This window comes from Primulina tabacum, chromosome 2 (genome assembly GCF_025594145.1).
Source record: "Primulina tabacum isolate GXHZ01 chromosome 2, ASM2559414v2, whole genome shotgun sequence".
NCBI classification, from domain to species: domain Eukaryota; kingdom Viridiplantae; phylum Streptophyta; class Magnoliopsida; order Lamiales; family Gesneriaceae; genus Primulina; species Primulina tabacum.
The window spans coordinates 53,632,954-53,694,598 of NC_134551.1; the positions used below are offsets into that span (position 1 = coordinate 53,632,954).

A 61,645-nucleotide genomic window follows, 5' to 3' on the forward strand; every position below is an offset into this window, starting at 1 on the left:
CAGATCAAGGCCTTTGCAGATGCTGATTGGGCTTCATGTCCTGATACTCGCCGCTCTGTTACGGGTTTTTGCATCTTTCTCGATGATTCTCTTATATCTTGGAAGTCCAAGAAGCAAACCATCACCTCCCGGTCATCTGTTGAAGCAGAATACAGGGCTCTAGCCGGCACTACCAGTGAGTTGGTTTGGATCTTGCAGCTGTTAGAGGACTTTCAAGTTCATATCTCCACTCCAGCAATCATTTTTTGTGACAATCAAGCGGCCATCCACATTGCCAATAACCCAACTTTTCACGAACGTACTAAACACATTGAGATCGACTGTCACTTCATACGTGAAAAGATTGTGGATGGGCTCATTAAACTTCTCCCTATACGTTTGCACTCCCAGCTTGCCGACAAGTTCACTAAGCCACTTTCCTTTTCTTCTTTATCCATGCTTATGTCCAAGATGGCCATCAAAAACATTTTTTGTCCATTTTGAGGGGGCGTATTAGCATTCATTGTACAGCTGTACAGTTAGTTGGCTTAGTTAGTTAATCCGTCGGTTAATTGTTTTCATTAGTTAAAAACACATGTATATATTCGCTTGTACTGATTCATTACGGGTAATTAATGAAAAGAGCAGAAGCTTATCTTCACGGGAAGTTTTTCTCCCATGATCAATACTTCATGTTTAAGGTAAATTCTGAATTGTTTTTTCTGAAAACATACCTTATCAGAAAAATAGCAAAGATATTAATATTTGACACTTGTACATTGGGAATGCGATTAGTTTCTCAAGAAAACTAATGCACAATAATGTGGACATGTTCTGCCATTTATTGAGGAAACACATTTCTTTAACCGAAGTTACATAAAATAAAAAAATCAAATTCACGACCATAAAATTATATTTATATATATATATATATAATTTTTTTTTAAATCCCGAGTTCCCGAGGTTACGCGCATGGAAAGAGTTGAAAGCGAAGAGAGGGAGGAGGGAATATTATATTACAGAAAGAAATGAACGTGTAATAATAATATTAAAAGGTGGGGTATGTGATAATAACGTAGAAACTAAAAATCGAGTCCTTTTGTCTGCTAAAATATAGCATACGCCAATGCTGCTGCTCTGCCAACACCCCATTCTCCTCACTTATTGTTTGCGTATACTACATATATATATATATACATACATACATGATCATATATACCTCGTCTCTCCTCTATGAATGCCTGTCAACAATTTAATTATTTTATTTGTCTTTTAGTTAAAATCTATGTTAGATAAATTATTATTCTCCATGCATTTTCACAGCGATTTATGGCGTGTTGTCAGATTTTTTGGGGGCAAAAAATTCTGAATAATATTCAATGAGCGAACCATCGAGAAATCAATATATAAAGCTATATATATTGCCATATATATATGTGTGTGTTTCACTGCTGTGCATATATATATTATATATATATAATAAATATTCTTTTTTTGATGGATAAATTTATGGATTATTTGAAGATTGTCGTTAGTAGATAGGGGACAAGTTGCGTTGCGTATGCATTTGGCATAATTGAATATTTTCAACAGTAAAAAGATACACTGGTGGGAGCTGAATTACTTGAGAAACGTTGCTCAAAAACAGAATATTGCATTGGGTCAAATGGTGCTTCGCTTTTGGTATATGAACAGACTGCATCCCCGACTTTTATTTATGTCTTCAATATCCCTTTCTGCAGAGATGCTTCCCAAGGTTCGCTTTTGTTTTCTATCCAATTTTTTTAGCTGACTTATTTAATGACTAATAATAATCTTCACGTCCATCTGCCACAACTTCCAGGACTTGCTTGCTGCAAGCGCTAGCAGGACACGTACGGTGATCATCCTTGCCACTGGACTGAAAATTTCATCATAGTCCAGACCGTACTGCTGTGAAAACCCTCGTACATCACAAGTTGGCCCCATCGTCTAGTGGTTTAGGCTCTGCTCTATATGAGGCGCAGTCCCACCTGCTTTAGGATTTTGGGGTGTTTCGAACGCCCAACATATAGCTCATCTTCGGAAAACAGCATGGAATCTATTGGAGGCTGAACGTTCGTTCTATGCACAAAAGGCAAAGTGTGATTAAACCTCTGCTCTCCTAATTCACTCTATAGGCTTTGGTTTAGGTTCAATCAACTAAGTTTAGCTTAGGTCCACCAATCAATCTCTCATAAACCCCTAAGCTGAATCTATATGGGGCCTTGTGTTAGGCCTAGCGTGTGGGGGAAGATCGGTTGAGAATCCCCCGAGGGTTGGTGACCATACTAGCGGTATGCAGGCCTAATTTAACACCGTTTCACGGGCTAAGTAAATTTTCATTATTATTCATAATAATTTGCATCTTGAATTACCAGAGATTCTTATTTTTCTTTATACGTACGAATCAAATTCATTGGAAAGATTCGAAATCAACAAAGGAAAAAGTAAGTGGACCTGACCAAGCCAACAGTTATATCAAAATAATATAAATGATGAGCCAAAATAACCAGTCTAATTTGGTTTTAGAAATTTGTGCACGATTTCTTATTACTGTTCTGATGCAAATTGTCGCTTCATTGAGTTCACATACCGGTTGCCTAATTATTTATCCAATCTCATCGTAACTAAAATTCAATGAACTTAATTCAAACATAGAGAATGAATTTCGCTCAATGACAAATATTGAGGCACATACATATATGTGCAAAGTAACATTGAAAAGTTGCTATCTCCAGCAGCGCCAGTGTCATTTTTTTGGTCAATCTCTTTGCTTTTGGTTAGTTTAATCAAAGCTTCAAAGCAACCCAATCCCATTTAAGTCAAATTCCTCACTTTCCGTATATCTCCACCACAGTTATTTTACCCTGGCGAATCACTTTGGCTAAAGGGAGCGACTCAAATTCTTGTACTTTAACACAATGCCTTGCCTTTTTTAAAAGCAAATTAAACGTGAAGTACTTATTTGAAAACCAAATAAAATATTGGTATCAAGTAAATACTTTTAAAACAGAATGAGGAAATAAACACGATAGAATTCAATCTAAAAAATTATAGAAAATAAAAAAAAAAGTAAAATCGCATTCAAGACACTTCGAAATTTAGAAGATAGTGCTAAGGGAAATTTAATTATCTCACGAACACGAAATTTTTTTTAAAATAAACCCCAATAATTGTAAAAGCCCAAATACAAAAAGGACCACATTTTCTAAGCCTGATTCTTTAATTCTTGGTTTGAAAACATTCTTTGTGGACCTCAGCATCCCTTGACATCACATGACCCAATCACAAAAATAACCCCTCAACACCCCCATTTAAAAAAAAAAAACATTTTCAAAACACTTCCAATTTAAATTACAAGAATATATTAAAATCTTGAAAATTTAATTCATAATCCAGCTTTTAGTAGATAGGTTTTACCTAATTCAAGTAGATTTTATTTCAGTGCAATTTAGTCCACACCTTTTCGTCAGGGTGGGTTTATAATGGGACTCGAAGCCTAGCACAAATTGACAAGGATGTCTTCCCATTAAATTATACAAACGTTTGTGCGACATATTTTTTATTTGGATCGTCTATAACAAAAAATTATTATTTTTTATATTAAAAGTATTGCTTATTATTATAAAAACGAACATGACCAACAATACTTCCTATAAAAGAAATTATATATTGTGAAAAGAATTGAAATTATATTCTTCTATATAATCTAATCCCAACAAAACACAACTTTTATGAATCGGTGACTAAGAAGCAACCCATAAGCACCCTTATTATTATTATTATTTAGAATTTTATTTTATTAAATATATGTAACGCACGCTCGAACGTAATGATGGTAATTGTTGGTGGGTGGTGAAAGTAATCTTAAAGTTGAAGAAAAATCAAATAAATTTAAACTTGGTGGGAAGAATCGGAGTGCCCGTGATGATATGTATATGAATTTACGAGGCATTTAGTCTTCCAATATATTTTTCTTTTGATTTGGACCACTTATTAACTTTTCTACACTCGATTTGATTTAATTTTTTTATTATTAAAATAATTGTTTATATTTAATCGTTTAAAATTAAAGATTAAAGAAATAGAACAAGTCGTCATCAATTGAAATGTATTATGTAATTTACAAGGAATTCACGAACATATTGTTATTTTTATATGCCCAATTAAATCATATACAAAGACCAAATACGTACGCTTAGTATTTGTGTTAATTATTTAAATCTCATTCTATTTTTTTCATTAGCTGGTCACCTATTTCAAGTCCTGATTTATATTATTATATTTTCTCCTAATTTGGTTTGAATACAGAAAAACGTTGGAGATATCATCGTCCATTTTTGGTGTCTCGACTACGTTAATAGTCCGATGAAATAGAATTAAAACAAAAATATATAGAAAATATTACACCAAACAAATACAAGATTTCTTCGGATCGAACTAAAAGAAAAAGAGGGAAATCATCTCCTTAAAAGAAGTGGAAGGAGAAGAAAAGGAAAAATTCAGTCCACTCTGGGATTATAATAAATAAAATAATGGACGAGGCCTTAATTTTCCTGGTCGACCCGCAAATTAGGAACCGTAGTCCAAGTATTGGTCGTACCGTGTGTGCCCATCCAGGCCCTAGCGGAGGACTAAATCAACTTAAACTTGCAACTCTTCAATCTGTCAAAAAATGCTCACTGTTTTGACATTTTAGTATTTTACTTAGTACACCTCCAACCACAACATCAAAATAGCGTTCATGCTATTTTGATGTTGAACGCTATTTTGATGTTGGGGTTTCCTCCAACTGAGCTGCTCCATTTCTTTCTGCGCCAATTTAGCACATAGGAGTTTTCTTTTTTGAAAAAAAAATAAAAAACATTGAAAAAAGGAAAGAGTGGGTCGAACTCTTCACAAGAGCTCGACCCACTCATCTCGACTCACATAGATCGCAATTATTAATAAAATATAATATTAATTATATCACATATAAATATAATTATATCAGTAAATTTAAAAAATATACATTTGATAATTAATAAGAAAAAAATTAAATAAGTCAAATAAAAAATATTTCGATAATATTCTTTTTTAGAGTAAGATTTGAAGTAAATGTGTTGTAGATGAATATTGTATTTGATGCAGAAACTATATTATTTTAAAATAGAGTTGTTTTAGAATAGAGTTTTGGGTTGAATATGACTTAACAATGAGCCTAAAATTCTACATTAGAAAACATTTTGGTACAGAATACTTTGTTTACTATAAATTCAACATGAAACTGAAAACACTATAATTTTGAAACTAAAACTTTAATAGATTGTGTTAATGAATCACTTTCAAGTTAACATATTACAACTTTTAGCATAACTACCAAATTTCACTGAATAATACTAAATGTATAATCATCGTACAACGATATTTAAAACAATCATTTATAATATTTTGATATTATATTATGAAATTTAATAAATATAATTCTTATATTCAATTTTGTGTGTTATAAAAATTATTGTAGAAATATAATTGTATGTGTAACATTATTCAATTTCATTATATCATGTTTAAATATATCTTTCATTTCACCAAATGGGTTCTGGTATGATTTCATTATCCGCCAGATTTTTTCGAGGCCAGAAGCTGAAGTCATTCTAAACATTCCACTGAATCGAAGAGGTTGTACTGATATCAGATATTGGCATGGCAATTCAAATGGGAGATACTCAGTCAGAGATAGATATAGATTAGAAGCGAACATCTTTGCCCCCCACATTCTCAATCGTCTCATTCTTTGAAGGGACTACTTACCTACAACAACGAACTTGCAATCACACCATGTACCTACTGATTTAATTATGCATCGATTAGCCATTGTCTGCTGTTTTGTTTTTTTGTGAAAAAAGTTTGGAAAAAGACAATTTTTTGGAGTTATTTGTGCAAACTCAAGGAGTGTTCCTTTATTGATTGTGGCTTACTATTATTAAGCTTCTGCATGCCCCTAAGCTGTTACCAGTTGCAATTGATGTGGGATGGGCCTTTTCTTTGTTGGGTGCTTTTCGAGTGACAAGTACATCATGCAAAGTGATGCCTATGCAAGCACAAATTATTGCAGACAGTCTATGGAAGCGGCCGAACATTGGTCAGATGAGGCTTGATGTGGATGCAGGTTGAGATGAGGCAAAAAACATATTCAATGTTGGGGCCGTTGTTCGAGATTCTCATGGGCTTCTTTTAGGAGCCATGGCAAAATTGGTACGAAATCGGGGGTCGACTAAGGGTGCTGAATTAGAAGCTATAAGAGTTGGAATGGATTTCTGTGTGGCCCAACATTTTGCTAATGTTTGTATCTTTTCAGATTCTCTTCAGGCGGTTCATGCAGTAACCAAACCTAAAGATGAATTGGGATCAGTCGGTGCTTTAGCGTTGGAGATTCAATTTATGCTTCTGGAACATAATTTCCTATCGATACACCATATGAAGAGATCTACCAATGGAATAACTCATCTTTTAGCCCGCAGGGCTTTGATTTGGGTGTCTAATTTAGATTGGGTATCATGAGATTTTCCTAGTTAGTTGTTGAATGCAGTATAATATGATATATTTTTGACTTCTTAATGGATTTGTATACCTTCGAAAGAAAAAAAAATAGATAGATAGATGTAGCAAGTACATTGAAAGGAAAATCTTTTTCTTTTTTATGTTGCTATAAATATTTATAATTGAATATAGCTTACATTATATGTTCGTTTCTACTACAAGGATCACTTCAATTATTCGGTCGTGGCGTTGACGCGCGGCCATGAGTGCCCTTTTGATTTCTTTATTTCCGCCAATCGTCGTATAAAAAACCTATCCTCCCCAAATCTGGAGCTCGTCCCACATCTTCCATCGGCGGCGCGTGTTTTTCCTCGCCGAAAAAACCTGGAATGGGGCAGACCACTTCCGCCCCAGGCAATTCGTCGGTGGGTTCGACCCATTTCCGTCATCTCACCCGGCCCACCATCTCTGATCCCCCGGCGTTGGGTGTCGTTATGGTAAATCAACAGCAGGACTACACCTCCGAGATCCCCGACGAATGCTTAGGTTTAATTTTCCAGTCTCTGGGCGCAGGTGATAGGAAGCAAAGTTCCCTTGTCTGCCGTCGCTGGTTAGCAGTCGAAGGCCAGAACCGCCACCGTCTTGCCCTTAACGCTGTCAACGAGGTTGCCGTCCACCTCCCCGCGTTATTCAACCGGTTCGACTCCGTCACTAAACTCGCCCTCCGATGCGACCGCAAATCGGTCAGCATGAACGATGATGCGTTGACCTTGATCTCGCTGCGATGCCAAAACCTCACCCGCCTCAAGCTACGCGGCTGCCGCGAGATCTGCGATCAGGGTATGTTGGCCTTAGCTCAAAACTGCAAATCTTTGCGTAAATTCTCCTGTGGATCTTGTATGTTTGGAGCTAAAGGGATGAATGCTCTGCTGAATTATTGTTCTTCGTTAGAGGAACTTTCTGTTAAGCGTTTGCGGGGAATTAATGATGGGTTTACGGCAGAGCCTATCGGGCCAGGGATTGCTGCTTCATCGCTGAAATCAATTACTCTTAAGGAGCTTTATAATGGGCAGTGTTTTGGGCCCTTGATTATTGGTTCCAAAAATTTGAAAACTTTGAAGATTCTTAGGTGTTTGGGTGATTGGGACAGGTTATTGGAGAACATTACTGGCAGAAAAAATTGTTTAACTGAGATTCATTTGGAGAGGCTGCAGGTGACTGATGTGGGGCTGATGGCTCTCACTAAGTGCTCCGAATTAGAGATCTTGCACTTGGTGAAGGCTCCTGATTGCTCGAATTTCGGGATTTCAGCCATTGCTGAGGCTTGTAAGCTTTTGAGGAAACTCCATATTGATGGGTGGAGGACGAACAGAATAGGTGATGAGGGGTTGATTTCAATTGCAAATTATAGCGTAAATCTTGTGGAGCTTGTTCTCATTGGGGTAAACCCAACTTCTGTGAGTTTGATGACTATGGCGTCAAATTGTAAAAAATTGGAAAGATTAGCTCTTTGTGGTAGTGAAACCATTGGTGATCCTGAGATTTCTTGTATTGCAGCAAAATGTATCGGCGTTGAAGAAGCTCTGTATAAAGGGTTGTCGTGTTACAGATTCAGGGATTGAGGCTTTTGCATTGGGGTGTCCCAATTTGATGAAGATCAAAGTTAAGAAGTGCAAGGGAGTAACTAGTGAGGTTGCAGATTGGCTAAGGGCGAGGAGGGTATCTTTAGCTGTGAATTTAGATTCAGATGAGATTGAACCTGAGGTTATGGATGCGAGTACGAGTGATGGAGGAGCACAAGACGAAGGTGTTGAGTTTCCCCATATTATTAGTGGAGCAATGTCTAGTGGAATTGTAAATGTTGATGGTGCGTCAGGGAGTAATGGAGGTCGATCCTCAAATAAGTCAAGGTTTAGTCTTTTTGCGGCAAGGATATTTGTTGCTTGTGCTTTTCGGAAGTTATCAAATAATGGTGGTGGTGGTGGTGGTTTACGTGATAGCTTGTGAATGAATTGAATGAGTCATAATTGTGAACTCATTGGTCGATCTTGTTGCTGTGTTTAGACATGGTTTTGTCTCAACTTGAGTTTGTACTTTTGTTGTGTTTTAGTAGTGTCCAATGTAAATTCGCCACTCGGATCTGTTCAAACTGAGATCATTTTCCCCTGGCACTGTGCCATCCTATTGTAATCTACCAAGTTCATTCTTGGTGGCCAGCCAGTTGGCTCAATGGTTGACTAAAGGGCTTTAGTCCTGAGTACGAGTAACACTGAATACACGCGTTAACAAATGATGAGTATGATGCCATCTTCTTTTGTCTGACATTTGGTGCTTGCTATGCTTTTGTTTCGTTTCCGTCTTCCCAGAGTTGCAAATGAAATTTCCTCTTCTTAATTGCCACCGGTATTCTGTTCATGCATACATACATATATGTGTGGTGAAATTGTTTATAAAACAAGATATTCGAACAGGTGAAATTGGGAACTTAAAATGTGAATTCTGTCAAGTAACCAAAAAACTAAATCAATGTTTCTCCTGCATCGTCTCATGGGGTTTGCCCCTGTGCCATGCCCTTGGTTACTTATTTACTGTGTAATATATTGATCATATTTATAATACGTGGATCCCTAGTATAAAATCTAGATCTCTGTGGCACGGACTAATTTACCGATAGATGGTTCCATAAATAATGTACCATGATTCCTTGCATTAACAGCAGAAAATAGGGATTTTATAAAGTCGGCCTTCTGCCTCATTGAGAAAGCCACATACAACATAAAAAAAGACCATTTAACAAACATTGAAGCTATAGCAGACAAAAGGATCGTAACAACCAAAGGGTTACGTTTTACATTCTGTTATGGACGAATCCAAATGGCCTACAACCAGCAGTCATCACTAAGCATTATTATCAATCACTTTCATCATCATCGTCATCTCCAAAGCTAAAAACTGAAGCATCTGCTGCAATAGCCTTTAAATCAGTGGACTTCATGTTTGGGTTGGAGGAAGCTCTTTGAATACCTTAAAGTTTCATTTCATGGGATGTATCGAAATGGGAACCAGGTGAGTTCCTATCAAGCGAAAGCTGTTCGTGTAAGGCTTAATAGAAATGTTACTGAAATGTAAGCAAATTCATAATTGATTTTATTGATAACAAGGCTTATATAGCCATACAACTCTAACTGAAAGGGGAGAAAAAACAGTCCACAAATTTATTTGAGGGCCACGGCTATTGAAAAAGTCAAGAAACAAACAATCCTGAATTATTGGTATTTATTCTAACAGTACTTTGAAATAGTTAGTCCTAAAATATTAACTCCAACAATTCCTCCCTTGAACTTATTGTTATTGATAATGCAATTAGTTCATCTCAGGAACAGTGCACACTCCAAGTTCTTCACGGAACTTTTGGAAATCTCCCAATTTTAGCGGCTTTGTCATCAGATCAGCAACTTGATTTTGAGTTCCACAATAAACCAGATGAACAACTCCTTCCTTTGTAAGATCTCTAAGAAAGTGAAATCGCACATCTATGTGTTTGGACCGACCATGTAAGACTGGATTTTTGGATAACTTGATGGCAGAATTGTTGTCACACATCACCATGGTGCTTTCTTCTTGTAGATAACCAAGTTCTTTCAAAACATTCCTCATCCAAACAGCTTGGCATGCACAAGCTGCTGCTGCCACAAACTCCGCCTCAGTAGTTGATAAAGTGACAATGGGGTGCTTTCTAGATGACCAAGCTACTCCACCCTCACTCATCATAAACACGTAACCAGAAGTACTTTTACGATCTTCCATATCTCCTGCATAATCACTATCTGTGAAAGCCAACAAGTTTTCTGCTCCTCCCTTCTTGTAGAAGATTTCATAATTCATGGTTCCTTTCAAATACCTTAAGGTCCTTTTTGCTACTTGGAAGTGCAACTCAGTTGGATTGGCCATAAATCGACTAATCAGACTTACAACAAACATTAGATCAGGTCGTGTGGCTGTGAGATACATGAAGCTTCCCACAATCTGTTTGAAATAAGTCTCATCCACTTTGACTCCTTTCTCATCTCTGCATAATTTATACCTCGGAACCATGGGATTACAGACTGCATTGCTTTCCTTCATCCCAAAACGATCCAACACTTCTGCTGCATATTTCCTTTGACAAATAAAAATGCCTTCTGTCTTGTGTAGAACTTCTATTCCAAGAAAAAATCTCATTTTTCCTAAGTCAGTCATATCAAACTCTTTCTTCATTGAACATTTAAATTCAATTATCATATCTGCATCATTACCAGTGAACAAAAGATCATCAACATAAATACTCACAATGAGAATCTTACCTTCATTGCTTCGTTTGATAAATAATGTGTGTTCACTGTGACTTGCTTGAAAGCCGTCCTTAATGAAATAAGATTCAATCCGACTAAACCAAGCTCTTGGGGCTTGTTTTAGTCCGTAAAGCGCCTTATACAGCTTGTACACTTTCTGCTCATTTCTCTTCTTTTCGTACCCCTTCGGTTGCTCCACATAAACTTCCTCGCTTAGCTCTCCATATAAAAATGCAGATTTGACATCTAGTTGGTAAAGCTTCCAGCCTTTGTTTGCAGCAAGTGCTATGATCATCCTCACAGTGTCCATTCTTGCTACAGGTGCGTACAGCTCTGTATAATCTACTCCATGTTGTTGGGAATAACCTTTAACCACCAACCTTGCTTTATATTTGTCAACTTCTCCGAGCTCATTCAGTTTAGTTTTGTAGACCCATTTCACTCCTATTTTTTTTGCCCCAGCTGGTAAATCTACTAACTTCCATGTTTGATTTTTTTCAATAGAATTAATTTCTTCATCCATGGCCAATCTCCATTTCAGACTTTCCACAGCTTCCTCAAAATTCACTGGATCTGAAGATACAATAAGTGCCATATTCATTTCTTCTAATAGACCTTGACCTGAAACATAGTCTCTCATCCACATGGGAGAATGTCTAATTCTGTTCACCCTGGCATTCATGCCTACTTCATCACTGGTACTTGAGGAAACATGTGCATCTTTGGTTTCATCAAATTCAGCTTCTTCCTCTTCTGTATTTTCTTCACATTCTTCTTCATCATGGGTAGTACTTTCACTATCTTTCCATTCTAAATCTATTGACAGGTCCTTTTCGTAGCCTGCATCCCAATTCCATTGACTTTCTTCTTCAAAAAACACATCTCGACTCAAAATAATTTTTTTTTGTAATAGGATCATACAATCTGTACCCTTTTGACTCATCACTAATACCAAGAAGTAAACATTTCATGCTCTTATCTTCGAGTTTCGTCCTCTTAGCATCTGGAATATGGACATGCCCAATACATCCAAATACTTTGAAGTGCTCCACTGATGGTTTTTCTCCACTCCAAGCCTCTTCTGGAGTCATTTCCTTAACAGCTAGTGTAGGTGATCGGTTCAAAACATACACTGCCCATCTCACTGCTTCAGGCCAGAAAGTCTTAGGCATCTTTTTTTCTGATAACATTGATCTCACAAGGTTCATTATCGTTCGATTCTTGTGTTCGGCTACTCCATTTTGCTGCGGAGTGTAAGCCATAGTTAACTGCCTTTTTATCCCATTCTGCTTGCAAAATTCGTTAAAATCTATAGATTTAAATTCTCCTCCCCTATCTGTACGCAAACAATAGGCAAACCAGTTTCCTTTTCCACGAACACTTTGAAACACTTGAAGAGATAAAATGCTTCTGATTTTTCTAATAAAAAATATATCCATGCTTTTCTAGAGAAATCATCTATGAAGCATAATATGTACCTCTTTTTACTGTTGGAAGCAGGAGTAATAGGGCCACAGATGTCTGCATGAACCAATTGTAATTTCTGAGTTGCTCTCCACTTGCTTTTCTTTGGAATTGGATCACGATGTTGTTTGCCCTTCATGCAATCGGAACACACAACAGAGGAAACTGGTAATTGGGGTAGTCAAGTAACCATACCTTTTGATTGCAACAGAGTTAGTCCCTTGTGGCTGAGATGAGCATATCTACAATGCCATAGGTGAGTTGTGTCTTGTGTTGTGGTGTTGAAGCATGATTCCTTTTGAGACAACAAAACGAACATTCTGTTTGCTGTCATGTTTGTCTGAATAATCAGACCCTTTTGAGGATGATATATTCGACACATTCCTGATTGAAATAGTATGATCAAGCCTCTCTCCTGTAGTTGACCTATACTCAAAAGATTATTCTTGAGTTCAGGTATATAATAAACTTCAGTGACTACATAAGTTACTCCACACACCATCAACTTCACACTTCCCTTTCCGAGTACATTCATTTTAGTGTCATTTCCAAGTTTTACCACATGTCTAAAGGTGTCATCCATCTCATGAAATACTGATTTATCTCCACACATGTGATTTGAGCATCCCGAGTCCAAGAACCAGACCTCTTCCTTTTTTGTGTTGTTCATCTCTACATATGACATCAACAAGAGCTCTTCTTGTTCATCTAACTCAGCATAATTTGCCTCCTTGTCCAAGGCAGGACATTCATATTGATAATGACCGAGTTTGTGACATTTATAGCATTCAATCGTGGCTCGATCGAAACTTTGTCTTCCTCTTCCTCTACCTCGTCCTCTAAATGTGCTTCTACCTCTTCCTCGTGTAGGAAACTTCTCCCCCGTACTTACTTTCAAAGCATGATCTTCTCCATTTTTCCTTCGAAACTTTTGTTCATGCACAATCAAGGAGCTCTGCAGCTCATCAACAGTGAGAGAATCCATGTCTTTTGACTCCTCAATAGAACATACAATGTAGTTGAATTGTTCTATTAAGGACCGTAGAATTTTCTCCACCACTTTGACATCTGACATGTCTTCTCCATAGTTTCTTATGTTATTAGCAACCAGCATCACTCTTGAGAAGTAGGTGGAAACCGATTCTCCAACCTGCATTTCCAGAATTTCAAAATCTCGACGAAGTGCCTGGAGTTGTGCACGTTGAACCCTTGCATTTCCTTGAAACTTTCTCTTCATTGACTCCCAAATTTGTTTGGACGTATCCTTTTGAAGGATGGTTTTCAAAATTAACTTGTCAATTGACTGAAAGAGATAGTTTTTCACCTTTAAATCCTTGAGCTTAAGATCATCCAATGTCTTTTTCTGTGCGGCTGTCAAAACTTCTGTTTCTCCAGGTTCAGAGTAACCAATTTCGATGAGATTCCAGTATTCCTTAGATCGCAAAAAGTTTTCCATCTGCATACTCCAGTGGTCATAATCTCCATCGAACTTAGGAATGCTAGGTTGAGCAAAACCAATGTTTCCTTCTGCTGCCATTTCTCAATCACTCCCTAAGTGTTTCACTCTTGCTCTCAAGTGTTTTGCTCTCTTAGATTAGGATACTGCAGTTCCTAACCACACTCGGAAATCTCACTCTCAACCTGGCTCTGATATCAATTTGTAAGGCTTAATAAAAATGTTACGGAAATGTAAGCAAATTCATAATTGATTTTATTGATAACAAGGCTTATATAGCCATACAACTCTAACTGAAATGGAAGAAAAAACAGTCCACAAATTTATTTGAGGGCCACGGCTATTGAAAAAGTCAAGAAACAAACAATCCTGAATTATTGGTATTTATTCTAACAGTACTTTGAAATAGTTAGTCCTAAAATATTAACTCCAACAGTTCGGTCTTAAGTGATGCTCGAAATTTGTTCACCAGGGGAACTGCCAGATTTGGGATGTGAGGCAGTTCCTGGCCCAATCTTGCTTCTTGAATCTGCAGGTTCCTCCGCATCACTATCAGAAAACAGATCGTCTTCTTTTTTGTTTTCTGGAGGCATTGCTTTGATCTGGATTAGCTTTATGTTCACTGCTTGAATCTTCAGGTTCTTCCGCATCTCAATGTTGCATGGTGTCACGGTTGATTTTATCCTTCGTCGGGACTGTCCCATCATAATCTATAATCACAATTTCAACTTTAAATCCTCGGGTGGGCAATTTTCTCTGCAGAAAGTAAGCTAAATCAGCAAAAGATATAGAACCTTTCCATCGTTATAGGGGATTATTAAATGATTTATCATAGAAAGGAATGGACTGCTGAATTCCGATTTTCAAAAGATTTGTTCAAAAAGAATCCACTCTATTACCTCGACTGAAATATATGGGTAAGCCATTAGTCAGAGCTAAACCACTAGATTTCTTTACATGAGATGGTGTTGGTGCAGGACGTCAAGAAAAGTGTATGATAACAGAAGGAACTTACCCTGTCAAAGCCATCGAGGTCAGAACCAGCTAAAGTCACTCTAATTTCCATCATAATCGTGTTCGACCAGCTGAGAAGAAAGTACATTTCATGACGTAAACAATGTGAGTTATATTGCTAATGCCACTTGAAGGATAAAAATGTAAGTTCAAAAGAATAAGTGACTACTCTATCTGTAGGTTCATGGTAAAATTGGTTCTATCACACCAACACAAAATAACAAAGTAGGCTAAGATGATGACGAGTTTTGTCCATGCTGACTGATTTGTGCGTCAGAAGGCATGGGAACAAGTATTCCTTGTTGACAATTCTCACTTTTAGATGAGCATTGCTGAGAAGAAAATAGATGTTTTCTCTTTCGTTGAAGAAAATTAATAATTCTCTACCTAATTCTGAGATGAATTTCAGCGAGATGAACTTATTACCAGACAGAACATGGAAGGACAATTCACTGACCAATAGAAATCTCCTTGGTCTTCATCTCAACCAAAAAGAAGTTCAACTGACTAGGAATGCTGAATTCAAAACCATGCAAAAAATTTACAAATCATTCAGGATTTCCCTCTCTTTAATGTAAGTCAATATAAGAATCCAGTCAGTTAGTTGACTGGCAGCATGTCTTGAGTTTTTCGATTCTAAGCAACAACAAACATAGATAAGAAAACCAAATGTAGAAGTATACGACATTAAACAAAAGCAATATTTTGCATCCTTATTCTGCATCCCTCCTTCAACAGGTTCAGACCCTATGCCAATCAAAGCAATCTATCAAAAACCACTGTGGCTACAAGTGTCTTTACTTCGTTGCAACTAAATATTCAGCTTCAACTTTCTACGTCTGTAACATGGGACACATTTTCGTCTTTCATTTTTCCATGATATTAAAAACTATGAACAACCTCAAAATTCCAAAAAATCTGGCAATTTTCACTAACCCTTAGATGAAACTCAAGTAATAAATTAATGATTTTTGCTTACTCGTTTAACATTGCTCGTGAAAGTGTTCATACTGACATACATCTTATGCAAACAAGTAGTTGCTCGAATGAGAGTGAATGACATTATGCTAGTAAATCTAGGTTCTAGCTGAATAACATTTCACATACAACATAAAAAAGGTAACAAATTCCTGTAGATATTCAGATTCGTAAAGCCTGCTAAATTTCGAATATTTTAATACATGGTTCACGGATCTCTAACCTCGACAGAAGATTGCGAAACTCCGCTTAGTAGATTCAAAATCACTGAAGAGTGAATGAGAGTAAAACGTGTTATGAAGAATCCATCAACAATCTAGACTGTGATTGGAGATGAATTTCAGCTACTGGGAATTCGCCTTGTAGGATGCGATCCTACTCTGCATCATGTTGGATTTTGTGCTGTGATTCGCCGCGGCAGATTTCTTGAACGCATCAGATGTAATGCCATGTAACGGTCAATGTTGGATTAACGGGCCGACACGGGCCTTTCTGAGAAATTGGATTGGATATTATCGAGCCCATGCATTTCCAGGGCCGCAATTGGTGACGTATTCAGCATTTAAAAAAGACAGGTGAAAAATTAAATTGTCTTCTTCAAAAAAATACTAATAATGTTTTTCGCACGACAAAAAAAATTATGAATTTTAAAATTTTGTGATTATTATTTATTATATTTTCCCCAATTTTTTTCGATAGTATAGGGGGGAATTTCACATTTATGGATTCTGCGTTTTCATTTTATTTATTTAAAAAAAAACTATCACCAAATTTTTTTTTTGCAATAAACCCAAAAAAATTCATGGAAGCTAGTATTGAAAGTAGCCCTGTAAAGTTCATTGCAATCCGACAAGAAACATATATTGAACCGACAAGGATTCCTGAAACACGTTTAAGAAAATTGCTTTTACAACTATTACCATATTTATCTTTTTTTTACACATTAGCACTATATTATTATTATTTTTTGTTCTCCGGGACGTTAAGAGACACTAGTTACGTAAAACTATTTCTAGTCATTCTCATGTATCTGCTTATTCATAGTTTGTCTCCATCGATATTCTTCCTCAGCATTGACGGAGGGTCCTTGACACTCCTCGAGTAGGGATGTAAATGAACCAAACCGTTTGTGACCTATTCGAAGCTCGATTCGATAAAAGCTCGTTTGAGTTCGTTTAATAAGGCTCGTTAAGATAAACAAACCAAACTCAAGCTTTACAGTATTCGGCTCGTTAGCTCGTGAACATGTTCGTTGGTAAGTTCATGAGTAATCTTTTAGATGAAAAAATAATAGTTTTGATATTTGATTTATTGATTTTGCATATTATTTATGAAATATATAGAAAAATATATTAAATTTATTTATTATAATACATTTACAAATTTTAATAAGGATAATATATTTTTCTTTAAATATATAATTTATTTTTATTTAGTTTAATGAAAAAATTTAAATGTATAATTCATATTTATTAAGCTTGTTTAGGCTCGATAAAGGTTTGAATAAACTCGTGAGCCATAAGCTCGAGTTCGGCTCGATTATAAACGAGTCAAGCTCAAACATTCAAGAGTTCGGCTCGGCTCGACTCGATTACATCCCTACCCTCTGTAACTATTACCATATTTATCTCTTTTTACATATTAGCACTATATTATTATTATTTTCATCACCACACAATTTCACTAATATTCATATATTGATCATTGTTATGATATATTAATTTACTCTTAAATCTGGTCACATTAGTATTTGATCATTTAAACTCGGCCACCGAATGATTCTTAAGATGCTCAAAGAGGGTAAATTCACTCCAGTGATGCAATTGAAGTGAAAATTTTCTTAAGGAAAAAAAAAAAAAACGACCCTCATATTCTACAAATTAAGTCGGGAATTTTGGATAATAATTTTTCCAAATTCTCCTAAACTTCCACGAGGAATATCTCCCATAGGATTAAAAGGTAAATAAAGTAGTTTATATTGGAAATTAATAAATTGGATGTGAGAGCAAGAGGAAAAAGACAAGAGTGGAGTTCATAAATGGAGGCATGTGATTCCAAGTCCAATTTATTCAAATTCAAACGTAGCATTATCACACTACACAAACAACCAATCATCCAACACGTCTTTTTACGACATTCGTACGCCATTGGCTCACCGGGTTGACATCTTCGCCCCAAAGTTTAATTAATATTATATTATATATCCGACAAAATTTATACAAAAGATTCAATCAATTAAACTAATAAATATTATAGTTTTTCAATAGAATCTTGCATGCATGTCTCACTTAAAATTTGAAATAGTAAGACCGATTCTTAATGTTTCAACTGGACCCCACCTCACACCTAAAAGGTCAAAGTCTTGGAAGCGTAGTTTCTTCCTTCTCCTCTTGTCTCAATCTTAAAACGCAAGTTGTGACCAACTTACCTAGCCTCAACGTAATAAATAAATTTGAAACAAAAACACTAATTATAGTCGATAAAAGACGGAAAATTTTGGTCCTGAATTTAAACGAATAGATATTCTAATTAAGATTTACGGTCAAGAAGTCTAAAAATGTAAAGTTTTTCCCTATTTAGGATCCATGGAAATTACGGATGATATAAATCATATGATTAAAGTTCGATGAATGAAATTGAGGATGTCATTGGGGTTCTTATGAGATAATAGATGTTTGCGAGATTAAAATAAAAATGTTAAAATACTATTGATCGACCAATTTTGCTTTATGGCTCGTAATGTTCGATCATTATGAGACTACATATGCATAAGATGACGGTAGAAAATACGTATATGTTAAGATAGATGTGTGACAAAACATACAAGTATAAAATTAGGAATGAAAAGTTCATGAGCTATTTAGATGTAGCTCCCGTAGATGATAAGATCAGAGAGAGAGTCTGATATGGTTCGGTATGTGAAGAGGAGATAAATTGACATGTTAATTAAATGAGTAGAATAAGTTGTAGACTATTGAAAATTTGAATAAAAATAATTAAAAAAGATATCTTAGATCTTATTTTAAAATAAATGTGAAAAAAAAACTTAATTTAGATAATTAATATTCATCTATAGCTAATGAGAATGTTTGATGATGATGTTAATAATAATAATAAAAAAAGTGTTGCATTTGTATTTATCAGCCATTCTTGTCGCACGAGATTCGATATAGTAATATGATCCAAGGGTGCAGATGTGATCTTTATTCGCACCTAAATTAGACGATGCAGATAAAGTGACAGGTCAGTGACCTACTGTTTACTTTACCATCCACCACCTCTCTATTTCCTATTTTAACTCACCAATCTCCAGTTTCGTTTTCACGATAAATATCTTCCCATTTCATACGTTCAACGTTCCCTTTTCTTCTCTTCTCTACATTACTGTGGGATGCATACATAGAGACTTTAAAAAGAAGCACATATTTTAATCGGTGGCAGCGGCCATGGCTGTGGAGCTCATGATGAATTACAGGAAGAGCAGTCTTCTGATACAGTCAGAAGAATACGCTGCGAAAGAAGCTGCTTCTGGGCTACAAAGTGTTGAAAAGCTCTTGAAACTGTTCACGTCGGAGCAAGATCGAAGCCCGTATGAAATGGGGATGGATTACGCAGCGGTGGCGGATGTCGCCGTGAGCAAGTTTAAGAGAGTTATTTCTCTTCTTGCCCGGACGCGAACCGGCCATGCTCGGTTCAGAAGAGCTCCCCTAACTTCTGCTTCTGCTGCTGCTGCTACTGCTACTGCTTATAATCCGGACTCGTCTCCTGATTCTGTGCTGATTCCCAATATGGTTATGGAAAACCCTCGAGCAGAAACTCAAAGTTATGCCAAAGTTTACTGTCCTACACCGATTCAACAAGTCCCAGCTTCAGATTATCATCATGTTCTGATGAAAAATGGAGTGGAAAATGTCAAAGAATCGGGGTCTAAGACGATTAGTTTCTCTTACTCGCCGATGGTTTCCCGAGGGAATTCGTTTTTATCATCGATGACCGGCGGCGATCTTTCCGAAACTAAGCAGCTGCAGAAAACAACGTCTTCCTCGGTGCTGCACATGATTGGTAGTCTTTCTCAGGTTTCGAATTCTACCGGGAAGCCTCCTCTATTATCTTGTTCTTCTTTTAAGAGGAAATGCACTTCGTCGGAAAACGTCGTATCCGGCGGGTGCAGTGGCTCCTCCGGCCGCTGCCACTGTTCAAAAAGAAAGTGAGTATTTGGTAGAAGACCTAAACTATTCAGCGTCTGTTTCATAATTCTTCAACACAAGATTAAGCTTTGATTTTCATTTTAATGGCAGGAAACTGAGAGTAAAGAGAGTGATCAGGATTCCCGCGATCAGCATGAAGATGTCTGATATTCCACCGGATGATTATTCCTGGAGAAAATACGGGCAGAAACCCATCAAAGGTTCTCCACATCCTAGGTACCAAAGGTTCTTCATTTCAGTAATTTGAGGGAACATATAACAAGAAATCCAAGTTTTATTTCACTAATTGAGTAGCATTTTCACACAGCACAAGTTAATAAAGTGTCATCGTTCCTTCACCGTGAGATGGGGTGAAAATTCGCCAAATCTACCAATATATAGCTGCTTATTTAAGGGATCTCCTTTCCCAAAAGTTTCCTATTTCATCCTCTCTAAGCCCAGATTTATCGAGTAGTGATTATTTTTAGATCTCACATAAAATCAGTTAAGCTTGTGGTATTATTAATAATAATAAAAATTGCAGAGGTTACTACAAGTGCAGTAGCGTTCGAGGGTGCCCGGCCCGTAAACATGTGGAGAGGGCTTTGGACGATCCATCAATGCTAGTCGTCACATATGAAGGCCAGCACAATCATTCTCTCGCCATTGCTGAAACCAATAGTACCATGATTTTAGAGTCTTCTTAATTAATCACAATACAATATATATGTACGTATGCATGGTAGCTAGGTAGCTACTCCAAAGAAGGGCTGCCTAAAATATTTGTATGTCTAACACTCTGGACATTTATTTGGGTTTATGGCTGAATTTGTCCATATGGGCGCATCTGTTCGGACTTCGCCAAAGGTTAGGAGTGAAGTTTCTTTTATTTCTTGTACGATGCGAATTTCGAGATTATCAACTTGTATTATATTTTAATATTTATTTCTTAAAACAAAAGGTATGGTCAGTCGTAGATTTGATGCGATTTGTGCAATGTGGGACTGAGCAATTAATTCCCATTCTTATTTTATTTTTGTTTTTGTATCTAATTGAATAGTGAGTATGTATGTGTGGTATTTGTATAGTTAAATTCCCCCCTTTTTTTTTTAAAAAAAAAAAAGGGTGTTGGGATATTTATCTTTCTTTAGTTTAGTTAATTTGTCGTGTGCTTTTGCTTTTGTTTCTTGTCTTTTTTATGCTTAACTAATCCTCCTTTGGATTTGCATCGGCTCGAATCTCAATATGTAACTTTGGCATCCGATTTCCCACTATTTTTTAAGAATATTGTTTTTAAAAAGTATATAGTAAATAATTAATGTTGAACAAATATATATCTGACAATTATTCAATGACGAAGAATAATTGCAGATAGTGCCAATATTAGACTTCGCCATGTAAAAAAGTCTACGATCACAGCGCAAAAGGGTCGTTGTCTGATTTCACTTTGACTGATCACATCATTTTAATTATTTTTATCCGATCCGTGTGAAAACTTCCATGCTACACACGGTGGATCGTAGAATTCCCCAACGTTTGTTTCTTGAATTAAAACCTAAAAAAGTGTCGTTTTAATAATAAGGAAGATGGTTGAAAAATGAAAGAAAATATTAGGTAAACATGTCGCTTAGAGTAATAATGACGAAGCATTTAGCTTGTGTGTTGGACGGTTGACCAAGAAAATTAAAAGCGGAAGGGGTTGGCAGTTGGGATGGCCAAAGTTAGATATTGCTGTGTACTGTAAAATGAATGCATGAAAAATTATTTTAATGCCTAGAATGATATTGAATATCAGGTAATTTGGTTGGGGTAGGGGGTTAGGAAATTAAGAGTGAGTTTGGTTTCAAATTGCGTAGAATTATGTTTGCATTGTTTGGACTGACGTAAAGTCAAAATATGCAGCTGCGTGATTAATATGGTAGAGTTTTACAACGGGACCTACACAAGTATTCACGACTCTGGTTTCTTCCGAGCTTGGCGTACGTTGTCTGTCATTTATGGCAACCTTTGCGGCTTTTGATTATTTTAATTAACAATATTTTGAATGGATCTTTTAACTGTATATGATGCCGGAGATGGATGATCGATACCAATGGGAGTTTGTAGATTGTTGGAAATATAAGAATACGATACGAGAAATACACACTTGTATCGTTGTGAGATCAAAAACAAAAATTATGTTTTTGTTTTGAATTAAAGTTTTAACAAATTCGAGAAACTTTTCATAATCAATGCATCTGATAAATTTATATTAGTTGTATCGATTGTTACACTAAAATATTACATGAGATTGTTTTCTCATGGAATTCTGGCACGAAAAACCATTTTTTAAAGAGGCAAAAACTTATGTGAGACGGTCTCACGAGTCTTATTTTGTGAGAATGATATCTTATTTGGGTCATCCATGAAAAAATATTACTTTTTATTGTGAGAGCATTACCTTTTATTGTGAATATCGGTAGAGTTGACCCGTCTCACAGATAAAGATTCGTGAGAGCGTCTCACAAGAGACCTACTCTTTCAAAAAACAGTCTTTTGATTTTGAGATGGATATTTCATTTTCAATCTAGAGACATTCTATTTTTTTTTAAAAAAAAAACAATTGATTTGTTGCAAATTTTTTTTATCTTTAGCATACTTATTTACAAAATAAACAAATACATAATCAAATGTGTTTTTTTTAATATATTTTATCGATGAAAGCTAAAAAATATAAACAATTTGTATCGATAATGGTATTTTTTTCAAATCTATTCATCTTATGTTCAACTTAGTGGAAAAGCGGTATCCAGAAGGAGGATATTTTTGAATCCGGTTTGTCCCAAGTTTATTTAATTGTTCTTAGATATGATAAATAGACCATACTTTTGGATAAATGTTCTTTTGTAGAGTGACAAGAAAATTGTAATTTTATTTATGAAAGTTAAATTGGTTTTTTGTTTCAATCATGTGAATTGTAAAAGTTTTTTTCATACAATAACATGGGTTTTTTATCTATATTTTTCTCAAAACCACTAAATTCATCGCATATATTTTATTTTGAACTGAACCTATGACATGTGACAAAAATAATGCTTATATTACACACATTAAAATATATAAAAATAAAAATAAAACGAAACCACAAATTTTTTTTCCTCCCACCTTGAAGTATTGTGGGTTGTATTGCTTTATTTTTTTATGTCTTTTTTTTTTTATCACATTAATTTGAAATTGAGTAATATAATATTTTTTCTCTCTACATGAATATTCTATCTGCATGTGTCATGTATAATAGAATCGATATAAAATAAATAATATTCGATGGATTTAGTGATTTGGGACAAAAAAGATCAAACCCCAAAAAAAAAATCCTAGTTACTACATAAAAACTAAAATTTTACAAGTTGTAAGTTTAATAACAAAAAACTGGTCAATTAACGAGAATAAAATTGCAATTTTCCCTAAGACGAACGGAGTCATTATTTACTTTAAGGATTTTTTTCGACTGATCAAATGATTTTACTTTTATATCAAAATTTAACCCATAGTTTCATTTTATATCTATTAATGTTGTTCAGTCTCAAAATTCAAAATTAATATTTTAGCAAGTTCCATCTCCAAATTATTTAAACACACTCTCTTATTTCCCAACAAATTTTTTTTGGGGTCAAAAACCAGGCCAACTCCAATTCACCAGCAGGGCTTACACTGCTGCTTATGGGACATTCGGCCCAAAATAAATGGTAATACCCAAACTACCATTCCCCACCAGTGACTGTAACATAAGGTGCCCATTCGTCATCTCACGTTTGCAATCCAATCGATGAAATAAATACACAACCGATATAGATTAATTTAAATCAAGAAATGATTAATTTAAATCTTCTAATCGAGAAATAAATCTCGCAAAAAATATACATTTTCCCAAGCTTGTTCGCACACTCTAGCTTAACATATTGTATTTTAAAATAATTATATTTGTTTTAATAGTATTTAATATTTTGTTATAGAATTGATAATAAATTATAGTCTTTAACATCTTATCCAAATTACACATTATAATTGATCACGATGTTACGAACTAATGTTGATTCCGTGTAAATACAATATGAGCTCAATAATTTTGCGTGTGAGTTTTGTATGTAAGGTCATATTGAAAGCTCTCTGGAAAATGGTCCCCGAAGCTTGAGATGACCCGCCTAGCCATCTAAATGTTTTTGCTTTCATATATGTAATAATGGTGTAAAAATATCGTGTCGAGTATCAGTAAAAAATGTAATAAAAATTGAGTTAATGAGTTCGGACTGATTCGAAATTCGAAATTTTTAATTTTTTTGATCTAGTGTAAGTGGTTGGAATCCATGTCTTGCAAAACTTATACTGAATGAAATCTAATTCAACTTTGTCTGTAAATCTTGCTCGTATTCGAAATAATTTCTTTTTTCTGGCTTATGAAATTTTCCTAACTAGAGCAACGGACTTGTTAAGTGATGAAGTGATGAATACTAACAGGAGAAGAATATTGAACATGATGTATCTCGTTTGTCTTGAATAGAATTAAATACTGACAAAGGCTTGCAAATAAAAGAAATTACATCATTATCAAAAAGTAAAAGAAATTGCATTCTAGCATCCCCCCCAAAAAAAACACTATTATTTTTACAGAACTCACCCAGCAAAATGGTTACAACAATTTAAATTATATAAATCTCAGCAATTTCTCGAGGCAGTAACAAGTCATCAGTAAAATTAATTAATCAAGACGATGAAGAAGAATCTTCAGCTGGCGATGAATGGGTATGGCTATTCCGACAGAACTTTGTGCTGCTACTCTCCATTCTCTCCAAAATAAAATGCCCCATCCGATCTTTAGATTTCACCAAATTTTCCCTGCACAAAAATTCATCGCTCGTGATTCTATCCACTTTCATGTTGAAATCATGCACGAAAATATGAGTCTTCGGGTTCCCGGAGCTGGCCTTTTTGCTCCTCGCCAGAACGGCGGCTGTGAATATGGCAGCCATTCTGCCCGGCGCCTCGGGCCAGTATCCACGAGGTCCATCTACGAGGATTATATCCCAATCCACCTCGTACAGTTGATTCGGCAGATCATTGAGGCCAAGCTTGCATTCTGAGAATAGTAGATTCTGCACCGGCCGACACTCGTTATGCGCCTGCTCTTTAATTGCCGCGATCAGCTCCTGCATCTCGCTCAGTTTCGTGGAATACTGGACATCGTAAGCTTCAACCTCCGGGTACTTCTCCTCGATGTAGGCAGCGTAGTACCGATTCTCATCTATGAAAACGGTGCGTCCATCGTGGTTTAGAGCATTCCAAAGAAGGGTTTCGTGTGTCAGGCCGAAAACAAGGAAATTACACGGTTGAGAGCATTGTCGGAGGGCTTCGGAGATCTGGTTCATGTCCGTGTACGACATGCGGTCGGTGCTGTTCGAGTTAGAGGCGTAATGAACGAGTGCCCTGACAACGGATCTTGACATGAGATGTGGAGTGGCGGCGGCAGCGGGTGGCGACGGCGGTTGTTGTGGTGGTTATAGATTCCCTGGTGTAGATTAAGGTGGTGAGAGAGGCCAATGTTATAAAAGAGACGATCGCTAGAAGCCATAGCCGATTTGAACCTCCTTGTTTCTGTATGTAAGGGTGAAGAAGTATTAGCTTCGTGCCATTGCTCGGATTGTTCTTCATTTTACGCTCGCAAATATATGATCAGGAATATATGATCACACAGAGAAAGTGAACTATTTTCAAGATTCTGAGAACATTGGAAGGAGAAATCGTGAGTTTTAAAGATGTCTGAGTTGTTAACGTCGGGCTAACATTAATATAAACATGACGTTACATTTTCACCCATAAATGATTGTGGAAACTCATGAATAGTTAGTTTTATTAATTTATCTGAATTAACTCTCCATGTGCTATATATAATTTAATTTATAAAATTTTTTCCCGTTTGGTATTGCCTAATTGAGATAAAATATAGAGCTAATTATTATAAATTTGATGTATTCGGGGAGTGGTTGGTGAAGGGGAGCCGGTGGACGACGTTTGGTACGCTTGTAGCGACTCATTAACTAATTACAAGCCAAAAGTCGCTTTTCCTTCTCTATACCATTTTCATTTTTTTAAGGAACCCCTTCATTTAATTTATAATATAACATTAAGCGTAATTATTAATAACAATGGCAGGCCGGTCGACGAAACAGTTGCAGCTGAAAAATAATAAAATGTGAAATTATATTCCAAGACAAAATATCAATTTAAATTGAGGTCCTATGACTGTTTGTCGATAATCAGTTTTAGTCATTCTTATTTAAATTATGTAATAATTGCGTGGTTTAAAAAAAACACTTGTAACATGTATATATGTTTAACAATTTAATTATAAAAATTTAATGATAATATTAATCATAATGATTCAACTACTAAAATTAATATTTTGTCATGATTAAAAATACCATACAGTTATCCGGAGGAGTCCTTCGACTGAAGAGGCGGAGAAATTTGTATATAAATTGTTTTCGTAGCTATTATTTTTGTTGAAGTGAGGTGTAACCTTAATTTCATCAGCTGTACAAATCAAAGTAAGGAAAAAAACGACAGATATTTGTTGTGATTGGATTTAATTAATGAGTACGTGACGGTCTCACGAATCTTTATCTGTGAGACGGATTAACTTTACTGATATTCACAATAAAAAGTAATATTATTAGCATAAAAAGTAATACTTTTTCACGGATGACCCAAATAAAAGATACGTCTCACAAAATACGAGTTTGACAAGTTAATCGTGGAGGGTTCAAGATAAATAAGCTCGACAGCTTAGGCAATCAAGTTGGTTCACAAATTCAGTTAGGTTTTTGAAACTTTGTTCTTAAACAAGTTAGCGAGCTAAAATAATCCAATAAGTTTAGGGATTTTGGGAATCTAAATGGGCTTTTATGTTCAACTCTTCATTTTACGAGGTTTGATTTGATATAACGGGTCCTGGTCCTCCTCCAGGTGTAGATCGGATCCATTTCTATTTTCTCCGAAGGAACGTTGGTGGAACCTAGGGTTCGTTGATCTTCGAACTCCATCCTCCATGGACGACCTCACGTCTTACTACGCGCCACCAATACACCACCCATATTACCAGCCCACCCCGCCTCCGCCTCCTCCTCCGGGGACGTCTCATAATCCTCCATCTGTCGTTTCTCATCCAATTCATGTCCAACCTCAATTTGTCACCTACGCTTCCCCACTCTATCCGCACTCCTCCCACGATCAGCTGCGAACGCTCTTCGTCGCAGGTCTTCCAGAAGATGTAAAACCCAGAGAAATTTACAATCTATTTCGTGAATTCCCAGGATACCAGTCCTCTAACCTTCGCGCGCCTACCTCATCTAATAGTCAGGTATGCACGACTTTTACATGGATTTATGCTTCGTAGACGTAGTTCAGCATATACTTTTTTTTATGCTTAATTACTCGAATATTTTTTTCTTTTTAAAAAACTCATGTTTTGATTCTAACTACTGTGTCCAGTTTTTTGAATTGCACCTAGGATTTTGTTTTAGCGGCTGAGAAATTTTGTGGAATTTGTTACCTATGCATGCTAAATGAATACAGAAGAGGGAATTATAGGTGAATGAGCTTAAATTATGGTCGTGGAAACTCGGGAAGAGCCAGTTTGCGATTATATATATCCAGTTTTATCTTTTAGGACTTCCTTTTTGTGATCTTGTTTTGTCTTGCTTAAAAATCTTTATTTTTTTTAGGCATGCCATAACCCCATGGAAACTTGCATGGCTAAATTGACTTATATGATGTCATGTGTGTGCTGGGTTCCTCAGCTGTAAAATTTGAGTTTCATAACTACCGGTGTTCTAGGAATCACGGTATTTCAAACTGATTTATTTCTCGTCAGTTTGAATTAGCGGGAATTATTTCATCATTTTGATTTTTTGAACCTCAACTTGTGTTTTATTACAGTAATTTATTCTCATTTTCTGAAAATTCCTGATTTATGTGTTTCCAGCCATTTGCTTTTGCAACATTTATGGATCAGCAGTCAGCAGTTATGGCTTTGCATGCACTGAGTGTAAGACTTCTCCTAGATTTTTAATAATGGCAGTTGCAAATTCTATAAATTTTAAACTTATGTTGTCACAGAACGAACTCTTTAGCTTGTTTTGTGAAGATTTGTGGTGTAACCTTATATACAAAGATCATTTTTATGCAACCAATGCCCATGCATATTATATTAGATCTTTGGAAAAAGTTTATAGTTAACACGGACTCTTACGTGCTGTAATTGAAGAGTAAAAAAATCTTTGATCCTTTGAAAGATTTTGTTAAGAGCTTAAGTTGACAAATCTTTGGTAAGTCAAATGGACAGTGCTAAGTTAAGTAGTATCCGTTTGGTCATGACTTTTAGTTTGAGTATGACGAGCCTAGCTTGATATATGAACCGCCATTGGACTTTTCTTTACAGTCCAAAATTTCATATTGTGTAAGATCCTTTTCTTGGCTCCTGCGGTCTTACTTCTATTTTCAACACCGAGATTCATTTTTTAAGTGAAATGAGGCGTGAAGAAAAGATGACGTGTCACTCAATTAAGAGGTTAAGAGCCACTTCAGACTTCACTCAACTTGAAGAGAGAACCTTTTTATTAAAATTTATTGGTTGTAGTTAGGTGAGTGTTATATATTTAATATTCTAATTAAGGATTATAATCATTTGGGTTTTTCCGTGAAATTTTTTTTTTCAGGGGATGGTTTTTGATCTTGAAAAAGGTTCTACTTTGTATATTGATCTTGCAAAGTCTAATTCTAGGTCTAAGCGCCACAGATCAGGTAGATTTCTGCTTGAGTACAATCTCCTTTGTTGTTTTTTCCCCTTAATCCCCATCGATTATTGGCTAGTAGCTGATATTGTGAAATAACAACCCTGACAAATCAGATGATGAGGGACAAAGTTCAGAAAAGAGACTAAAAGGATCTTCTACTTTTGAGAGGAGCTATGATCCTGGTAAGAATGTGTTTTAGGTTAATTATGCAGTGCTTATTAACAGTCTCTACTTGGAGGTTTAGAATGTTAATTACAGGTACTTTAAAGAATTATTTCATCTATATTTTAAAATCATATTTTTTTAAAAAAAAAATTACTGGTTGAATGGTCCTCATCTGATCTCTTTTAAGGCATAGCTAGTTAGTCACATGGAGGACACTGTTCTAAGATCTCACTCTACACATGTTTGCACGCTTGGGCACTAGCAGGTGTTGACAGCATTCACATGCCTGGAATCGGTAATTCCGCTTACAACACGATTGGTTATCCTTCCACACAAAGGTCATCTGCACTACTCATGCACAACTTTACTTGGAAGTGATTACTTCAATTTCCGAGTTTTACCTACCTTAATGGTTACTTCTGGCTGAAAGGTCTAGGGTGAAGCAGAAGTACTTGCAATGTGCCCTATTTCCTTGAGTTAAGAGGTCTTTGCTAGTCTAGCATGCTGATAACGGAGTGGCTCTACTAACTTTTATTTTTTGTCATGTTCCAGTTTTGGAAGTGTTGGTGGAATGGGGAACGTGGCTTTAAAATCAGTGAGTGTTACTTCCCTAATTTTTGAATTCAGTGTACTCTTTTCTTCCATGCGATAATTATGTGCCAGATATTATGAAGTATAGAATGTGAATAAATGCCAAGAATTTACATTGTAACGTAAAATAATCTATAGGAGCTTTTGATGGGCTCCTACTCCCCCTAAACTCCAACAATTTTAAAGTTCCTCACCAAAGAATTGGATTGTATCTGCTCACAAGATTATGTAAAATCTACCTAATGGTCTTGAAAGGGCCTGTATTTGAACAAATGACTTAAAAGTGTTACGGCTGCCTGACTGCTTGAGCAATTTGAGATGGGACCACATGTTGTTCAAACTTGGGATCAACGTTTGATCTTTTCCACCAATTTTGCAAGGGGTCTAAATGAATGTAAATTAGTTATGCTACTTTTGGTTGCTGTGTTTTATGTCTTTAACAACTCGTTTACTAATTACTACTAAGTGCATCAGTGAACACCCCAAACTCGAGTTTTTCCCTTGTTTTGATTGTTGTGCTACTGCAGTTTTTCTTTTTAAATTCCTTTTATGCGGTTATAATGGTATTTGACGCCGATACACCATTCCAATTCAATTTTCAGGGTTGCTTATGCAACTGAATAATAATTTTTCCAAAATATCTGCAGAACAATACTCCGTGTCCCACCCTCTTTGTGGCTAATTTGGGTCCAACCTGCTCAGACGAAGAGCTGACTCGTGTGTTTTCGAGGTTTGTAGAAGCTCTTTTAAAGACAATTGTCCATTTGATGATATAGCATATTATAAAAAATTTATCTTTATTTGGTCTGATATAGATGTCGCGGATTTTTAAAATTGAAGATGCAAAGCACATATGGAGCTCCAGTGTCATTTGTAGACTTTCAGGTACGTTGCAGTAAGATGAACTGGGGTAAATCATAATGCAGAGTCATCGATTCTTCCTAATTTTATTATGTACTCTTTTTTGAGGAAACAAACTGAAAATGAATGCTCATAACTCAGGATACTGCCTGCTCAACAGAGGCTTTAAATCGTTTACAAGGCACGATTCTTTATTCCTCAACATCTGGTGAAGGGATGCGGCTGGAGTATCCTTTAAACTTGTTCCTTGTCTTTTTTTCTTTATTATTTATCATAAATAGCTTCTTCGGTTCCTTGTTTGTGTGACATTGAGCGATTCTCTTAACCAACAATCTAGATTTGCAAAGTCGCGAATGGGAATGCGAAGTAAGAAATCAAGGTAGAGTGGAACAATATCAAGCGAAACGAGGAGCTTGGCGGTTTTCAAGTGTCTAAGAAGAATAGTGTATCAAGGCATGTACTTCAAATAAATAGTTTGTAGATCCCGCTTGTATTTCAATCTCATGTACTAAAATGATTCCTGCAATGGTTTGAACGTATCTAAGAAACGGGAATCAATGACGGTTGAAGTATGATTTGGCTTGTGATTGCTCAACTTGTTCCTTATGTTGTTGCTAGTTTCTGAATAATATTAACCACAATACAATGGAGTTGTCAAGTGCTCTCCCTGGTTCGTCTCAGTAGATGTTTGCATCAAGTTTCATCAGAGATTTTTAGAACTAATGTTTCTTAAATGAGAAACAGCAATTTTACACAGGATGCTCTTTTAATTATAAATAGCTACTTTGCAAATGCTGTGCGTGTGTGTAAAGTTTGTTTTATAATTATCGAGAGACTAAAGTGAAATTTGACAAATTATCGAGGGACTAAAGTGATATTTGAATTGTTGTAATTAAAAAAATAAAAACAAAAGTGTGTTGAAATTAAAAATAAATAAAAATCAAAGTATAATATTGATATTACATAAGAACAAAATTAGAAGATTCAAAAACAGCCCAAGACACTATTTTGTCTCTATATAATCACATTAAATATACGTATATATGTAAAGATCGAGAAACAACTGTAATTTATGATTGTCATACTTCTTTATAAAATTGTGATAAGTTTAAAAGCCATAGAATCTCTAAAAAGTACTAATAGGCTAATTCCATCTTTATTTTTGAAAAATCTAATATATTTCATCTTTATTTAATAAAAATTCAGGCATATTTAATCTCTATGATAGAAAGTTTTTAGCCAGATTTTTTTTCAAAAACATGGGGTTTAAGATGCAATTAATTTTATGTAAAGTGATTTTTTTTGTTTTTAATGGGTGTTAATGCAATTAGATTTTTCATATCGGTTGAAATAAATTTTTAGAGTTATATATTTTCTTGAACTAGGTTTTGAAATTTAGTTAGGCAAAGTTCACAATTTTAACATGGTACGAGAGACCAAACTCATTGTTGTGTTGGGGTGTGCTATGAGTCATCCGATAATATCTTGTAAAGTTCACGTTCAGTTAGTTATTCACACGCGAAAGTGTGTTAGATGTTCAAAATCGATCGAATTAAGTTTTTGAGAAATATACATGAACGTGAATAATCTTTTTTTTAACATAGATAAATCAATATTATCAACCATCTTTGAATAATGATTGATGATTCAAATTTTCTTATAGATTCAGTACAACTGTTTTGACCAACACCCGTGAGTTTCTCTGTACCTATCTCTTAAAAATTGAATGTTACAACACATCGAAATTGTCAAACGTATAGTGAAGAAGAGGAGGGGTCAATTGGTTAGATTTATTGTTTTTGCTCATTGTTTTCTCCACCCACTTTTTGACTTTTTTCACCATTTGGACTTATTATCTGGGCGGCGATTACTGCCCCTCTGCGTATGCCAATTTTTGCGTCAAGTCTTTTTCAATAACTCATCCATTATATGAAGACAGATCTAATGAATAAAAAATAGATAATAACGAGGAAAATATTGGTGTTTTAAATTAACATTACTGAGGTAAAATGTACCTTAAAAACCCATATTTCAGATTATCATCGTATATTTTCTTATTGAAAAAGGACACTCCATACAGTTGTTTCATTAGCCTTTAGACTTGGGAAGCTTGAGGGTAAAGCATAGGATGTCTGAGAAGTCGGACTGAATAATTGAATCTCTGTCATCATATTCCCCATTTCTATAGCCTTGGCATGCATTGTGGTCGAACAGAAATTGTGGTGCTTGTCAAATAAAAAATTAACATTTATTTTAAAAATGAAATTTATTTATTTATTTTTTTTAAAAAAAAAAAGTTATTTAAAACTCTTTTACGATCGTTTCTTGATCATATTCACGAGCCATGCAAAACTTTTTAATTGTAAAATATGGACTATGAAATTTATAAGCTTCCGAGGAAAATATTATTTATAACAAATATGTTTTTATTTTAAGCTTTACAAGATCAATAATGCTGCTGATAACCTTGACCAAAGCTTTGTGGTGAAGTTAGTGGCCGGAGCCAATTTGTGCCTTTAAAATGAATTAGAGTATATAAATATATTGTGTATTCCTAAAATGTATGAAACATGAGTTCCTTTCAACGAAATCTTTTGATTTGTTTAACATGAAAATAAACGACTACACGTATTTTCTTATTTTTTTTTAAAAAAATATATCATATATTTGGATTAAAAAAATTAATTTAAGAGCAGGTCTCATATTTAATGATATCTGATCAATAATTGTAGTTATTACTTTTTCATTCAAATTAATAAAGGAATAATATATGTTACACAATATTTCTTCCTCATACAATAATAAAAAACGATACTTTTGCAGTAAAAAATATTTCTTCAAGAGTTTTTATGTTAATTTAAATATATTTTTTTACAAAATTAGTTGATTTGGAGATCTCTCGATGATAAAATTGAAGATGGCAAGGTTTTGCTGGGCTCGGAGAAAAGTATTGGAGAACCCTAATCTAGGAATTATTCCAATTAATTAGACAATAATTAATTTTAAATTTATGGAATTGAATAATTGGGGATTAGCATTGCAGAAACAAATTTAATTCAAAGTCGCGTCGGGACCATTAATGCAACTTAAATTCGACACGTTCGAACCATTTTATTATCGACTAGAAAGGGACTTTGTTCTTATTACAATATACAACAATAATGTATGGCTGTCGAGATGAAGGAGAAACTTGTTCGTTTTATCAGTTTAAAATCAAATAAAATGTGTGTTTTTTCATTTCAATAGTATATCTACACATCAATTTTAATAGTAATTTTCAAATGAAGTGGTTGGATTTTAATTATATATATTTTTATGTCAGAACACGTGCTAAACAAATTGATTTGAATTCCGAGTCAGGGTTGCATGGCGTTACTTGGAAACTTGCCCTGGTGAAAATGATACTTGACTATACCGGTTGTTCAAGGCCACGGTTTGTACCTCGGCCTTCCAACATGTTCATTAAGAAATAAAAGGATAGGATTCTCAAGAAAATTCAAGGATGGTGGAATAAGCTTGGGGTAAGGAAGTATTAATTAAAGTTGGCTTTAGGGGATACCCTCTTACGTGATGTCGTGTTTCAGAATTCCGGCGAGAATCTGTTTTGAAATTGAGATAACATGTGCTAACTTCTGGTGGGGTTTTGATAGAGGCCGGAAGAAGATGCATTGGAAAAAAATTCCAAAGCTGTATGGGAAAAAAACGGGTTTCTGGGTAACTATTAAGCAAACAGAAGTTGTCGGAAGTACAAATTTCATCTTATGGTTGAAAATACAAATTGATAGGAAATTATCCAGGGAGCTAGCAATTATCACATGGGCAATTTGGAAATCCCGAATGGAACGAGCGCATGAGGCACTGGGATGTAACATGGGAAACCAAGTGACTATGGATTTCCTCCGAGCAAATGAAACGTCAAAAGTCAGTACTAATAGCGATCTAAATAGAAATGAGGCAACCACTTAGGAGCCATCGTCGCACCATGCATTAATGTTGGATGTTGATGCATGTGTCAATTATGAGAACGATAAGTTTGACATTGGAGAAGTGGTACGTGACTGGAACAAATATGTCCGCTGAGTTTTCGGAAAACAAACACCAAGACAGACATTAGTAAAAGATGGAGAGTAAAGAGCAATCAAGGAGAGACTTGAGAAAGTAATCCAACAATGTGAATGTGAGATGATTAACTAGATAGCTCGATCCAAGTAGTCACGAATCTTACGAAAGAATTAGGATACTCAGAGATGAGCATACGAGAAATTCAAAATTTACTGGGCGTGACTGACACAGTAGAGATTATACATGTACGACGAACAAAAAATCAAATAACTCACGCTCTTTTCGCTTTTGATTCTTCTTCCCCTACCCCCATCTTTTAGGAGCCTAGAAATTTACTTTCTTGGAGGAATAAACCCGAACTAAACTATTAATTATAAAATTAAAAAAAAACACTTTTGAATGATTAATATTCAGGAAGAAAATAAAATTAACTAATGCTATTATGTTAACTGTCCAAAAAAAATCTAATAAAGTCCTTCTTGAAAAAACAAAAATTAAATAAATTAAAACAGTCGTTTTAATTTTTTTGAATACCATAATACAGTAAATTATAATAATAGTTAATAATACAATATTATAAATATAATATAATAATAGCGTACAGTAGAGTGGGGGGACGGAGAAATCAAGCCACTGAGGTATCTGTCCACCCGCCGACCAACGACCTAACCTCCCCATTACAAAATCCATGTATTATAATATTAATAATTAATAACCACTTTCATTATCTTTATTAATTTATGATACAATTCACTGCATTTTGCAGATCAAACCCACTAATTTATTATAATTCTCGCACGGCCCAGATATCCTTCAATTCATTTTAAATTTGACAGAAAAAAATATTCTTAACTTGAAATAAAAAAAATAATCATAACTTGAAATATCTTCAATCATAACTAAAAATTCATGGAAAAATTTTATCAACGCGTAAATCTATTTGAAATTTATGAAAATTTTATCAAAATTTAATAAATAATGATATGATATTTTTTTTAGAAAATAAAAATAATAGAAATATAATTTATATCCGCGTACCAAATTATAAAACACGTCTGTGTTACTTACGTGTGTGTATGTAATTGAAATCTGGTATGTGGGGAGTGGCGGTGTGTCGGTGCATTTTTTTGATTTGATAAAAACTTGCTTTTAAGGAAAACAACCATCGTCTCTGTTTATGACAACAACCTTAATCCCTTAGCCAAATCCCCCGCTGCTTCTTGTCCAATATCCCTATTTAGGCGGGACCTGTAGAACGAATCGCCTTCGATTTTCCAGGGTTATGGAGGCCGGCGGCGTTTCTGAAGGACCCAGATCGGTGAGCCGGAGGAGGACTGACAAGCCATACAAAGGCATAAGGATGCGCAAGTGGGGGAAGTGGGTGGCGGAGATTCGTGAGCCAAACAAGCGATCGAGGATTTGGCTCGGCTCTTACTCCTCGCCCGTTGCGGCGGCGAGAGCCTACGACACCGCCGTGTTCTACCTCCGCGGCCCGACCGCGAAGCTCAATTTCCCAGATGAAATATCTGTAGGAGGGGTGAAGGATCTATCCGCCGCCTCTATAAGGAAGATGGCGGCGGAGGTCGGTGCTAGAGTCGACGCCCTCCAGGGCGGCGGCGCTACGGTGGTACATGCAATCAATCGTCAATCGCTGAAACCGTGTTGGTTACAAGACCAGATTGATTTGAACAAGAAGCCCGATCCCGAGCCCGAAGAAGGCCCGACTGCTGAATTTTGTTGAAGATCTGCAAATTAAATTGAAACCAAATTATACATCCTTGCCTCTCTTCTTCCTCCTACCTTTCTGGTAAATCAGCATGCATCTTGTAGCTTTCCAGCAATGAAGGAATTAGATTATCCTAGTTTTTTTTTCTCATAATTTTCTTTGATGTAGTTTTGTTTTTATAAAAAAGCTTTCTTTTTTTTGTTTTTTCTTGGAATACAGAACACTTTTGTCAGTTGTTTCCACCATTATGTCTTGTTAAATTAAATAGACTGGAAACAAAATTTATAAATCTCTTCATATCAATCATAATTGGATTAATTTTGAGGTGGTAACAGTGTCAGACGATTTTACTGATCGTATTTTGTGAAACGAATCTTTTATATGAGTCATCCATGAAAAATATTACTTTTTAAGATAATAATACTATTTTTTTATTGTGAATATCGATAAAAGTTGATCTATTTCACAGGATAAAGATTTGTAAAATCGTATTTTTATATATACATTTGAGTTCGAGTACGATTGCATGTGATGTCAAATTTGAGCAAGATAATAATAACAATGATGATTGGAGAATGGTGGTGGTGAGCACCGAGTGAGACTCAGGCGGCGGATTGTCTTTTTTTCTCTTTTCCTTTCATTACGAATGAAAAAATTATTAAAATGTCAAATTGGTCTCGTTTTGTAAGAAAAATACTATTAAAATAGCTTAAAAATAAAAAAATAAATGTTAAAATTGTGCAATTTTTAAAAAATTCAACACAATTTGCTTCACTTATATGATTAAATCATCCCCTCATCAGATATTGCCCCTTTCTGGTAGTTGCGACCGAGGATCTGGGTTCTAGATGGAATTGATGTTTTGATTAGTAAAATAGAAGTGGGAATGTGATAAAAAGAACACCACCTCCTTAATGTCCTTTGCATTGGAGCAGCTTTTGGGTTCATCATCGGCATGGGTTCTGTACAAGTTGGTATATTATGCTAACTAGAAAATTTGAAGCGTCACAAATTGTTTTATTTTTTTAATTTTTTTTAACGATATAATGGGTTGCAACTTGTTAATTGTGGCATTGATTGAAAAATCAACAAACACAACTTACTCATATTCAAGGTTAGCCACAACTAAAATATGTTCAAGTGAATGTTTCACATGACCAAAACCAAAGTATCTTCATTTATCTATTCTCAAATTTTTCAGGGTCGACATGTTATTATGTTTATCACATAGTTAAACCATATAATCGACCAGTTATCCAAAAACAATGAAAAATTGTTCGTTGAAGGGTGTAATGTTCGAAGATAATAAAGAAGAGAACATGTACTTACAGATGAATCATCTGAGTGGCATGCATATCAAAAATCTGTATATACCAGCGAGGTCACGTGTGCTGCACAGAGTTTGAAAAGTAAATTCGTGATAAATCTACAGAGTCTATTCAATGTACGGCATAACTTAGCATCACAAACAATTTATTGTCATTCAAAAATTGAGTACTTCGACTAAAGTTTATCATCAACTAATCAGTTGAAACTGTTTAAGAATTCTTTAGTTTTATAAAGTAAACATATCGTACTGTGTGAATGCATATGTTAATGCGCATCACAAGAGAAAGCTGCTTGCAATTCAACATTTCCTGCCCAAGTGACATCCTCTCGAATAGACCGACAGCATTCATCAAATGGGACTTCATCTTCGACAAAGCGCATAAACTTTTTGCAGATTGTTCTGCTAAATATAGCTCATCTATCACTCAGACTTGAAAGCGGTATCTTTCAGTTTTGAAGAAAAGCAACTGCAAAGAAAATATTAAACACCGCACCACAACACAACATTGTAACAAAACACAAACAGTTAATCGTTACCAAATTGTAACATATTGCAGCTGATTACCAATCACGGTGAGATGTCATTAAAAAAACACCTGAAAAGCCTACTGGTAGCAATGGTAAACATCCTAAACAAGGGGTAAACATAAATGTACCACGAAATAAACTCATGAGAGAATCAAGATAACCGGCTGATTTTGATTTAAATCACCAATTCCAATTCCCAAGCTATATCCAGCAAAAAGTCATACCTCAATAAATCGAGCCACCATACTCCTATACTTTTCATGCTCGTCCTCATTTCCCTCCAATTGATCAGCTAATGCCCTGCCACGAACAACGCTCTCCTGATCAAATCAATTACTCACAAGCATTACAATTTCTTACGATTTTAGAACAAACCCGAAAAAACAATTACCATCCGCGGTAATTTTAATGATTTTCAATCCCAAAGCATCGAGCTGAGCTCAGGTATCTGGTTGCTCTCCTCCCTTCTTACCCTCTTCACAACTCGCCCAAAATCAAAAACAAAATTACCCAAATGCCAATAACCATGGGTATTTTCAACACGAAGAAACGGGAATTGATGGTTTAAATTGTTTGTTACTTGGAATTGTTTCGCTCGTTTAGGAGGTATGCTTTCTTTTACCCATTTTTTTTTCTTGTCCGTTGGCGAACTCTAGTGAAATGTATTCAAAAACCAGTGATGCTATACAAAAATCAAAAGTCGGGGTACAAATATTTAAATTGGGCTTCCCGGGTTTTGGTTCAAAAGGCAGAGTTGGTCCAAAGAAATGACGGGCCTGTTTCGCTTTTTGGCGGAAGTGAATATATCCCAGTTCTAAAAGTACATGATTGTGGTTGAAGAGGGAACTTCTAGGGAAGTAAACGAACCAAATCGTTTGTGAGCTATTCGAAACTCGATTCGATAAAAGCTCGTTTAATGAGGCTCGTTAAAATAAACAAACCAAACTCAAGCTTTACAGTATTCGGCTCGTTAGCTCGTGAACATGTTCGTTGGTAAGTTCATGAGTAATCTTTTAGATGAAAAAATAATAGTTTTGATATTTGATTTATTGATTTTGCATGTTATTTATGAAATATATAAAAAAATATATTAAATTTATTTATTATAATACATTTACAAATTTTAATGAGGATAATATATTTTTCTTTAAATATATAATTTATTTTTATTTAGTTTAATGAAAATTTAAATGTATAATTCATATTTATTAAGCTTGTTTAGGCTCGATAAAGGTTTGAATAAACTCGTGAGCCATACATATATTCGTTAAATAAAGCTCGAGTTCGGCTCGATTATAAACGAGCCAAGCTCAAACATTCAAGAGTTCGGCTCGGCTCGGCTCGATTACATCCCTAGGAGTCTCCATATGATAACGACAAATCCACTATATTTAGGAATAAACGATAGATTAGCAAAAGGAAGATGTGATTATTCAACAATTAATCTCACATGTTGTACGTCTTTTGTTTGGTCTAGTCTTGCATCCACTTTTTGTGAAAGGTTAACGCAGACATTGTTATTGCCTTAAAAAGAATCAACGTACAGCTAGCTCTACATTAGGTTTTGTCCGGTGAGATGATGACATGAATCTTTATATGTAAGATGGATGAATTTTATTTATATTTACAATAACAAGTAATATTTTTTTACATAAAAAATAAGATTTTTTCATTAATCACCCAAATAAAAAATTTATCTCACAAAATTAACTCGTGGGAGCTTCTCACTAAAGTTTGTGTTTCATCGAATAATAAGTCATTAGCATCGGTCCATACATTTTTTTTTATACGTCTTAGGAAAAATAGATTTACAGATGTGATTCCCTATATCGTTTTTCTTGAAAAAACATTGTCATCACTATGTTGTTGTTTGAGTAATAACAATTTTGTTCAGAAACTTCAAAACCAAGAACAAAATTTATAGACAACAATATTTATAATTTTCCCAAAACATAATAATAATAATAATAATAATAATAATAATAATAATAATAATAATAAATCGTGATGCACAATTCAGAAATGGACTTATATTCATAATGTTGAAACAATTTCTGATAAAAATATATGACTGTCTTCAAAATGATGTGATTTTGAATATCTTTGACTATTAAATATAAAAATGGATGTTTCTTTCCACACTAATCAACACTTAAATACAACTTATTTGATGTATTTTCACTTATTAATATTTTCTTTTTCCATTTTCAACGTGAAATTTATTTTATATAGCTATCAATGACTCTTCTGTTCGTCTTGTTCTTGTACTTAGCTCTGACATAATCATCTTTTGTATAGCTGTGTCCCTTTGAAAAGAATGCGAATAAAAATTGCACACACTGATTAGGTGACTACTCTAATCAGAGGTCGTCATTATATTTGGAGGTGATTATACGTCCAAATCATACTTAGAGTGCACAATTAGTGAAAAGTAAGCATCAGATTAAACAGAATTATGACAAGCGAACCATTTGAAACTGACGACGTAGGAAAAACTTGCCGTTTCATTCATGGAACCTAATTATGAAATTTGACTCGGACGATATATTCATAATTTCCACAGTGGATATCCCTATTTTTTTCCGAACAATAAAAAATAATTCAATGTTTATACATAATATTTAGAAAGAGTTCCAGTTTTAACCGAACAAATCAATCCGAACTCAACTGGGAAATAAAAACCTGAAAATTGAACTTTTAAACGTAATCTTTTGTATTTATATATACAAAAATCATTTATTCTTAAATTATATTTTGAAGAAAAGCTTCCGAATTTTATCTATTGAGGTTCAACTTTTTCAGTCAAAATCAAGAAAAACGTGAAAAATAACAATTTTGGACTTTATACTGCGTTTTACGCCGAAACCAAACCACATTTCTATTCTGAGTTGGTTTAAATTTTAATATATGGCCCGGTTTTCGGTTCGGAAATTTCTAAAACCAAAAAAGACGGTCTGTGGTTTTCCAAAATCGAATCAATAAATACACCACTCAAATGAAATTTTTTAAGCATCCTACAACATTTATTTATTTTCTCGATGTGATTGTTTAAATATTTTATCACTACACCTCGGTGTTCCTTAAAATTAATATCAAAAGAGAAGATATGTTGTAAGACGATATCACATATTTTTGACATAGAAAGAGAAATTTTTTTTATCGGTCGAGTAAAGTCGGATATTCATCTAATAAAATTAATTCACGAGACAATGATATAAAAATAAGGTCCAAAATTAACATAATATTTTAGTTGATATGATAATAATATGTACAAGAATCCAGCTCATAACACAAGCATCTTAATCACCAAACATTATTAAAATATTATAAAATATCAGGACCATTTAATTTAATTCGTCTGCGGGCTTCTAGTGCTCTACAGTATACTGTCACCGAAAAATCAATTAGTAATTTAGCAAAAGTCACCTTCACAAAAAAAATTGTGTGATGCAAGCAATGCCAAGAGAATATGGCGAATTTGGGTGACCCCACTAATTAATATAATGGCAGAGATTTTCCATTATTTGTGGCTAGTTAGTGCATGGTGACTTATCAAAATTAAAGAATCATTAATAGGTAAACATAAATAAGTTTTGCACATCATATGTAATTTACATCTATATTTTATAATGAAACAATACTTAATCGATATAATAAATTATAGCAATATTATTTTGCCTCTCACTAATTAATAGCAATAAATTATCAAAAAAAAAATTTACTTAGCAGACTTTCATGCTGACAACACGTACAAATAATACTAATAGTAATTAAATTAGAACCGACAAAATAAGTTAAATAAAATTTTTTAATAGTTTAACGCGAAATATCATCATCTTTATGGTCATGACAAAAACCTGTGTCAGACGATCTCACGGATCGTATTTTGTGAAACAGATATCTTATTTGGATAATCTATGAAAAAATATTACTTTTTATGTAAGAGTATTATTTTTTATTGTGAATATCATCGGTAGGGTTGAACTGTCTCACAGATAAAGATTCGTGAGACCATCTCATAAGAGACATACTCTCATGTCATATGTGGTTTTATTTGAAAAACCAAATATATTGTTTACTATGCGTGTAACACAATGTTAGGACAGAGAAGAAGGTAAAAACACATGATATATGGATATTTTATGTTGATTACGAGTTCAAAGACCTTAGCTTAAATTTTTTTATACGTTTAGTAAATTTCTACTTGTATTGGGTTGGTTGGGATATGGACATCGAGCACGCATGAATCATGATTAAACAAATGAAAATAGCAACAGTGACACTGACACTCGGTCTCTCATCTCTGTCGGGTCGAAGCGACCGGCTTAGAAGCTTTTTCACCCGAGACGACCCGACCCATTTTATTATTACGGCTGCCTTCTCCTTCCACTTTTAAACACCTTTTCTCCTTTGTCTCTGGCTCGCAGATAAGTTTATATAAGCAAACAATAAGTAGGTATCATTTGCTGTGTGGTCTTCACATTTGCTCGGAGTGGCTGCATCCATTATTTTATTCGGTTTTGCTCTATCCAACTCCGGTACGTGCAATCGAACTATGGATTGATCATGTTGTTTATTTTGTGGTGTAATGCAATGCATTGATAATACGTATGCGCGCGGAACGAAGTTGTTGATTCTAGTTTTCGACGTTGTTTTGTGATGATTGTTTCCTTTTTAAAAAAAAAAACAAAATTCCCGATATTTTACCTGCCGTGATCCATTTGCTGGCGAGTTTGTGAGTTTTAGTCAACTGCAGTGAATGCACATGCCTCGGCCTTGGAAACATCCGTTTCTGATTTTGTTCAAATCATATAAGGTGGATTTCTAGTTTTTCTTCGGATTTTTGTTTGAGTCAACTGAACTAAGGTGGAGGACTGGAACTGAACAAAAAACCACAGTGCTTATGCCTTGAGCTTGCTGACGGTTGTTTTAGGTTGATTGACAGCTTTCCGTGAGATTGGTGTCATAGATTTCTTCCTAGGATGACGAGCTTTCTCGCTCTCTGATTTTAATTTTATGTTCTGCTTCTGACGTTGATTGCTGCATGAACTGGCTTTTGATCCTGTCATTGGTTTTTCTTGCTGCAAGCACACGTTCATGATGAAATATGTGCATTATATAGAACTAGTTAGTCTGCGACGATGATATCACGATGACAAAATGCTTTCGTAAACTGTACGATTTAGTAGAATTGTTCGTGTGGACCAGAAATGTACTCATCCCGCAGCTGTTTCGGGCTCAAGTTCCGGGAAATGATTTTTGTTGAGTAACTTATTCTAGATATATGGTTTTCTCTTCTAATTCGATGGATAAACTAATCCAAACAATATTCAGCTGCGTGTTCAAACGCTTGAAGTCTGAAATCTATATGATACCAACTGAAATTTTCTGTCTTGCTTGAGCAGTTAGATGCTGAAAACCACAATGGATCAAAAGTCTTGGCTTTGGAAGAAAAAATCTACGGAAAAGACATTATCATCAAACATTTCTTTTAGCAGAAATGAGGAAATAACAGAGGTCTCATTAGCAGTTGTTTGTTCTCCGTCTTATCATTACAAGTTCAATGCCAACAAGGAATATACAGGGAACATACATAATCCTCATTTATGTTTCTAAATCTCAATTCTGATATCAGCAAATTAGGCATTGTTTTTTCCTCCAATCTTTATTGTTAATCACTTTATTCCACAGACCAAATTCTCCATTCGAACCAACTTGGTTAAAAGATGTGAAATTTGCAATATTTAATAAGATTCTCATGACAAAATCTTACATCCATTTCTGAGCTTTGACACAAGTACTTTTTTTTTTTGGTTATTTCTCCCATCAGTTGTACAATTATGAGTCTAACTTGATTCAAACTTTAAATAAGCCCAGGAACTATAAAAACGTTGTGTGATACTCGAAATTGATGAACCAAACTCGTTCGCCTTCAAGTATCTTGTTATTTGCTTAATGTTCCAAAAAATGTTTCAGCTGATGGAAAATTTTCTAACATGTTTTGCAGGCACGGGAACTTCTTGATGAGAAAGCAGAACTGGAAAGAGATCTTAAATTTCTAGATGGCAAGCTTTCATCTGCCCTCTCTGAATCTAACGCCAATGATAACATGGCAAAGACACAGATGAAAATTGCCCAAGAAGCTATTGCAGGTGATCTACTGCTAAAAATTATAGTAAATCACCGCCTATCTACAACTCGTAAAGTGGAATCTCTGGAACCTTTCCTTGCAACTTTGTTCATAATTTGATATCCCCTATTTATTTATATGTAGGCTGGGAGAAGGCAGAGTCAGAAGCAGTATCTTTGAAACAAGAACTTGATAATGTTTTACAGCAGAAAGCAGCTTCTGAAAAACGTTTGGGCCACTTGGAAGCTGCATTGAAGCAGTGTACACAGCAATTGAGGTTTGTTCGTGAAGAGCAGGAGAAAAGAGTTCATGGTGCAGTGGCGAAAACAAAAGAAGAATTTGAGAAAACGAGGATTATTTTAGATGAAAAGCTATCAGAAGCTGTCGAGGGGCTTGCCAAATTAGATGCTGAGAATACTCATCTCAGTAAAGCTTTATCAGGAAAGGACAAGGTTATTGAAGATTTAAGTAAGTACAAAACTCGGGTAGAGGCTGATCATAATGCCCTTATGTTGAGAGTAGAATCTGCTGAAAAAGAGAATACTTCTCTGAAGTACGAGGTCCGTGTTCTTGAGAAGGAGCATGACATCCGGAATGAGGAGAGGGAATTTAATCGTCGAACATCTGAGGTCACTCAAAAACAACTACAGGAGAGTGTAAAAAAAATTGCAAAGTTGGAGTCAGAATGTCAAAGGCTACGCCTCCTTGTCCGGAAACGGTTGCCTGGCCCTGCTGCTTTAGCTAAAATGAGGAATGAAGTCGAAATTCTTGGAAAGGATCAAGTGGAGATAAGGAGAAGAAGGCCAAATTATTCTCTGATTAGTTCAGGGAACTTTCACGTTAACGTGCCTTCTGACACACCAAGCAAAAGGATCAATTCGCTGACCGAGCAGTTGCATGTGATGGAAGAAGAAAACAGAATTCTAAAAAGTGCACTTCTCAATAATTCAAGTGAACTCCACTATGCTAGAACCATGTGTGCCCGTACACCTTTCAGACTATCAGTGGCTGGACAGATAGACGAATCACTTGAAGGCCAAACAACTGCAGAACCAGGTCATCAACGTTTCTTTCCAGAACATTCTCTGCCTGCCTCATCTGATATGGGAAGCGATGACAAAGTCAACTGTGAGGAATCTTGGGCTTCTGCTTTGATATCAGAACTTGAGCGATTCAATAATAAGAAACAATTGGGTACGCCATCTCACAGAAACATGGGAAGTTCAGACATGAATCTTATGGCTGATTTTGCTGAGATGGAAAAGTTGGCAGTGGTATCTGTCAATTATCCGGCTGGAAGTTCTCATCATTCCTCTGAGGCAGGTAACGAGATTACTGGTCCCTCAGGAAGTCCATCTGGCGGACATTCTTCACCAGCACTTGGTATGGAGATGGTTCCAGTTTACGATTTTCAATCAGAATCATTAATCTTTGGTCAGGGAATTCAGTCGGACAACCTAGAAGACGATAGAGTTCCTGGGAAGCTTGGAGACGTGCTTAAAATGCTCTGGGAGCATTGCCATATATCCAAAAGAAACCCTCATGAAGTACTAGAAGAGATCAGAGTTGCCTTGTCACAGAACCACAGCTCAAACGCTAGAGGAGGTACAGATAACAATGATACGTCAAATTCCCATAAAGTAAATGGGAATGTTTCTCTGGTATCACCAAATAAGTCTTTAAGTCCGGATGCTTCCGATACAAGTAATGGAAATGATATCTCAGTGAAACGAGAGAGTGACAAAATTTTCCAGTCGAATGTGAGCATAGCTGTACTCAAAATTCTTGAACTCCTTGAAGGAATTAACGCGCCATCTGATGATAATTGTGTGGCAGAGTCTCTATCAGGGATGGCCGATAAGCTTTTATCATATAAGAATACAAAAACCCCGGCAGGCTACATTGTTCGAGTGTTTCAGTGGAAAGCTGCTGAGCTCACAACTATTTTGCGACAATTTGGTCAGACTTGCAATGATATATTGAATGGGAAAGCTGATCTCCAACGGTTGGTTCAACTGGTAGCTTCAAGTTTTGAATGGGTAACGAATCACTGCTTTCCGGTTCAAGATGTTTCGAGCATGAAAGACGCAATCCGTAATCATTTGGATTGGGATGAATCAAGAAGTGAGAGTGAAATGGACAATGGATCAGCAAATAACTTAACAGAGTCTAATCAACTTCATACCAAGAGAGAAGAGATGCCATATCATCACGTGGTTTATCCTCTCAGTAGGCACGACGGTTCTTGCCAAACAGAAGCACTTAAGCAGAACACAAATGAAGAGAGTGAAAGATTAAATATTGAGTCGTCAAATAAGCAATCTTCACTTGTTGGTATGGGAGGCATGCCTCAATCAGATACGGTAAACTTCAGGATTGAACTTCAAGAACCTAAAGTCATTGTTGAAAATTTGCGCTCAGAGGTGGTAACAGTGGAGCAATCTAAGGAAAAGATCGTAAAAGAAGATCTTGAGACTCAGCTAATGGAACCCAGTCTTGAAGAGGGAAAATCTCATCAAAATACTTCACATTTAGAAAGAGAGGTGGAAAATAATAAACAATATCGTAGAACGCCGGAGGAAACATGCCATGACATAAAGATGCAACTACAGAGGTATGTAATTTTGTTCTGTTTTCTTAGCACGCACATGATATAGTTTCCAGCAGGCTTTCCAGTTACTAAAGTTGATTTGATTTCAGTATGACGAGCAATGAAGTTCCCGTTGCCAGAGAGCACTTTGATAATCAACTCCGAACTGTAAGTTTTTATTTCAATCCATTAATAGCACACCTGAGGTCTTGAAAGCACATTTGGAGTTCAAAGCATCCTTTTTAGGCATCCAATTAATTCACCCTCAAATTTTGTGTTACTCAACTCATTTTTCGAAATTGTTCATTAACTTCCTCCTGCCCATCATAACGATATTGGTCTTGTGACTTTTGTTAAGTTATACATTGTTCATTGAAATCCGTACTACTATTATTTCATGCTAATATCGATTTGACCTCATAGGAACTGGAGATCGCTGCAGCTTCAGAAAAATTGGCAGAATGCCAAGAAACTATCATAAATCTCGGGAAGCAATTGAAAGCATTGGCTTCACCTATTGATGCATCTCTTTTTGAGAAGGTAACATTCACACCTTCCGACACTGTTGTTACCAATGTGTCCAATCTCCATACGAATTCTAGCCAGAGATCCTCTCTAATAGATAAAATGCAAGCTGAGGATAATGATCAAATCAATGGTTTTCCCACCACTAACAAAGATACTCAAAATGTAAACAACAATCCTTCTGTTAGTATCATTACGGTAGTAGAACCTTGGCGAAAGTTGGGTGATCCGAACGGGAACAATCTTCTCAAAGAAGATAAAAACACGGTTGCTTCCATGGCTATTGTCCCGATTAAGAAAAAAGAAGGTAAAAGTTTTTTGAGAAAAATGTTTTGGCTAAAAAAGAAAAGTAGTGGCAAGGAAGCACCCTTCCTATAAGCTTCACTCAAGCTGTTGGTTTTTTGGGACAATTTGGTTGAATTACAATGGATGCTTGTGTAGGTTAAAGTGGCTAAATTAGTACTTCAGGTGCTTATGTTGCAGAGTTGGTTGTCAAATGAAATATCGATTCCTGGGTGCTGCATTGTTTTTTTTCATGTCTACCGAGGATATTGAAAGCTAGAGACCATCAGAGAGGACTGCAAATTCTGTGTTTTGCACGAGTCTTGGGGTGTGGGTGTGTGTGTGTGGGTGTGTGTGTGTGTGTTGTATAAATAACATTTCACATTTTCGGAGACGGTTTCAATATACTACATTGCATGTTCTTCATTTTATGGATTCCAACATAAAATTTCTTTTTGTTTCAGCATTTTGTTACTTCTAAAAAAATATTTTATTGAACAGTATCCTACCTCAACAAAATAGTTTGAAATATCTTGCTTAGAATTATCATTTCTGATTTAAATACATTTTAATAATATTTATTAGAATTTTTCTCGTATAATTTTATATCATCCATTACTGTTTCGGCAAAAAGTTTTTCTTTAAAATTTATAATTATTAATAAATAAACATGTGTCACAAACTATAGGCCAACTTTTGAGAGAATATTTTTACAACCAAATTGAAATAATTGTGTCTATTTGATAATTTGGAGAAAAAAAACAGATCCTGATCTATAATTGATTAATTTGATACTTATTTATTTTGTATGTAGGACAATGCTAGCTTATGCATTGGAGTCCCACGTCGGATTTTTTTGTGAAAGAGAAGGGATTGCAATACTATAAAACGAGAAACATATCCCTTATTCTTAAATTGTCATCCGTAATTTCACATTTTCAAATATTTAAGGATGGAAGAGTTTATCCTTTTTTCAATTTTTTTTTTTTAAATTTAAAAAAGTAAAAAATGTCGAATCGGACCAGAAACCGGCGGTTAACCAGACTCAGAGCTGGACACGAACCACTAGTTTCGTGACCCAAACCATAACCGGCCACGGTTGGGCCGGGTAAGCATAAGGATTTTCTCGACCCGAACCTGACCAATGACCATGTTTAAATGAAGCAGCTGTGTCAAAGTTAATTATATAATAATTTATTTCACCAAAAAGAAAAAAAAAAGAATACAAAAAGGGTATAGGAAAACTACCATATATAATTTTGAGTTAGTTTTTGTGCAAGAGTCTAACAAATTTATATATATGTGACACTGATAGGCTTGGCTCATACACACAGTGAAAAAGTAAGATTACCGACGTAAAAGCTATAATTTTCACTTAAATCGGTAATATTACACAATAAATATATTTTTGATATAAAATTTAATACTTATCACTCGAATCAACGTATATTACACAATATTTTTCATAACATAAGTAACAAAAAATGATTCTTTTATAATTAAAATTAATAATTTGGACATAAAAATTAATATTTTTCATAGCTTAGATCAAGTCGGAGATTCATCTCACAAAGTTGATATGTGAGATGATTTCAGATGAGTTTTTGTAATATATATTAGCGTCCAATGAAGATACATTGCGTGAACATAATAGTAGTACACATTAAACAATATTTTGTTATTAATTTTTTTTGTAATATATATAGAGTTGTCAAAACGAGCAGCATGGTGGATCGGCATGCAAATAACCATCTGGACAGCTTGGGACAACCTAACCTACTTATTTGACGGGGCGGGGCTTTCGAGCAAACTCGCTAATCTTTACTTATATTTGGCGGTCGGAGTGAATTAGCTCGCAGCCTAAAACAATCCATTATACGACGGTGCGGATCAACCGACAAACATAATTTTGAAAAATCTATGTATATAATTAATTTAATTTGAAAAGCAAGAAAAAAAAAATAAATATAAAATTTTTATAAATATGTTAAGTATTAAATCATGTGTATAGAAGAATAATCAAAGAGAGAAAATTAAAGAGCACTAAAATGATAGAAATTGGAAGTTTCATGGATGTTTATAGAAGGCTATACCAATACACCAAAATATGCATATTACAAAAACACCAAAATATACTATATAAGGGATTTCACTTTAACATGGTCATAAAAACTCACGTGAATTCGTCTCACGAGTCAAATATATGATACATATAACTGATCTGATCTATTGATGAAAAATATTTTATTTTATTTCAAAAATAGTTTTTTTACTGTAAAAATATCGTTTTTTTTTAGTTTTGTTATGAAAAATATATTTTGTGATATATGATGATTTGAGTAAAAAATATTCGATTAATGAAAAATATTATTTTTTATGTTTAAAATTATATTGTATACTACCAAATTATCATTTTTTTTGTTAATTATGCTACGAAAAGATATTGTAGAACATATATTGTTTGAATAAAAACTATTATTTTTATCTCAAAAATATATTGTATAATATAAGTTTATTAAAGTAAAAAAAATTAAAAAAAAATCAATATCCAGAATGCCCTCGTATCTAAAAATAAAAAAAATCAATACATCCAGAATGCCCTCGTATCTAGTATTTATTGTATATACTGTATTTACGTGATTCACTTGGACAACTTGTTGAATTGTGTTACCTCCTCCAGTTCGCAAATTCTTCCAACTATGTATGTCATATGTTAGTCAAAGGACATTTATTTGCGCAATTAGATTTTACATATTTTCAAAATCTCAATACAGAATGGTAAAGACATTTGTGTGTGCAATTAGAGTCAAAACCTCAATATAGAATGATGAAAGATGACCACACTCTGTGTTCATCTTCTTTCTTTGGTTGGCACGTGTGTATGTGTGTACAAATATGGGTATTTATGCGTGAGCCAAGCTGAGTTCTTTGCTGGGAAGCGCCAAAAACTGCCACCCTTTTTCTTTACGTTTTTCTCCCACGCAACAAGCACAAAAAATCCCGAGAAAGAATCCTAAATTTGTTTTCTTTAATTTTTTTAATTTGTATCCTAATTATTGATCATGCTTGTAGATATGGAAGGAGGAGAATATGAAGCAGTAATTGATCGTCTGCCTCTTGATTTATTGGCCCACATATTTACCATCTTGACTTGCTTCAAAGATATGGCTCGGTGGGTTGATTTTATTTGTAAAAATCTTCTTTTGGGTTGAATTATTTTGTGTATTTAAGTTTGTGTGTGTGTATTTATGTATGTAGGGCAAGCCGCGTGTGTCGGAAATGGAGACAAGGAGTGAAGGAATCTTTGGCTCGGAGGAGAATTCTCAGTTTCTCTGGGTGGAAAATGGACGATGAATCTACTACAAGATTGGTTCTTTTAGCTTATGGTCTCAAAGACCTGGATATGTATGCAATTTTATTTATTATACTTTTTAACCGATCATTGAAATTCTGGGCTGAACTGTGGTGGTTGAATTATAGTCTTTGATTCCTTGAGTTGGGTGTTCCTAGTTCCAGAGCTAATTTTCTCTCTGAAGAGTCAGTAGTATAGTTTTACAAGCCACCTGGACAATCTTTCTGCGATGAACCTATAATTTTTTATAAGGATTGCATATTAAAATTCAGATTTTGAAATGTAAATTTTTTAGAAGAATTACAAATAAAAATCCAGATCTTTTTGGTTTTAAATGATATCTGTCCCTGTTATCACGTCTGCTTGTAGAATAATAGAGTATTCTGTCCATTTTCAATCGGAGGTACTGGAAACCTTCTAACATATGGATATATTGAGATTCTCCCAGTCCTAGTTCTTAGTAGGAATCTGCATAAAACTGGCAATGGAGTGAAGTTCACGGAATACGTTTCAGTTATAAGATTATAAACGTTATGATATCATGAAGCTAGACCATGTATTAAATTTTGTTTCCCTATGTTTCTTGGAAGATGATAGAATCTGATATGAAAATTGGAGATTATCTAATGAATCTTGATACCTATGGTATGTGGTGCAGATCAAGAAGCCGTTGGGGTTGCATGATAACTGATTATGGATTGTACCAAATGTCTCATGCAAAATGTATTGGAAACCTTTCTTCAGTTTCTTTGTGGGGTGTGGCAGCAATTACAGATAAAGGAGTTGTTCAACTTGTATGAATTCAGTCACTATTTTTTTCTGATCGTACTCCATTCTTGAGCCAAAGTTTAAGCATTTGCATAGCATCTGAATTGACGTTTTTTTCTTGCAGATTTCAAGAGCTACTTCACTACAACACCTGAATATTGGTGGTACGTTTGTTACGGATTCATCCTTAATTGCCATTGCAGAGAGCTGTCCTCACTTGAAGGTACACACTATTGCACTAGTAAAGGAAAATTTGTGTTTATCGATATGGGTTCACAAAACTTTGGAATATGAGTGCTGTGAAATTCCATACAAAAAAATTGGAAATATTTGGGAAGATTGGTGTTATTTGCATTTCATTTAATGTCAGATACACTTCAGTTTATTAATAAAAATTCTTGTGGTTTTTTCTTTTCAATAATTAGCTTGGGCAACACAAAATATATTGCAAAATGCAAATAACGTTCACACTTTAAAGAAAGCTTGGGACTTTAGTCTGGTTTCTTAGTTCAGCTGAGGTTCTCTTATTTACTAAATTTCCTTTGTTTTCATCAAAGTAATAAATTTTTAGCCGAAAGGATCAAATATATCGATCAAATGATCTATCTGTATATCTAAAAGTGTAACAAAGAAATGACCAAATGTTGCAAGTTTATAAAGCTACAAGATCTTTGAGCTGATAATATTGTTATTATCTTCCCCTTTTCCAGAGTATAGTGTTGTGGGGTTGTCGCCATGTAACTGAGGATGGACTTCTAGTTCTTGTAAATAAATGTCGAAAGCTCGAATCCATCAATGTATGGGGTATTAAGATACCTTTGGATTGCTTTATTGGTATGCTTACAATCAGTCCAGCTCTTCAGATACAACCGAAAGGAATATTAGGTGATGGAAGATCCCATCCGCGGGCAGTTTATTAAGGCTTCTTTTTCTCATTGAAAAGTGTATAGGCTTATCATCTTTGTATATATGTAAATTCACTCAGAAAAGGCCAGCATTCAAGAACCGCGAATGGTTCGTTATTCAATTTATCAATAATCTGGTTATTTTGTTTATCTGTTCTTATTTTATGAAAACATTGTAATATTGAAGACATTGCTAAGACTTCCGTGGTCCATTGATTATCTCTGTACATACTTATTCGAGAGTACCAGTTAAGTTTTTGTTGAAGACATGAAGTGTTCTTTACAACTTCATCGAAACTTAGGTCATATGTGTGTAGTTTGATTCATCGTATGTTAGAGATGGATTATTTTGTGAAATTTGTTGGGAGTTTGTTGTATCAACAATTTTTGTTCTCTTTGATGTAAGTGGGGAATTTGCAAGACTACTTTTAACAGTATGTAGCACTTGTGTGTTTCCCAGTATCCTCGTGCTTTTGCCAACATAAAATGATATGTTGGATTGGCAACTCAGAGAAAAACTTGGATTTCAGTAAATATCCATGATTCAAATGAAAATATCAAGTGATTAAATACTTATCTTCTATTAAATTGACAAACTATTCAATCTTATCTATCTAATAACAGAACATAAATCCTTGGTAGATTATAAGTGTAAAACTCATTTCATAACACCTCAGTCTGCTTCAATACAATAAACTGCACATATAGCATACCGCTGTTTGTACACATCTGGCTCAAACCAAATTCGGTAAACCCTTTTATATTTCGACTTCTATAGACTGAATGGTTAAATCCAATATTTATCATGGTCACAAAAACGAAACGAACACAAGAAAAAGTAGCAGGCATATAAACGATATGGAAGGGACTATGATGGCTGAAGCGTAGCTCGTTAACTGAACAGAACCCGAAAAGCTTCCATCAGTTGCAGTGGCAGGTGGAGTTGTGTTGGACACAGGAATAGTTTTGCAACTTCCAAAAGGTGCTCCGGCCTGCAACAAGTCCTTTTAGTATTAAGCTACTCAATTTTGTTTTGTATGACTAGTGTGTCGATCAAAGAAAAATGTTTCGAAATTTTATGGTCTAATTTTTTAAAACAAGTTTTGCCCCCAAAATTTATGAGTTACTCTTGTCCACTTTTCCAAAATTCCTAGATCCGCCCTTGATAAGTGGGGCAAGAGCCGGTGGACAACACCAAGTATCCCGAAAAAGCAAGTTTAAGGACTTGCAAAGCTGAAAGAAATCGAAGAGATATAGAGGTGCTCATCTTGTTTTGCCAGTTGAATTTTCCAATGTGTGACAATTCAATAAGTAGTTCAATGAATCACAAGCATCTCCACGGAAAAAAAAATCTAATTTCAGATAAAGCACCAGGTTTGAAATGGATCAATAATCATATCACAATAAACTATTCTTAATTTTCAAATTCATACATAAAATCTAAGCTACTCCCATTGTATGTTACTATGCCCAACTTTATTTCAAAAGAATAAAAGATGAAAACCATAATTTACGTGCAAATATTAAATCACTTTTTATCCAGATTAAACCAATCCATACATAAATTTCTAAAAGCTCTTGATGAACGAGACAGCCAACTTTTCATAATACATATATTATAGCTCTTAATGAGCTCTTAATGATTCTGCATCAGCTACATTTTCTTATTTTGCAACTCTCACTATTTTCTTGAAGTAACGAAATTTTCAGGAGAGAAAGTTTAGAAAAACCTGGCAAGCGTATACCGTGCTACACCCACACAATGACTGACCATTCATATGATCCAAAACATCGAAAACACCTCCTCCATCACTTCTCTGCACATTGGAACTAATGGTAATGCTTACAACTAAAATTATACGTTTAATACGTTTCTTCAAGTTTAAAATGTCAATACCATGTAAAAATTCACAGCTAAAAAATTAGGCATCATATTCCTGGCTGATTTATAACAGGTCGCAGCCATATCAGTTACTGGGGAAGAATGCTCTTTGCAAGCTTCAGTTTGAACTGGCATGGTTGGAAAGTAGTTCATTAGAAATAGAGAGGCAGTTCTTGAATTGAGTGGCTTTGATTCCTTTCTGTTCGGGCATGAACCAGGTATAATTCCAGGATCTCCAGCTGAAACACATAATAGGATCAAGATTTCTATTAAACAAAACAACACTTCAGTCAAATTGGTATTCTACTAACTGATACTTACGCTCATTTTCCACCATGTACTTCCACTGGTACGCAATTCCTTCAGTAGCCTCCTTTGAAGAATCAGAAGTGAAAACCAGTAGACGATGATTATTTCTTACCATGTTATTAATAGTCGGCCAATCTTCTCCCTTTTTGGGCATCCTCGAAACCGGATACCAATACTTGTCCAAACCAGCATCGGCGAACACCCTTGTTAGCCCTTTTGGTGAATGAATATAATCTTCAATTATGATAGTAACAATCTCTGTAGGATTCTGAGTTAGGAATGCTTCCACTTCTCTCAGTGTATTGATTGCAGGTTCCTAAAATTTTTGAATTTTTTGAAAAACACATTACAAAATCGTTTCGAACAAATTATGCTCAATATCGCACTACATAAAACTAAATTTATCGGAGAAAGGAGGCCAGAAATTACAAATGAAGTGAAGTTGTAGCATTGGCCACGGAATGAATGGCATAGCCAGATATCGTTCTCGAAGTCATACATGTCCAGCATAAGTCCCCTTACTCCATTCTACGTAAAATTCAAATAAATACAAAAAAGAATATGAATGGATAACATAGAAGCAATTGTTCTTATCTTAAAAATGTAATAAAAAGGCATACAATTTGCATACCCTCAATTGACTAGTAACAGTGTCTTCTTGATTATAAAAAGTAAGTCTTTGGGCACCAGTCAATAAAGGAGCATCCACACGGGAGAAGGCATTATGTGCCACTAGCCAAGAGTACTTGTTAAAGGGCAGCCCACTAATCTATCTTATTCAGCATGATACAAAACCACAAAGTAATTACTACCAAAACTCAAAATCAAGAAAACAAGTAGGAATTCTTGAATACTAATTACTAAACAAAGACAAATAGAGGAGTTAAGATCAGCGTTCATTACAATAGAAGCTGGTGTAGTGGCTTGACCCCTAATGCAATAAGGTTGATTCTTGCCAAGTGAAGGGCAATTGCCACAATATAGACCAGGCCCACAGTCAGTAGCAGAAACACACGATTCCAGAAGCTGCCCAAATTCTTAGAAGACTCAGCTCATTTACAAGGGACAAGATGCCAAGAAATGTAAGGATCCACGCAAAAATACTGAAAGAAAAGAATGAATCAGTTGAAATACCTGACAATTGCCATTGGAGCAAGCGGTGGAGGTGGGGACGAACAGAGGTGAGAAGAAAATAAATAACACAACTTGCACTCGAGAAAAAAGTCGCCCAATGGGAAAAATTGAGCTTGGCTTCATACTGCAAAGCTCCGCCAAACATGCCAACATCGGGTGTCGGGCGGTGGCAGTGGCAGTGGCAGTGGCAGTGAGGAAAATCAAATTCATTCGAACATAAAAATAAGGAAGTCTCTTTTCTAAAAATATAATAAGGAACTAAATCTCGGTCTTTTTTTTCATTTGAAAGGGAAGTCTCGGTTTTGAAATAAAAACAGGCAAGGACAGTGGAATTCTCTTTTCTTTTGAAATGGAAGTCTCGATTTTAGAACCCTATGGCAGATATTGTTTGTGCTCGAAAGAAAAAATCTTTACTTTTTAAATAATACAACTTCACACAAAATCCCAACAAGGCTTACTGTGTGTTTGGCGACAGGATTTGGGAGGATTTCATGGAATTTGGATTTCAAAATCATATTTTTACTGTTTGGCAAGGTGATTCAAAAAAAGAATTCGAATTTGTTTATAATTTTATGGGATTTCATGAGATTTCAATGAGTATATCCAAATCCCGTCAAATTTGATAAGATTTGGTGGTATTTGGATTTTAAAAACATACAATTACTTTTTTATCCAACACATCATTATCATCAACACATTATTCTCATCAGTCAATTTTCTCCACCAAAAATTTTTAAATGATTAGACTTTTTTTTTCCTTTTAAATTTTTTTAAAAGTTGAAAGATTTCGTTTAAATTTTATAAGTTTCGTGTGTTATTTACTGATTAATATAATAGAAATTATAGTAATTACCAAAGCCTCTTTTTACGTTTAATAATTAATTTAATGTTAAAGTTTGAAGTTGTTTGATGATTTTTTAATTATTATTTTAGGTTCATTATGATTAATATATAATAATTAATTTTTGAATTTACAAACACAAATAATAGAGAAGAATTATTAATTTCTAAACTTCTTTGGGTTATTTATGTTTATATAATTTCTAAGGGTAGCTTAGTAAAATTTTAAATTCCAAATTCGAATCTTTTTTTCTCCAAACAAGAAATGGATTTGTAAATAGTATTATTAAATTTTAAACCAAACACCAAATGCAAATTTCAAATACTTGAATTTCCAAATCCAATTCTAAATCCAATTCCAAATCTCATGAAATCCTTCCAAATCTTGGTTGCCAAACAGACCGTTAATGTTTTGAAGTTTTGGATCTATTGTGGACGGAATTGGTAAATTTAGTCGAAAATCGTCGTCGTTGGTTCCAAAATATTTAGAATAACTTGGAACTGATCCGATCTACCACCCGAACCTGTAATAGATGGACGAATTCCAGGTTAAGGATTGCAGCCGGAGAAGAACGAGGCACCCTAGGTCGGTACTTTAAAACCGCCCAACGCACATTGGTGAAGTCGAAGCATGAAAGGCATAGCATCTCATGCTAGGATGGTTCTTTTCGACCTCCCTGGCGCGAGACGCAACAAAAGAAATGGGAGATCAAAGTTGGTCATGTTGGGACGGTAAAAATATCACCGACCCAAGCGTGACATAAATATGGAATATTCAAAAAAAAATTCATATGGTAGAAAAACAATTATTTTTATTAAGTACTTTGAGTTGAGAAAATATATCATATAAAAAGTTAAATATTAATGAAACATTGATATCTACATTAAACATTTAAAATTCATTATAATTTACTAAAATTAACAGGTCTTTTGTGATACAATCTCATAAATATTTATTCGTTAGACAGGTCATCCATGCCCATATTTATAATAGTAATAATATTTTGGCATAAAAAGTAATATTTTTTCATAGGGTGACCCAAATAAAATATTTTTCTCACAAAATTGACCCTAAGACCGTCTCAAATGAGTTTTTGTGTACTAAAATATATTCGAAATATTCTGGATCTTCTTCGGAACTTGAGCTTGCAAATTCGTCTATCACTCAAGCGGTCTTTGTTTTTTTTTTTTTTTGCCACAAAACAATCTTATAGAAATGTTAGCTCGCTAAACGTTTTCAGATTTAAATTAGTTCTTTGTTCGCCATTGATTCAGCCACATGTTGAAAATGTTAATTCAGAATCAAAACTTAAACATTGAAATTATTAGACATCTCTTGCAATTGCCCCTAAGGCTCGATATAGTTACGAATTTACTCCCCACCATTCTAGAATATCGACTTAAATAAATATGTCTCTCATAGGACATTATTATTGTAACATATTTTTTTTCAATTTTTTTCATTTTAAACTTTGAAAGAAGTTGATTGCTTTCATTTTGCTTTTTTCTTTCGTTTCTTCCTTTGGGTTCAGCTGGTTACTCGCTCCACATTCTTCGTTAACGTACAAATTGAACAGTTCTTGAAAAGAATGCATGATTGAATTTTTTATTATCAACATTCTTCTTAAGAAAGTTCTCATAATATTCAAAAAAAAAATTCTAAGCCACCTTGACTTCGAATAGGGTCAAACAAAGTTGCTAAGTCATGTTCAATTGGGATAATCTCTCAATATTTTAAAATTTTATCTTCCATACTTGATACAAAATCACTAATAACAATATTGGTACGATAATCAATAAATTTAAAAAACATATTAAAAAAACAAAGATAGGAACATAGTTGAAGTAGAGTAGTCGACGTCAGAAAATTTTTCGGTTGCCTCTTTAAGAATTTACAACAAATGAACACAGTTACTCAAAATATCTCATTCAGAGTCAATAAATAATAAAACTTATGCCGCAATACTCTTGTAATATAGTGTAAGTAAATCTTTAAAAGATAACAAGGTTTTAAGCAATAGATACAAAGAATTTCATTGAGTTTCAACATGAATAGGAAATTTCTTATATCTAATTTTGTTAGCACAATCAAGGCCGATCCTAACAATTTTTGGGCTCAAATCTAATTTTTTTAAAAAATTATCTCATCGTGTGTTCATATTTTTTAGTTCCATAACAACTTTTTCGAATTAAATCAATATATTAAAATTAATATAAAAAATAAACGAATAAAAAGATCAAACATGTCCAAAATGATAACTAAAAAAAATCACCTTATAGAGCAGATTTATACATTTCGCCGAACAGATTGTAGACAACATATGAAATTGTCAGATACTATATCAAAGCTACTGGTCTAGTGCTATGATACAAAATTTTAGTGCTCGATGAAGCAAAAAAATCTTGTACGAGAAAATAAAAAAGGAAAAACCAACCGCAAAAAATAGTCAGATACGGTAAAGAATATAGCAGAAGATTCGTGATTATCTAGAAAGATCGAGAACTTCATGGTTTAGATTTTCTAGGGAATTCACTATTAATTAAATAACACCAAATGAATCTCCATTCTAGGCGCGGCTGTGCTGCTTGCTGGCGACAAGAAGCGGTAGCGAACGTTTTTTTTAATAGGTTCTCTATAGTCAAATATTTCATACGAACTAGTAGTGTTTGGGCATGAGGATTGCGCGAGTTAAAAAATAGAGTCAAAAATATTTTGTCCACTAATTAAACATTGAGTAGGCAGAGCAATTTTTTTCTTTTATGCGGGTTAAGAATTAAGAAATACTAGTTACGCTGCATACACGATGTGTGTGTACAGTTTTTTTTGTCATTATCGATGGACTAAAGTGATTGACAAATTATGGAGGGACTAAATTGATATTTGAATTGTTGAAATAAAAAAAATAAAAATAAAAGTGTATGTTGAAATTTAAAAACAAAAAAACAAAAGTGTAATATTATTATCATATAAGAGTAAAATTGAAAGAAAAGGTTGGTGTCTTTCCTAGGTGGTTACTATCATGTCTTCGATTTTAATAAAATAGAATAGATACATGAAATATTAAATTGAAATTAACAAAAAGAATGATTGTTATTTTTGTAATAAAAATATGGAGATACCAACCTACCAAAGATAGTTATTATAATATTCATATTTATAATGATATAATTGTAAGAAATATTGAATATTGAAATGTGTGAAATAAAGTCTGAGAAAGACAATGACTTTGTTATGAAAAAACCCAAAATAATATATTTTTGTTGGAAAAACATATACTAATATATAATAAAGTTTTCAAAAAATTATAGGCCTCATAAAATAAATGGGCTTGAGTCAATGGACTCTCATGCCTCTACATAGGCACGGCCCTGGCAACGACTAGCGTTTTTCAATCACGCTCATATTTTCTTTTACATAATAATTTCTCACATATTTTGAATTTTTCTATCGTAGCAGACATGCATTCATCAAAAGCATATTTAACATATAAGTTGATAATATTACATGCACGTCAAACATGAAGCAAACTTCCTTCTAAAATTTGTCTTAATGAATTTTAAGGTATTTAATCGCAATATTATCGGCAATCGCATTATATAATGTGATTGACATTATTTTCCTTTGCATGCCATAAATCTTAGCAATATTTAATATATATCTAGCTATATTATATATGGTTTGTGATGATTCTAATTTATCTAAAGATAATTTTTTTTAATTTCAATAACATATAACAACAAGATAAGATTCTAATTTTACATTAATTCAAATATTAGTAAATTCAACAAAATATTTTGTTAGACAACATTTCGTAATCAATTTAACGATTTTTCGAGAAATTTCTTTTGTGATGATAACAATTTTAATAGTTAAATAAATAATTTGTTGTTGACTTGGTTTCCGCAAGTGACTTTAAAAGGTGAATAAATTAATGTTTTAGGTAATAATTTCTTTGTAAAATATGAGTTCGCTTAATAACCAACTCTCACCTTATTCCCCGTGTAACCTTCGACTGTCTATATATGCTGAAACAAGAAAATAAATAATTAAATTTCTTTAAAAATACAAATTTTGTAGTCTTTGCGTACCCACCCACCGGTGTACAAATGTCTCATGCTCTTAGTGATGGTAAGAGACTATGGCAACCACCCAGTTGATACATATACCATGTTAGGAATTTCTTAGTTTACTTGAAGTAGAGGTGTCAAAATCATACACGTTCCACCAACCCGATACGGTTCAATCAGAAAAAAAATCAAGTATGAGTTTGGGGTTTTCGGGTTCGGATCAGATCGAGTTAGACCCGATAGCTGACCCGAAAAAATGATCGGTTGGGTTAGGTCAGGTTGACCCGAAAATTTTAAATTTTTTTAAAAAAATATAAGTAATAAATTTTGCTTACATTTTCATATATTATATGCCTAAAAAATATTTATTGTATATTTATATCATAAATTTTCACAATTTAATATTTATTTTGAACATTTTTTATTTTTTAAACAACTGTTTATTTAATTTAATAAATATACTTTATTTTTCTATCATTAGACTTTCATATTTAATATATACAAGAGAGATTTTGTTAACATTTGTTTAAATTAAAATATTATTATTATTATATTTGAATTTTATTTAATTTTCTTTAAAAAAATTCAAAATCGGATTGATCAGTTTGATTCAGGTTCGGACTGAAAGTTTTTGGGTTAAGTTCGGATTGAGCAATTTTTGAATAATAATACTTTTGTTCAATCTGACCCAACCCACCCGAATTGACACCCCTAAGCTGAAGTGTCACCATTAGGTAAACAAAAAAATGGTAATGAAATGACTAAAAAAAATCGAATTAAGGTTGCACCAATTAAAGCCAAAATTTAGGCTGGCACAA

The 61,645-nt window shown here is 34.5% G+C and overlaps 7 protein-coding genes, 2 long non-coding RNA genes and 1 pseudogene across 13 annotated transcripts; 6 read left to right on the forward strand and 4 right to left on the reverse strand.

Annotated features, from left to right (window-relative positions):
* The first annotated feature begins 6,713 nt into the window (after positions 1-6,713).
* On the forward strand, positions 6,714-8,852 carry LOC142537000 (F-box protein At1g47056-like; annotated as a pseudogene).
* A 5,209-nt stretch (positions 8,853-14,061) lies between these two features.
* Positions 14,062-16,236, reverse strand: LOC142538086 (uncharacterized). The gene is made up of 3 exons (XR_012818642.1): positions 15,989-16,236; positions 14,789-14,858; positions 14,062-14,529 (listed from the first exon to the last, which is right to left on the reverse strand). It is a non-coding gene; the product is annotated as an uncharacterized LOC142538086 (long non-coding RNA).
* Positions 16,237-19,067: 2,831 nt separating this feature from the next.
* LOC142537001 (putative WRKY transcription factor 15) lies at positions 19,068-21,056 on the forward strand. The gene is made up of 3 exons (XM_075642513.1): positions 19,068-19,972; positions 20,064-20,189; positions 20,497-21,056. The coding sequence occupies exons 1-3, from the start codon at positions 19,212-19,214 to the stop codon at positions 20,657-20,659; spliced, it is 1,050 nt and encodes a 349-aa protein (XP_075498628.1). The 5' UTR covers positions 19,068-19,211; the 3' UTR covers positions 20,660-21,056.
* Positions 21,057-24,452: 3,396 nt separating this feature from the next.
* On the reverse strand, positions 24,453-25,834 carry LOC142538087 (protein IRX15-LIKE). Its single transcript, XM_075643525.1, is given in 2 exon segments — positions 24,453-25,457; positions 25,459-25,834. Coding segments are annotated over 2 exon segments (945 nt in total). The 5' UTR covers positions 25,638-25,834; the 3' UTR covers positions 24,453-24,691.
* Positions 25,835-26,881: 1,047 nt separating this feature from the next.
* On the forward strand, positions 26,882-31,003 carry LOC142537002 (uncharacterized). The gene is made up of 10 exons (XM_075642514.1): positions 26,882-27,345; positions 27,970-28,032; positions 28,703-28,787; positions 28,894-28,962; positions 29,211-29,283; positions 29,498-29,540; positions 30,184-30,266; positions 30,352-30,421; positions 30,539-30,624; positions 30,735-31,003. The coding sequence occupies exons 1-10, from the start codon at positions 27,034-27,036 to the stop codon at positions 30,778-30,780; spliced, it is 930 nt and encodes a 309-aa protein (XP_075498629.1). The 5' UTR covers positions 26,882-27,033; the 3' UTR covers positions 30,781-31,003.
* A 4,738-nt stretch (positions 31,004-35,741) lies between these two features.
* Positions 35,742-36,200, forward strand: LOC142537876 (ethylene-responsive transcription factor ERF011-like). The gene has a single exon (XM_075643359.1). The coding sequence runs from the start codon at positions 35,742-35,744 to the stop codon at positions 36,198-36,200; it is 459 nt and encodes a 152-aa protein (XP_075499474.1).
* A 1,051-nt stretch (positions 36,201-37,251) lies between these two features.
* LOC142537008 (uncharacterized) lies at positions 37,252-38,673 on the reverse strand. Of its 4 annotated transcripts, XR_012818488.1 has the most exons (4): positions 38,623-38,673; positions 38,434-38,515; positions 37,763-38,342; positions 37,252-37,576 (listed from the first exon to the last, which is right to left on the reverse strand). It is a non-coding gene; the product is annotated as an uncharacterized LOC142537008 (long non-coding RNA). The 4 variants fall into 4 exon arrangements; XR_012818487.1 differs by having other exon boundaries at positions 37,252-38,342; XR_012818489.1 differs by having other exon boundaries at positions 37,252-38,342; positions 38,418-38,515.
* A 3,767-nt stretch (positions 38,674-42,440) lies between these two features.
* Positions 42,441-47,995, forward strand: LOC142537005 (filament-like plant protein 7). 2 transcript variants are annotated; one of them, XM_075642516.1, is made up of 6 exons: positions 42,441-42,580; positions 43,448-43,559; positions 44,050-44,194; positions 44,317-46,786; positions 46,873-46,930; positions 47,186-47,995. In XM_075642516.1, the coding sequence occupies exons 2-6, from the start codon at positions 43,452-43,454 to the stop codon at positions 47,663-47,665; spliced, it is 3,261 nt and encodes a 1,086-aa protein (XP_075498631.1). In that variant the 5' UTR covers positions 42,441-42,580; positions 43,448-43,451; the 3' UTR covers positions 47,666-47,995. The 2 variants fall into 2 exon arrangements, with proteins under 2 accessions (XP_075498631.1, XP_075498632.1); XM_075642517.1 differs by lacking the exon at positions 43,448-43,559 and having other exon boundaries at positions 42,457-42,580.
* A 2,332-nt stretch (positions 47,996-50,327) lies between these two features.
* LOC142537007 (F-box protein At5g67140) lies at positions 50,328-52,744 on the forward strand. The gene is made up of 5 exons (XM_075642521.1): positions 50,328-50,741; positions 50,828-50,974; positions 51,580-51,715; positions 51,814-51,912; positions 52,400-52,744. Exons 1-5 carry the CDS (start codon positions 50,632-50,634, stop codon positions 52,607-52,609), a joined length of 702 nt encoding a protein of 233 aa, XP_075498636.1. The 5' UTR covers positions 50,328-50,631; the 3' UTR covers positions 52,610-52,744.
* Positions 52,745-53,244: 500 nt separating this feature from the next.
* On the reverse strand, positions 53,245-56,342 carry LOC142537004 (PI-PLC X domain-containing protein At5g67130). The gene is made up of 8 exons (XM_075642515.1): positions 55,920-56,342; positions 55,689-55,811; positions 55,417-55,554; positions 55,215-55,313; positions 54,798-55,101; positions 54,492-54,715; positions 54,325-54,411; positions 53,245-53,586 (listed from the first exon to the last, which is right to left on the reverse strand). Exons 1-8 carry the CDS (start codon positions 56,127-56,129, stop codon positions 53,404-53,406), a joined length of 1,368 nt encoding a protein of 455 aa, XP_075498630.1. The 5' UTR covers positions 56,130-56,342; the 3' UTR covers positions 53,245-53,403.
* Between the last annotated feature and the right edge of the window lie 5,303 nt (positions 56,343-61,645).

Excerpts from the sequence above, each read along its gene's own strand:
- LOC142537001 (XM_075642513.1), top strand. The coding sequence starts at position 19,212 with ATGGCTGTGGAGCTCATGATGAATTACAGGAAGAGCAGTCTTCTGATA. Across the intron at positions 19,973-20,063 it reads TGCCACTGTTCAAAAAGAAA|GAAACTGAGAGTAAAGAGAG; the intron begins GTGAGTATTTGG and ends TTTTAATGGCAG. Across the intron at positions 20,190-20,496 it reads AAAGGTTCTCCACATCCTAG|AGGTTACTACAAGTGCAGTA; the intron begins GTACCAAAGGTT and ends TAAAAATTGCAG.
- LOC142537002 (XM_075642514.1), top strand. The coding sequence starts at position 27,034 with ATGGACGACCTCACGTCTTACTACGCGCCACCAATACACCACCCATAT. Across the intron at positions 28,788-28,893 it reads GTCTAAGCGCCACAGATCAG|ATGATGAGGGACAAAGTTCA; the intron begins GTAGATTTCTGC and ends CTGACAAATCAG. Across the intron at positions 30,625-30,734 it reads GGTGAAGGGATGCGGCTGGA|ATTTGCAAAGTCGCGAATGG; the intron begins GTATCCTTTAAA and ends CCAACAATCTAG.
- LOC142537876 (XM_075643359.1), top strand. The coding sequence starts at position 35,742 with ATGGAGGCCGGCGGCGTTTCTGAAGGACCCAGATCGGTGAGCCGGAGG.
- LOC142537005 (XM_075642516.1), top strand. The coding sequence starts at position 43,452 with ATGCTGAAAACCACAATGGATCAAAAGTCTTGGCTTTGGAAGAAAAAA. Across the intron at positions 44,195-44,316 it reads TGCCCAAGAAGCTATTGCAG|GCTGGGAGAAGGCAGAGTCA; the intron begins GTGATCTACTGC and ends ATTTATATGTAG. Across the intron at positions 46,931-47,185 it reads TTGATAATCAACTCCGAACT|GAACTGGAGATCGCTGCAGC; the intron begins GTAAGTTTTTAT and ends TTGACCTCATAG.
- LOC142537007 (XM_075642521.1), top strand. The coding sequence starts at position 50,632 with ATGCTTGTAGATATGGAAGGAGGAGAATATGAAGCAGTAATTGATCGT. Across the intron at positions 50,975-51,579 it reads GGTCTCAAAGACCTGGATAT|ATCAAGAAGCCGTTGGGGTT; the intron begins GTATGCAATTTT and ends TATGTGGTGCAG. Across the intron at positions 51,716-51,813 it reads ATAAAGGAGTTGTTCAACTT|ATTTCAAGAGCTACTTCACT; the intron begins GTATGAATTCAG and ends TTTTTCTTGCAG.
- LOC142537004 (XM_075642515.1), bottom strand. The coding sequence starts at position 56,129 with ATGAATTTGATTTTCCTCACTGCCACTGCCACTGCCACTGCCACCGCC. Across the intron at positions 55,102-55,214 it reads GCTACAACTTCACTTCATTT|GAACCTGCAATCAATACACT; the intron begins GTAATTTCTGGC and ends CAAAAATTTTAG. Across the intron at positions 54,412-54,491 it reads TAGCTGTGAATTTTTACATG|AGAAGTGATGGAGGAGGTGT; the intron begins GTATTGACATTT and ends TCCAATGTGCAG.